The sequence below is a fragment of the Triticum urartu genome, chromosome 3A, assembly GCF_056163025.1.
Source record: "Triticum urartu cultivar PI428250 chromosome 3A, HENAU_Tu73, whole genome shotgun sequence".
In the NCBI taxonomy this organism is placed as follows: domain Eukaryota; kingdom Viridiplantae; phylum Streptophyta; class Magnoliopsida; order Poales; family Poaceae; genus Triticum; species Triticum urartu.
The window spans coordinates 691,195,190-691,266,500 of record NC_141875.1 but is presented as its reverse complement, the minus strand read 5'-3'; the positions used below and the strand labels follow the sequence as shown (position 1 = coordinate 691,266,500).

Here is a 71,311-nt window from a genome sequence, read left to right as displayed (position 1 = left end):
AAATCAGAAAAATAGGAAAAAACTATTTTTATAGTAAAGTTAATCACAAAATAAAATAAATAAAGCAACAAAGAAAACAAAAAAATTAAAAATGTGTTTTCAAATTTGAAAACTAATGGCACTAACAGAAAGTTTATAATTTTTCTAAAACTAATGGCACTAACAGAAAGTTTATAATTTTGCTAATCTAAAAGCAAAAGAATTAAAAACTAAAGCAAAAAACAAAAGAAAATAAATAATGCAAAAAACAAATCAGAAAAACAGGAAAAAAAACTATTTTTATAGTAAAGTTAATCACAAAATAAAATAAATAAAGAAACAAAAAAAACTAAAAAAGTGTTTTTTAATTTGAAAACTAATGGCACTAACAGAAAGTTTATAATTTTTCTAAAACTAATGGCACTAACAGAAAGTTTATAATTTTGCTAACCTAAAAGCAAACAGAATTAAAAATGAAAGCAAAAAACAAAAGAAAATAAATAATGCAAAAAACAAATCAAAAAAACAGGAAACAACTATTTCCATAGTAAAGATAATCACAAAATAAAATAAATGAAGCAACAATGAAAACAAAAAAACTAAAAAAGTGTTTTCAAATTTGAAAACTAATGGCATTAACAAAAAGTTTATAATTTTTCTAAAACTAAAAGCATAAAGAATTAAAAAATAAAGCAAAAAACAAAAGAAAATAAATAAAGCAACAAAAGAAAGAAAAAAATGCCACCTACTAGGCCACCACGGCCTGAATACGACTAGAAACCCTACCATGGGCTAGGATTCAGGCCCGCAGTAGGCCCAGTAGGCCCACAGGCATTGCAGTGACAGATTAGGCCCGAAAGCCTGCAGTTGAGAGGAGCTCGGGAGGGTGGCCGCAACAGCGCTTATAAACCACTCCCGAGCCCTCTCAACTAGCGAGCTCGGACTAAACTTTTGGGCGTGCGGTAGCACAAGGCCATTGGTCCCGGTTGGTGCCACCAACCGGGACTAAAGGGGTGCATTGGTCACGGTTCGTGGCTCCAACCGGGACCAATGCCCCCCTATGGTCCCGGTTCGTGCCACCAACCGGGACCATATGCCTCTGCTTCCCGCCCTTTCGGCTGCTGAAAAGAGACCTATGGTCCCGGTTGGTGGCACGAACCGGGACCATAGGGGGCATTGGTACCGGTTCGTGCCACGAACCGGGACCATTGCTCTTGGTATATAAGGTAGCACTTGTGAAAATTTCGCCAACCGCTCCCATTCCCCCCCCCCCGACGCCGCCAGGCCGTTCGTCGTCGTCGTCGCCGCCCCGAGCCCGTCGTCGCCCGCTCCCCATCGCCGTCGCCCCGCGCCGCCGTAGGCCTTCTCCCCGTCGCTGCGTGCGCCGTCGCCGGCCTCCTCCTCGCCGCTGCGTGCGCCATCTCCGGTCCCCTCCTCGTCGCCCCGCGCCACGTCGCCGGCCTCCCCCGCGCCGTCGCCGGCCTCCTTCCCCGTCCTCGGCCTCCTCCCCGTCGCGCCCCCACTACTAGGAAAAGGGCTATAGATGGAATTGACACTAATGGCGCACCAGACATGTGGTGCGCCATTACTATATACTAATGGCGCACCATGTGTTGGTGCGCCATTAGTGTGCAAATACTAATGGCGCACCATGTCCACGGTGCGCCATTAGTAAAAAAAAAATTTAATTTTTTCAAAACTACTAATGGCGCATCGTGGGAGTGGTGCGCCATTACTAGTTGAACTAGTAATAGCGCACCACATCCACGGTGCGCCATTAGTAAAAAAAAATTAAACTTTTTCAAAACTACTAATGGCGCACCGTGGGAGTGGTGCGCCATTACTAGTTGAACTAGTAATGGCGCACCATGCCATGGTGCACCATTACTAACTTGGCCCAAACATTCGCCCGAAAGCGCACCCCCCCCCCCCCCGGGGACCGCCTTTTCAGTTTCAAAAAAAATAAAAGAAAATGAAAGAAATGTCAAAAAAATAAAAGAAAATAAGATTCTCATGTGATATGTGGTCTAGTTGTTAGCAAAATTTACAAACATGAATTTTCGACTTTTTTGCAAAATCTCTCGAGAATTTGTAAAAATGGGCATAACTTTTGCGTACGAACTCGGATGAAAAAGTTTTTTATATGAAAAATCATCTACTCGAAAAGTTACATCCGAATTTAACGGGGGGAACCCGGTTAAACATTTTCAAAATCCTCAAAAACCTAACAGAAAAAAAGATACGGGGCTTTTAAGATCTGGAGAGGCAAAAAGAATTCAAAAAAATTCAAACTTACTAATGGCGCACCTGCCCATGGTGCGCCATTAGTATCTTCCCGCCTTCAAAATTCAAAATAAGTCAACAAAATAAAAAAAGTTACTAATGGCGCACCTGCCCATGGTGCGCCATTAGTATCTTCCCGCCTTCAAAATTCAAAATAAGTCAAAAAAAATAAAAATAAAAGTAACTAATGGCGCACCTGCCCATGGTGGGCCATTAGTATCTTCCCGCCTTCAAAATTCAAAATAAATCAAAAAAATAAAAAATTTAGTAATGGCGCACCTGCCCACGGTGCGCCATTACTATGTCATACATATGGCTGGGCGCACCTCCTCCACTCCACCTCTCCTCCACTCCATCTCCTCCTCTCCTCTCCTCCACTCCATCTCCTACTCTCCTCCACTCCATCTTTCCTTCTCTCCTCCATCATACTACCCTCTTCCTCTCCGGCGACCTCCTCCTCCTCCTCTCCGGCGACCTCCTTCTCCTCTCGGGCGACCTCCTCCTCCTCTCCGGCGACCTCCTCCTCCCTCCTCTCCTCCCCTCCCCTCCCCTCACGGTTTCTCCTCCTTCCTCTCCGGTGAGCTCCTCCTCCCTCCTCTCCTCCCATTCCCTCATGGTTTCTCCTTCCTCCTCTCCGATGTTCGGTGAACTCCTCTCCGGCGACCTCCTCCTCCTCTCCGGCGATGTAGGCGAGCGCCTCTCCGGTGACCTCCTCCTCCTCCTCTCCGGCGAACTCCTCTCCGGCAAAAGAACACAGCAAAAGAACATACAAGATCCAAAAATAGGAACAAAATTTGAAATAATATCGTGCCAAAAAACGAGCAAAAAAACTAGCAAAAAATCACGATCCAGATCCAAATTCAAAATTCGAAAATAGCAATGGCGCACGGTGGGGGTTAGACGGTGCGCCACTACTATTTTCCCGCCTTCAAAATTCAAAAATACTAATGGCGCATCGTGGCCTATACTAATGGCGCACCAGTGGCCTATACTAATGGCGCACCGTGGCCTATACTAATGGTGCACCAGTGGTGCGCCATTAGTAAAAATTACTAGTGGCGTGCTAGTAATGGCGCACCAGTGATGCGCCATTAGTAGGCAAAACTGGTGCGCCATTAGTAGGCCTTTTCCTAGTAGTGCCCAGTGAGCTCCCCCGTTCCCATCGATCCCTGTCGCTCTAACCATCACCGCCGCCGTCGCCTCTGCTCTCTGTGTTTGATAAAAAAATTCATATGTGTATGTATATGCTCATATGTATTTGGATTTGGCTATGTATGTATGTATATGCTCATATGTATGTATGTATGTATATGCTCTCTGTATATGGATTTGGCTATGTATATGCTCTCTGTATATGCTCATATGTATGTATGTTCATATAGCATTTTTTCTATATATGAATTATTTTTTTGTTCATGGATATATGCTAAAGAAAACGAGGGGGGTGATAGATGATGATGAGGGGTCGAGAGGGGGACGAGAGGTCGAGAGGGGTCGAGGGGAGAAAAAAATGTTATCAGGGACGAGGGTCGTCGAGGGGTCGAGAGAGGGACGAGGGGTCGAGAGGGGTACGAACCGGGACCAATACTCTGTGTATATAAGCAGGACTTAGAAAGAAGAAGAGGAGAGGAAGAAGAGGAGAAATAAATAAGAAGAAGAAAAAAGAAGAAAAAGAAGAGGAGAAGAAGAAAGGAATAGTGGAGAAGAAGAAAAAATAGAATATATATTCTATTTTTTCTTCTTCTCCACTATTCCTTTCTTCTTCTCCTCTTTTTTCTTCTTTTTTTCTTTGATCTTCTCCTCTAGCTATTCCTTTCTTCTTCTCCTCTTTCTTCTTCTTCTTCTTCTTCTTCTTCTTCTTAATTTTTATCAGGAACGAGGGTGTCGAGGATCGCCGAGGGGTCGAGGGTCGGGAACTAGGGTAGAGGGTCGAGGGTCATTAAGGGGTCAAGGGTCGAGGGTTTCAGGGTTGAGGGTTCGAGGGTTCTATAGGGTTGAGGGATCGAGGGTCGAGGGTTCCAGGGTCGTCTAGGGGTCGAGGGTTCCAGGGTCGTCGAGGGTTCGAGGGGTCGAGGATCGCCGAGGGGTCGAGGGAGGTTTCCTAGTGTCAAAGTATTGAAGAAATCCATGGCTTCATCATTAGCCGGAAGTAACCAGGGCATGACGAAGTCCTCCAAAGTTATTTTGGAATGGTGTCCCGGATAGGATAATTTGCCTTTTTGTATGAATTTCAGCAAAGGCCTTCCAAATAACGATATTTGGAAGGTTCTTGCTGAACTTTGTACCAAAAAGCGAATTATCCTATCTAGGACTCCGTTCCAAAATAACTTTGGAGAGCTTCGTACCATCATGCACCTGTTACTTTCGCCTAATGATGAAGACATGGTTTTGTTGAATCCTTTGACACTAGGCAACCTCCCGACCCCTCAGTGATCCTCTCGAACATGAGAGGAAGAAGAGGATCGCCGAGGGGTCGAGGGTTCCAGGGTCGTCGAGGGTTCGAGGGGTCGAGGATTGCCGGGGGGTCGAGAGAGAGATTTCCTAGTGTCAAAGTATTGAAGAAATCCATGGCTTCATCATTAGCTAGAAGTAACCAGGGTATGACGAAGTCCTCCAAAGTTATTTTGGAATGGTGTCCCGGATAGGATAATTTGCCTTTTTGTATGAATTTCAGCAAAGGCCTTCCAAATAACGATATTTGGAAGGTTCTTGCTGAACTTTGTACCAAAAAGCAAATTATCCTATCTAGGACTCCATTCCAAAATAACTTTGGAGAGCTTCGTACCAACATGCACCTGTTACTTTCGCCTAATGATGAAGACATGGTTTTGTTGAATCCTTTGACACTAGGCAACCTCCCGACCCCTCGGCGATCCTCTCGAACATGAGAGGAAGAAGAGGATCGCCGAGGGGTCGAGGGTTCCAGGGTCGTCGAGGGTTCGAGGGGTCGAGGATCGCCGAGGGGTCGAGAGAGAGATTTCCTAGTGTCAAAGTATTGAAGAAATCCATGGCTTCATCATTAGCCAGAAGTAACCAGGGCATGATGAAGTCCTCCAAAGTTATTTTGGAATGGTGTCCCGGATAGGATAATTTCCCTTTTTTATGAATTTCAGCAAAGGCCTTCCAAATAACGATATTTGGAAGGTTCTTGCTGAACTTTGTACCAAAAAGCGAATTATCCTATCTAGGACTCCGTTCTAAAATAACTTTGGAGAGCTTCGTACCATCATGCACCTGTTACTTTCGCCTAATGATGAAGACATGGTTTTGTTGAATCCTTTGACAATAGGCAGCCTCCCGACCCCTCGGCGATCCTCTCGAACATGAGAGGAAGAAGAGGATAAAAAAATAAGAGGAAGAAGAAAAAAAAGAGGAGAAGAAAGAATAGAGGAGTTCTTCTCCTCTATTCTTTCTTCTCCTCTTTTTTTTCTTCTTCTTCCTCTTTTTTTTATCGGGAACGAGGGTCGTCGAGGGACATAGATGTAGTGTCGTCGTTGTCAATATATACCCCCTCCCGATAGCTTCAACATGTGGGGGGGTCGATATTACCCCCTCCTTGAAGCGTTCTCGAGGCCACCCCAAACCCTTGAAGCGTTGTCGAGGCCACCCTAAACCCTAGAGAAGCAGCGTCGAGGCCACTAATTAATATATATGATTCCTTACTATGATTAGGTAGCTAGTTCTACGTTTGCCACTAATATATCCATCTGTCATGTTTAAATAATAATTGCCATGTTCTAAATATTTGTAGAAACTATGGACACCGCCCGAGACGAAGCAAAAGAAGCGTTGTTGAGGGACATAATCGCAGAAGGAAGTGATGCCGTTTCGTTGTTTCTCAACCACACCGATGGTCTGGAAGGAGAGGGTGAAGAAGCTGGCTACGGTGACCTAATGCCAATGCAAGAAGAAGAACATGAGGATGGCTCCGGTGACCCAATGCCGGTGCAAGAAGGAGACCGTGATGACGGCTCCGGTGACCGAACCGAGTCCGGCCAGGTATATATATTAGTTAAGCGTGTGCTGACTAGCTGATTGATGCATTCATTGTTTTGGTATGTACACATATTAATTAAGTCTTTGTTCTTTTTTCTAGCCCTCCGGATGAAAAGTTTGAGATCATAGCAATCGCGCCCGACGGCCAACCGATTGAACCCATCCGAACAAAGAATGCATTTGTTGCTCAGTGCGGTGTTCTGGTTAGGGACAAGATCCCGATAAGCATCCAGCAATGGTTTAAGCCGGCTACAGAAGACCCTGAGGTGTCTTATGTCAATGATATGCAGAAAAATGATCTTTGGACTGAGCTGAAGTCAAATTTCACCCTACCGCCAGAGGATAATCTAGAGAACCCAATTAAAGAGCAATTAATCAAGTCTTTTGCTCTTAAGAGGATGGCAGAACTATTCAGGAGGTGGAAGAAAGAGCTGAATAAGTTTGTCGAAAATAATGAAACACCAGAATTCAAGGGCAGATATGAGAAGATCAGAGATCACTGGCCCACATTTGTGGCCCACAAGACATCGGAAATGAGTAAGAAGATGTCGGCGACAAACAAGCAAAATGCTGCGAAGAAGAAGCTTCACCATCGCACGGGGTCAGGTGGCTACCTCATAGCCCGGCCTAAGTGGGCCAAGACTGAGAATGATCTGGTTGATAAAGGGATCGAACCAGAGACAATTAACTGGCTAGACCGTTGCCGGACTTGGTTCTTCGGGGCTGGCGGAACCTTGGACCCTGTAACAGGGAAGTGCATTTGGACGAACGATCAAATGGACATACCAGTCAGGAAGCTTAAGCAGTATATCGAAGCAGCGCAGCAAGGGATGTTCTTTCCAGACAGAGAGAACGACGAGCTCACAATGGCCCTCGGGAATCCTGAGCACCCTGGACGGACACGAGGCACGCCAGGCTCCATTCTGTGGAAGGTTGGGTTTCCGGACGCGGGCAGTTACAAATCCCATGAGAGGAGGAAAAAAGTGCAGCAGACCCAAATGCAGGCGCTGCAAGCAAGGGTAGACGCGATAGAGGAACGAGAAGCAAATCGCAACAAACGTACTGCCAAAGCTTCCCCCGAAGCTACCCCACCATCTCAGCGCAGAAGCAGCGTGGCTTCCACCGAGCTGCTTCAGCCGGAGCATACCTTGACGGCTCCTGCCATCTATCCCGTGGATGCTATCACGGAGTCTCAAAATTGCCACCTTATGACGCAATGGATGAATTTGAAGGTCAAGGCGGCTGTTGGCTCTGTTTATCCTACTGAACCCGGCGCAACTTTTCACTGCCGGCCGATTCCAGAAGGATATGCTAGGGTGATGGTGGATGAACTAACGGAGGGATTTGAGGACCTCCAGCTTGACCACCCTACCGGTGAAGGGGAGACTCGGCTGGGGTCTGCTCTGAAGACTCCATGCCTATGGCGGAAGGAGCTCATCAACCTTCCGAACTGGATGCCTCCGCCTCCTCCTCCGGCGAGTCAGGGCACTCCGCCTCCTCCACCGCCTCCTCCTCCTGCGAGTGACGATCAGGGCCCTCGGCCGGCTCCTTCTCCGGCGCGTGGCGGCACTCCGCCTCCTTCTCCGCCTGCGCTGGTGCGCCCGAGCAGTCAGCGTCCTCCTTCTCCGCCTCGTCAGCAAGGGCGGAAGAGACCAGCCGCCGCTCCGGCAGCTGCTCCGGCGCGTCGTAGTCCTTCTCCTCCGCCTCGTAAGAAAGTAAAGAAGACAACCGCTCCGTCTGCTCGGCCGGCGTCTAGCAGTACAACCAGAGGCGGGAGGACATACAGATTCGGTCCTTCTCTGAAGAGTCCACAGAAGTTACCATACGAGAGGACCCCGGAGGAGAACGCGAAGATCGCGCGAACCGAAGTGGATGACTGGTTTCAAGGGTTGAAAGCAAAGAGACATCCACCTCCGGAGGAGAAGGTAGATCCGGTGAAAATGAAGCGCACTCTGGCTGCCCTGGCAAAACCACCCAAATCTCCGCCGAAAGGCAACTATGAGCGCATTATTGCAAAGACATGGGCCGAAGCAGAGCGGTCGGGAAGTACAGTCAGTGATCAAAGGCTGAAAGAACGACGAGCAGCTGGGAAACAAATTGCCCAGCTCGGCGAACAAGTGAAGCAATCGTGCCCCCCGCTCAAGGTGCCTAGCGACATCATCGATCCGAGGATGGTGCCCAGTTATTGCAATGTTGACAATTACCTGCCCGACGATGTACATTATGATCCCATGAAGGTGCAGATACACAGATACGAGTACAGGAAGCCTCTCATCAAAGATGAAAAATCTTTAACAACGATGATGCGAAGATTACATGATTGGTACTTGAAAATCTGCAGACAGTTTGGGGGGAGTACTTTGTATGCGAGAGTTAAACCGGAGCATGACCTCGTTGGAATTGAACAGTTGCCTATTCCATTTGAGGAGTTCTATCAGTTTTTCAATCAATTGGCCCTCGATAAAACAACGATCACCTGCTACTGTCTGTAAGTACTACTACTTCTGTCATTAAGTATCTCTATATAGCTCATCTCTTTCATTGCATGTATTTATAATTATCCTCACTATATTATGCAGATTGAAGATCGCCGAATTGAAGAAAAGACAAATCGGTGATATTGGGTTCGTTAACACATATCTCATAGATGCAACTGAGGTTGAACATCGCCTCGAAGATACCGAGGAAAACTTGCTACGATCATTCAAAAAAATGAAAACAAAGATATAATACTCTTTCCTTACAACTTCAAGTGAGTGTTACTGTCTTGTGCATATTCGGTTTCCCTTATATATTAGTCCAGGTTATAGTAATGTAATTGATGAGTTATGCATGCGTGTGCAGGTACCACTATATTCTCCTAGAGATTAGGCTTGAGCAGGGAGTAGTAACTGTCTTGGACTCTAAATGAAAAGATCCCCAGGAGTATGCGGGCATGACTGAAATCCTCAAGAAGTAAGTTAAATCGATCATTATCCACAATATTAGCAACTTTGTTCATTTCCTGATATCAAGTAATTGTTTTCTTTGTCCGGCAGGGTTTGGAGAAAATTCACCAGAAAAGTTCCGGGACTGCCGAAGGAGCTGGAATTTAGACACCCGAAAGTAAGTACTATAGTAGCATGTTCTGCGCATCTCTTAGTGATTCAAGCGCTAATTTCATCAATACCATTTAGCATTCTTGCTTATCAGTTTGATTGACCTCCATTTCTTGTAAAGTGGTTGTGGCAGGAACAAGGGAATGATTTCTGTGGATACTACGTCTGGGAGTTCATCCGCCACACGACCTGTGAGCGGGGCGGGTACTCTGACGAACAATATGAAGTACGTAAATAACAACATTCACAATTTTATTTTATTACCATCATTTGTGTTGAGTTTCATTCATTCATATATATGTATTGACCCCCTTCTTCAAATTAGATGTTTCGGAAGCGGGATGAACTCCTAGCACCAGCTCGCATGTGAGCAATTCAAGAGGAATTGGCGGCATTCTTTCTTGACCACATGATCGCTGAAGACGGAGAATACTATGTGGACCATGAGTCCGTATGATTATATTTGTAAGAGATAATTATTGTATATATGTAGCCGGTAGTGTCGGATAGATATACGAGAACTTGTTGTTCGACCAATCTCTCGGAGAAGGAGAGGTGGTCGATATCACTTCTCTCTGTATGCATATATGTTCATGACGATCTTTTGTTTCCTTCGTTTGCTTACTAGTTAGCTAGCGTGTCTAGTCCTCTCTATACGTATGTATAGTACGTAGCGTCGACCAAGCACGGACATAAGAGAGGACACTTCTCTCTATTAATTATAGCTAGCTAACACAATATATGAAACACCTAAATTAACCCCCCAAACACCCCCCCCCCTTTCAAAAAAAAACAAAAACCCCAACCACAGAAATGCTGGCGCGTGGATGCCTATTGGTCCCGGTTGGTGCCACCAACCGGGACCAAAGGGTCTCTTGCCTGGGCTCCGTGCACAGGCCACGTGGAGGCCCATCTGTCCCGGTTCTGGATTGAACCGGGACTAAAGGGACAGGGCATTAGTACTGACCCTTTAGTCCCGGCTCCAGAACCGGGACAAAAGGCCCTTACGAACCGGGACAACAGGCCCTTTTTCTACCAGTGGTGCCAAAATGTTTTTATATTATGGGATGGATGAGTAGTACAGTAGTATGCGTATTGCTACTGGCCTTTTCATTGTAGCCTGCCCCACTTGGATATATTTTTACTGCTCAAATTATCTCCTACTACTACCTTGAAGCATTCCTTTTTCACATAAAAAAGGAAAAAAAAATACTTCTTTCTCTTCCCAGGTTTGAAATAATATTTTTCTAAGGAATGAACAGGTCTCCTCACAAATAGGATTTCACCCCTTTTATATATAATGCACAAACGGCCAAACACACACAAAGTCCTAAGAAAATCCTAAGATATGTTGGTCAAACGATAGATGGCGCAAATTCCACCAACCCAACAATGAGCACGCAAAACAGGAGACGCCACACCTATCACAAGACAACCTAAACTACTGAACATGACTGCAACAATGCCTCCTCAAGAAACCACTGGGACCCCATAGCACCAACCACACCAAACCCTCTTCGGAGGGGGCCGACTCGCTAATGAGGCAGCCCCCACGCTCCGGTCGTGGAGTGGCGCTCTTGCTGGTAGATAGCAAGGACTGAGAACAAAGACCCGCAGGAGGCACGTGTAAAGGATAGGAGATCACCAAGACCACCCAACGCTAGAGCTATAGGTGCTACATGTAAGGGGCAAGCAATCCCGCAACCGCCATCCATTGCAAATGAGAGGTAGCATGGATCCATGACGATGCCCTCAAGAAGGCGATGCCATGAAGCACCACCATTGTTGAGTTGAGAGGCCGAACAAGGGTTTCCACTCCGGAGCATTGGCACCATGAGGGGACCCACAACAACGCCCTAGGGGGAAGCGACACCCGCGGACGCAGTCGTCGTCGGTGCCGAAATGTGGAGCGTTCACTCAGACTCCCATAAGTGCCACTCATGAAACTGAGGATGCCTATCCAACGAATGAAGAGGGAGGGTTGCCGCAACCAACGCAAGGCCTCCAAATCCAGATAGGGAGGATCCGTCGTTGAAGCCACGACAACACTAGGATCACCCGTCACCCCGCCGCTCGCTACCCTCATAGACAAGAGGAGGCACCACCATCGCTGACACGTTGCCCACCGCCGAACCACCAGTGCAACCTTTTCCATCCAGCGTCGCCGCCCTAGCATCCAAGATGGAGACTCCGCCATCAACAATGCATAGGGTTGAGAAAAGAGCGAACAACAGAGACTATTGCCGCGCGCAAAGGAATCTGGATGCGGGGGTCAAATCCCAATTGGATCCAACCCCACACTGATGAAGGAGCTTGGGAAAGGGGGTCCCGATGGCCATGGGCCAACTGCCCGAACCATCTTAGTTGTTATGCTGCTAGGGCATTTGGCCTCCACGGTCTAGATCCATCCGTCTAGATCCGGCGAAGGGGGCTTCGATACCCGCCGGCACCACCCCAATCTCCCAACAGGTTCCAGTCACCAGCCACTGGAGCCTTTCACCTCCATATATTGGTTGCTGCCAAGCTAGTGTCGCCACCAAGAGTCGTAGAGGCCCGGCACCACACGGGCGGGGGGTAGCCCGGACCCGACCACCCCGACCAGCAGCCAGCCCCCGGCGACCTACCTCCACCGCAGCCACGCCAGCCGCCGCCGAGAGTTCACCACAACCACCACACGCAACTCGATACCGCGTGCCGACCGCAACCGCCCGAATCGCGTAGCTGCCTGCCGAGTATCTATATACCCGTGGAGAGGCGTGGTGGATCCTGGCAAGGGCCGGCGGGAGGGCTCCGTTTGTAGTCGTTTTTTCAATCTTGTTAGGGTTTGTATCCTACTCAGGAAGACGAGACGGCGGCTGCTCCCTGAAGATGGAATAAAGGTCTCCCCGCCTAGCCCCCGTTCCGGCGGTGCGTCTAGTATCGTTAGTGGGCGTGTGGAGGTGTGTCTCCGGCAGATCTATCTTTGGTGGATTTGCTCATATCTCGTCGTTGTTCGTCTACGTTCGTGTGTCTTCGGTTTGGATCCTTCCAATCTACGTTAATTTTCATCGGCGGCGGTTGCTGTCCTGGGGTGCTGGTCCTATGGGGCCTTAGCACGACGGCTTCCCGACTGTCTACTATAACAAGTTGTGCCCGGCTCCGGCGATGGAGGGGCGATGACGGCGGCGCGCCTTCGGTTCGCTTCGGTGGTTGTAGTCGTCGCTGGGTGGTCTACAGATCTGGATGTGATTTTTATTTCCGGTGTTCGTCGTACTGCCATGATTGAAGATGAATAGATTGGAAGTTTTTGAAAAAAAAATGTGTCTATTAATGGACCGGGGAACAACATCGTGCTATCCAAAATGAATATACACCGGAGGAGTAAATTGCCGGAATAATCCATGTAGGGCCTTCATGTGAAGATACTAAATATAAATAGACCTAAAGCTTATGTTGACCAATCGGGAGTTTATACTACTATTGTTACTTAACTCTTCCATCAACTGTGTTCAGAAGGCATGTGCGTTTTGTCAGTATCGCTAATACTATTCAGCGAGCGAGTTCCTGGGTCATGCATGCATTCACAGTCGAGAAGAGAGAGAGGAGAGACCCCACGCACGCTGTGGAGCCGCTGCATGTTTTTTTATTCTTCATGGCCAAAGATAGATCTGTGGGGACCAAATCCCGAAATGGAAGTAGGGGTAGGGGCAAGACGGGTATTTGGCGGGGTGGCGGAGCGCATAGTGGGGAAGCGCCAGGCTTTTGGAGCGAAATGGAATGAGGCGGTAGGCCCGCGCATGGTAAAGTGTGTGGGACACGTGGGCGAGAGCAGCACAGCACGGCAAGCTACAGTGCAGCTCTGGGCAGGAAACAAAAGCCGAGGTTGCAGCGGCACGACCTGCGCGTGAGCCCGATCCATGGACCGCGCGAGGAGGGGTGGACTTTTCATCGGGGCCGGCCATGGACCCGGCCTACGGCGTCGGCGGAGTCGAGGCGAGCGGCGACGGTAGCTGCGTCCGGCCGTACCGCAGTCCAAACTGGCTTCCGCTCATTGCCAGCTCACACCCAACCCCACTTGCCTCCGCTCTGCTCTGCCTTGCCTGCCTGCCTGCGCCTTTTTCATTTCACATTTATTTTTCGATGACTTATAATAATAAAAAAATAGCCCGAAAAGTGGCCCACCCGCGCCACGCGCTGCCCCTCCTCCTCGAGATGCCGCTTCCGTCCACGTAGGCGCGCAGGCGGGCATGCAGAGGCAGGCCCCGCCACCCTACCCTTCCCGCCAACTCGCCACGCCTCCGATCCCCACCATCAACCACCCAGCAACAATCATGCACGCTCGCTCGCGCGCGCCTAAATACAATGCGTGCATACAATCGAAATCCCCATAATATGATCGTGATATGTATTTTTATTTATATTCCTTCCCACAAAGCAGCAAGGAATCATTAGTTATTTTGTTCAGAAATTAATTGGGTGACAGACTGACAGCGATTTCCAGGAATGCTTGATTTCGTGAGCTTGTTTTCTGGGTTGCGATGGGTAGGACTATCGTTTTTTGAAAAAGAACAAAATCCGCTTTAAATAAAAGAACAATGCAGCTGCTCCACCGGTTGTATTTTATGCGCAAATGATGATTATGATTTCGCCAGCAGGGATGTAAAGGTATGCTTTTCTAAATATATTCCACTCCAATTCTTGAGCGGTTGAGCCTGGAGACATTGCACAGAATAATGTAAGCATAGGATGGTACCAAGCGAACTACGTTATTAATCAACAACTCTCTATGGCGGTGGTTCAGTCGGCACATACATTATGCAAGTGTGACGTTTTTGTAGAGGAGAAAAAAAAACGCTAGTAGCATCTGCACGCGCGCGGCGCATAGATACTGCACTACTTCGACATCGCCACTGTCAGGAGAGAAGACTCCTCCTCCCTCAACCTCTGGGCATGGTCTGCCAACCCCTCCGCCATTCCCAAGGTCCTTCGGGTGACCGTCACCGGCAACCAGCCGGCGGGCTACAGCAGCGGCCCAAGCGCTGTTGTTGGCCGGCGTGGTCTCAAGCGACGTGTCCTGGTTCACCTTACCCAGGTTGAGGACTTCACCCCCGATGCCAACGGCAACATTCCTCGACGGCCTCGCTCCTCGCACCCGTTCAACTTTCGACTCGGGGTCATCGACGGCGAGTCCAGGATGCGGGACAGGGCTGCGGTGGCTGGGAGGCGGCACGATGACCACGACCGCGACCAGGATAGGGATCGCGACCATGACCAGGACAGACGGGACGACAACCGTGACCGTGGCCACCGTAGACGCGACGAGCGCCCTTCCTCCTGGAGAGAGCGCTTTTTTCGGAGTAGGTCTCGTGCCCCGGAGCGTCACGGAGATGGTTGAGAAGACCGTGGCCGTGGTGGGCGTCGCCGCCGCCACGAGGCCCGTGATGCACGCTCCATCGACAACAAGCTGGTGCAGCGCCTCCCGGACGGCGCAGTCATCCCAGCCTCGGGGAGGCGAGGTCGCCGCCGCCCTGCTGACTTCCCTGCACGCCCTGGGCGCTCCGGGGGGGATGCTAGCCCGGTCAGCGAAGACACCCGTGGCCGCTCGCCTCCTTCCTCGCCGCGATCGACCTCATGTGATGTGATTCAGCTCACCTCCGTGCCAGGCGAGGACTCTTGGCTGCAGTGGATCGCTCCCTGTTTCGGGACCAAGCAGCGACATGCAGTTGTGTGCCCTGCTTCAGCTCTGCAGACGTCAACACCTCCCCGTACAACGACCCTCGACGTCATCGAGATCATCCCGTACCCTCCTATAGCGCATGACAGCGGAGTTGTTGCTCCATCTTCTGCAGCACAAGACAGCGGAGCTGTTGCTCCATCTCCTTCCTCCGAAGCTGCGCCGGTCACCCCAATCTTTGTCCCTGCGGATAGTCCGGTTGCTGGTAGCGTGGGGACGCAGCCGCGCTCTCCCCTGTTTGTGGCCTGCCAGCCACCCCTACTAGCCACACCAAGCTCACCCTCCCCAAGGCCAAGACCACCAGCAAGGAGAAGAAAGACGCTGGCTGGGGTGGTAGGCTTCAACCTTACCCGCTTCAGTCCACGTCTCCAAGCCAAGAAGAGCAAGATGCCAATTGCAAAGATGGCGGAGAAGTTGTTGTGCCAGCGCATGGGCGTTGTGGATGAAGGCCAAGAAGTCACAGAAGAAGCCATTGGCAAATTCGTGGCTATGTTCCAAGGGCAGCTCCCTGACATCACGGTGGCGGCTCTCCGGGCGTTGTTCAACCTCGACTGCGATTTGGCGCAAGCCGTCGAGGATGCCTTGGTGGCACACGGTGGTGAGACGGGACCGGAGCTGCAGGCAACGACGAGGGACGTGTCCGGCACGGCGGAGTGACTGGAGCGCTTGTAGCCCTGTAGAAGATGTGCCCTAGTTTTCATGATAGCTACAACCCCTCTATGTATGTGTGTGTACGCCTGTTTGCATTCGTCGAAGTCAACGTCTGCTATCTGCTGCCCTGGCGAGGCTCTTGTGCTAGCTCTGTTAGGTTTGTCAAGCTACAACAACTGTGAGATGAATGTCAAATGTCAGGTTGATGTTTGCTGTGTTGCAACCAGCTGCTACTTCATTGCTGATGTGTCCCAAGTTTCTCATGATAGATCAAAATCTTAGTATCCTAAGCTGGAATGTCCGAGGTTTAAATTGCCCCGACCGTCGAGCAACAATCCGAGAAACAATCATCGCTACTCCATGTCACTTGGTCTGCCTGCAGGAGACCAAGTTAGAGCTCGTCGACCCTTTCATCGCTTCGTACTTGGGAGGCCAAAGATTGAAGAATTTTGCCCAGTGCCTTGCTGATGGTACACGGGGTGGCATATTGCTTCTCTGGGATGACGATTCTGTGGACGTGAAGGATGTTTGCATTGGAGCCTTCTTCCTCTCCTGCAACGTCACGATCAATGCATCCAATAAAACCTTTAAGCTAACAACGGTCTACGGGCCAACGAGAAGCAACCTCAAGGACGCTTTCTTCCAGGAGTTGGTAGGCGAGAAACCTCCCCATGGCTCAAAGTGGCTAGTCACTGGTGACTTCAACCAAATATACCGTGCCAGAGACAAGAATAGAGCAAACGTCGACCGGAGCCGACTTGTCCGCTTCCGTAATGCACTGAATACTTGCGAGCTCAAAGAGATTCACTTGCAAAACAGAAAGTTCACTTGGAGTAATGAACGGAGTGACCCAACCTTAAGCAAGCTTGACTCTTTCTTTTTGGGACCTCGATTTTGGCACTCACCTTTTGCACGCACTCTCGTCATCACTGTCCGACCACTGCCCCCTCCTCCTTGCAAATGACAACAGCCCGAGGAGATCAAAGTCCTTCCGTTTTGAAAACTTTTGGATCAAAATGCCTGGATTCAAAGAGGTTGTCCAGGAAGCTTGGAATAAGGATATTAATCACATTGATCCTTACCACATCCTCTTTCACAAGTTAAAAGAAACTAGTCAAAACTTGAGGAGATGGAGCAAGACGCTCTTCGCGCATTTGAAAGTGCAACTCCACATGGCCCTGGAAGTTGTCCTTCGCCTGGATGTGGCTCAAGAACTTCGGCCCCTTAGCACTGACGAGCGAGATCTACGAAAGCGCCTCAAACGGAAGGTGGTTGCCTTGGCCATTATGGAGCGTGCACGGAAGCGACAAAGCTCGCGAATTGCCAACCTAAAAGATGGAGACGCCAACACTCGTTTTTTCCACCTACGGGTCAATCATAGAAGAAGGAAGAACTTCATTCACTGCCTCAAGCATAACAACGGATGGGTTACTGCCCATGATCATAAGAAGGCCATCATCCAAGATCATTTCGCGAAGGTCACCAAACGCGGTCTGCCGCGTCAAACCGATTTTAACTGGGACAATATCCCGGTCCCTGAGTGCGAACTCACGGACCTTGGAGTGCCCTTCACAGAGGAAGAGGTGAAAATGGCAATTTTTGATCTTCCCAGCGACAAAGCACCGGGACCCGATGGCTTTTCTGGGGCCTTCTTCAAGGAGTGTTGGGAAATAATAAAAGATGCTATCATGCTCGTGGTCAACCACTTCTCCAACTTACGCTCTGAGAATTTGCACTGGCTCAACTCGGCGAACATTGCTCTCATTCCAAAGAAGGATGGGGCGGAATCCATCTCGGACTTTCGCCCCATTAGCCTCATTCACGCTTTTGCAAAGATAATTGCCAAGATGATGGCTACCCGGATGGCACCTCATATGCACAACCTTGTCTCAAACGCCCAAAGCGCCTTCATCAAAAAGAGAAGCATCCATGACAACTTCATGTATGTCAGAAACTTGGCGAGAAAACTGCATCGAAAAAACAGCCCGACTCTTCTATTCAAGCTGGATATCAAGAAGGCGTTTGACTCTGTGCGCTGGGACTTTCTCATGGATCTTCTCCAACATCTTCGCTTCCCGGTCAGATTTCGGGATTGGGTTGCTGCCCTGCTATCCACCGCCACCTCGAGAGTGTTGATCAATGGGGTGTTGGGAGACCCCCTGAAGCATGGATGCGGCCTTTGACAGGGCGACCCGCTGTCCCCCCTTCTTTTTGTCCTTGCCATTGATCCACTTCATCATCTCCTCAGCAAGGCTACTGCCCAAGGGCACCTCCATCCTCTGTGTGGTACAACCCCAACCATCCGAGCTTCCCTTTACGCTGATGATGCTGCCATCTTTATCAAACCAATTAAGGAGGATGTTCAATTCCTGGCTGCCACTCTGGCTTCATTTGGAGAAGTGACCGGTCTTGTCAACAACTGTGTTAAAAATCTTGTTGCTCCTATTTGATGTGAGGGTATCAATTTAGACGACGTCCTCCATGCTTTTCCGGCTGTCCGTTCATCGTTTCCGATGCGTTATCTTGGGCTTCCTCTGTCCGTTAAGCGTCTCAAGAGAATCCACTTCCAACATCTTGAAGATAAGATTGCAGGCAAGCTCCCCCCTTGGCAAGGAAGACATGTGGCTGCTGCAGGTCGAACGGTTCTTGTCAAGGCTGCCCTAACGGCCATCGCAATATATCATCTCACTCCTCTTGACGTCCCCGTGGAGGTCCTCCAGAAAATTGATAGCATCCGACGTGCATATCTTTGGGCAGGCACGGACAAGGTTTCCGGAGGGAAATGCAAGGTAAACTGGGACCTTGTTTGCAAACCGAAGAACAAGGGTCGCTTGGGGGTGCTAAACCTGAAGAAATTTGCTAAGGCCCTGAGACTTCGATGGTTATGGTTCGAGTGGAAAGATAAGAGCAAGCCATGGATTGGCATGGGTGTGCCGTGCACAGAAGACGACCGTCAGTTCTTTGCGGCAGCCACCATGGTCACCGTGGGAAATGCAAGGACAGCGAGGTTCTGGAATTCATCTTGGCTAGGAGGATTGTGCCCTCGTGATATCGCTCCCTGCATCTACGACCTCTCTCGCAAGAAAAATTCCTCAGTTCAACAAGCTATGGCCAACAACCAGTGGATTGTGAATATTGACAGCTCAAATAGCCTCTCCCTGGAACACATCCAACAGTTTGCTAACCTTTGGAACAAACTCACAACAGTGGCCCTCGATGACGACGTTGAAGACTCGATAACATGGAAGTTCACCAAAGATGGGGTATATTCTGCATCCTCGGCTTACAAGGCTCAGTTTGAAGGCCTCACCAACTTGGACCTTGTCCATTCTGTGTGGACGGTGTGGGCGCCTCCTCGATGCAAGTTTTTTGCTTGGCTTGTTCTTCAAGATAGGATTTGGACTTCGGACCGCTTGAGCCGTCGTGGTTGGCCTAACTGCGGTCTATGCCCTCTTTGCAAGCAAACCCAAGAAACCGCGGCTCATCTGTTTTTCCAGTGTCGCTACACCATGCGCAATTGGAATGACGTCCTCCCATGACTCGGCATGCATCACAACACCACGTCTACTTGGGTGACAAGGGCTTCGGTCAGAGAATTGTGGAATGGAAACCTTCAGCTCCGTCTTGACTCGCCCAAGGCGCTTGCCTCTCTTATGATGCTCATCTCTTGGGAAGTTTGGTCGGAGCGCAATGCTAGAGTCTTTCGCAACTCGGCGGCCGCTATCATAATCATCATCAACAAAATCAAACAGGAGGTGTTACTTTGGGCTATGGCTGGAGCGAAACATTTGGATGTTGTAGTGCCGCGAGAGTAGGCCTCTTATTTGCCGCTTTGCGGTTCCTGTCTAAAACTTTCTCCCTTTATTAATGAAATGGCAAGTCTTTTGCCTTGTTTCAAAAAAAAAAGACTTTACAGCATGTGCCTAATCATGAGTTGGATATACAATACATAACCGTCTGATGTTCTCGTCTCATTCATAATGTCATTAGCTGTGCATTCTTATGTTATTAGACCAACAACTAAATCTGATGGTGGAGGAGAGTCTCTCTTGCCAATCATCGTGCACATATGGCTAAGAAACGGAGTAGTAAAATAATCCGGTGGTCCACGGCTTGTATGAATTTACGTATATTTCTGGCAGCAAAGTTAGCTATAGCCTATAGCAACCGGGTGGACCTAGGCCTACACTGCATGACTTTTCATGGGTAGACTAGATTTTGTAGAGTTTCCTTGCGGCCCCTGAATATGGTCGAAAGGAGAGGAGAGCCCTTCCTGATTGCTCCGATACACCTTCTTGTTGGCTCTGCCTCTACACTTGCAAAAACACATGCTCTCCAGATGCTACTCATAAACAGGCCGGACCCCAGGAAATGGAATGAAAGCGTGCATTGTGAACCGAGCGCGCGAGACCCATCCTCGTGATCTCGCGGAAGCCCACGACGGCCCACCCCACCCCCCTGAGCCCGGGGCCCGGGATTGGAGTCGAGCGAGCACACTGGCTGGGTATGGGGCGCGTCAGGTCCGTGAGCTGGCGCACGTGAAATGAGTGGTGGCGGAGCGAGCGTGGCAGTCGAGGCAGATTTCTCATTTCGGGATTAGGGCATCTCCAGCCGCGCCTTCAGAAAGGCCTTTTCAGACGTTTTCTTTGCGCCAGCGTCAAAAAACGGTCCAGTCGCGTTCTCAGGAGCCCGATTTTCACCGGCCTGGGCCGAAAACAGCGCCGGCGGACTCAGGCCGAACCCGGCGCGGCGCGCTGGGAGCGTCCGGGGGCGCCGGGGCGAACTGTTTTGGCGCGAAAAAGCCGCGGGCCAGCCGCGTCAGGGACACAGCGGCTCGTCTTCCCCCCAACTGCCTCGGTTCCTGCGGGGAATCAATGACAAGGCTGCCGCCGGTCAGCCTTGCCATTGATTCCTCACGGGCGGCGCGTCTCGCCGACACCTCCCCCCCTCGCGCACGTACACACGGCGCGGAGCGGCTATAAAAGCCGGCGGTTCTCGCCGGTGCCCACACCAGACTCGCCCCTCGCCGCCGCCCAGCCCCTCTCTCTCCGTCTCCATCTTCCTCTCCCGAGCGCCACCGGCAGCCCCTCTCTCTCCCTCTCTACCACCGCCGAGCCCGTCGCCATGGCAGAGCGCTTCCCCGGAGACGAGGCGGCGGCGAACGGCTTCGGCCGGCGTTCGCTCCGCGGTCCTGACTCCTGTTCCAGGCGAACATCCCGGCGCCGCCGGACATGCGCGCCGGGCCAACGGCAGAGTGCCCGTTCCCCCGTTACCCGACGCCGTGGCGAAGCCAACGTACTTCGCCGAGGAGGTCGAGGTCGCGCGCGCCTCCCTAACCGACGACGAGCGCTCCCTCCCCCAGTACGCCGCCGACAATCACGCGGCTTGGGCGGCGTACTTCCAGCGCCTGGCCTCCACCAACGACGCGTCGGTGGTCGGCGGCGTGAAGAACAGCGTGGGGTGCCACCTGCGGTGGGGCGTCCCGGGCCGCACGCTGGAGGGCGTGCTGACGCACCTCGACGGCGGCTACAACCCGCCGTTGACCTACCCTGCGACGGGGGCCGCCCCGTCGCAACACCGACGCGCATGGGCGCCAAGGAGGTTCGCCTCCTCCTCGTCTTCCTCCTCTCGCTCATCTTCCCACTCCTCTGGTTCTCCAGCCCTTCTCGGCGTCAAGGCCGAGCCCGCGGCGGAGACGCCAATCGGTCGGCGCACTCGCAGCGTCGGCATCGTCATCAACGAGGGCAGGCGGCGCGCCCCCTCCTCGTCGGCTCCTCCGCGCTTCGTCAAGCCGAAGATGGAGCCGGGGCTGGCGCCGGTGAAGACGGAGCCGGGGCTGGCGCCGGTGGAGGCGGAGTTCGACGACGACGACGCGGTCCTAAAATGGGCGTGTCAGGACTCCATTGCGATGGAGAAGGCGCGCCGGGAGAAGGAGAAGGAACGCCAGCACGCCGCCCTGCACCGCTTCGAGGAGCGCCGACGCGGCCGCGTTGAAGACGGGGTCGTCGTCTTATGCGACAGCGACGACGCGCCGCCGCCAGTCCGTCATGGTGACGCCGGGGAGGGGTCCAGCAGGGGGGCCCGCGTTAAGGAGAAGAAGGCCGACGACGACGATGGCGGCGACGACTTCAGCCTTTTCTTTTTTAGATTAGGTTAATGTAATGAAAATGCGCGAATTTCACCAAAATTTATCATGTTTGTCCGAAATTTAATTAGTTTTTATCATAACTTCGCCGAACGGTCTTTTTTTTTAAAATACGCGTCTGGGGACGGCCCTGTGAACCGACGGCTGGGGACCAACTCACCCCAAGGCCATTTTTTACGCCGGCTCACCCCAGGCGGCGCTTTTAGACGCCCCTGAGGGGCCAACGGATGGAGATGCCCTTAGCTTGGGGTAGCCCGTATGTAGGCCTGCGCCGGGCACGAGCTGGGGAAGGAGAAGGCGCCGCCGGCAGCGGCAGGCAAGGCATGTGGCGGTCCGATTTCGGCACGGGGGTAAAATCTGGGGGCGCGTGCCAGTGATCGCGCCGCGGCACGCTGCGCTCGTGTAGGCTGGCGTAGCGACGAGGACGACTGTGCCGCCGGCAGCGGCGACCAGCGAGACGACACTGTTGCGCTGGCTTTGCTGGCCCCGCCGCCGCTTCGTCGACAGACAGTGTTGGGTGGCTGGCTGAGCGCGAGCGACCGCGTAGCGAAAAGAGCTTTTCTTTCAAGGTCCGCCACCTTGTCATGCTCGGCGGTGTCTCCTCAAAACGTGCTGTAGTGTCATCCAGGAAGCATGCATGCATGCAGTGTGCCCACTTAGCCGGATTTACTGTGGCAAACAAAATTGTTTGGTTAGCGTGGGGCGAGCCGATCGAGCAGTGGTCGACACGTCCGTCCTCGGTCTACAATAACTCATGAGCCGTGAACCGGCGGCTCCATTGCTGTGTCGTGTGTGTCGACGACTGAGACCTCGAACCTCTCGAAGCCGCGCGCCAGCTGGCACGTACGTTTTTGGTTCTGGAGGGCACTGCCTACAACGCCAGGCTGGAAACAGAGGGAGGGAGGCGCGCTGACCGGAAAAGACAGCTTCCGCGGTCGCGTCCATTCCATCGAGACGATGAAATGACCGCAAGTAGTGTACCTCACTTGTGCACTCGTGCTGATGATAATTACTCTGTTCCAGCCCGCACCGTCTCACAAAAACAAGTACAGGACGCAGTACGTATTGGAGGTGCTCATCCGTTCACTACAACTGGAAAGCTCAAAGCCGTGGTGAAACGATTGTGGGATGAAAGAAATCTACCACTATATGCAGCAGAGCTGGGGGTGGAGTGGAGTGCTGCCGCGCAGGTGAGCTGGCTCGTGCTTGGATGTGCAGGTGGGTGGTCAGAGGTTAAAAGATGATTTTGTTTTCCTTCCAGTATGTTTTGGTTTGGGGTTTAGGGCAGGCAACAGGGTTACAGGCCAGCTGTTCCGTTTGTCCTAGGGCCTGTAACAGGCTTTTGTTGGCTTCAGGGCGTCTGTAACGCCGACCCTCAACCGCCCACAAGTGTTCAGAACATGCGGTTCAGATGTAGGGGCTGTTGGGATTGTAACTATGTTTGTCATACATTGCCACATTACTTTTTATCACACTTGCCTAATTTAAGTTGTTCAAATTGTTAGTCACACTTTGGTTTACCTAAAGTAATCTTGCAACACTTTTTGTGTCAATGACAACTGGGTACGTTTTTCATAAAAAAAATCTTGCCTTAGGTGTGGCTAGAACCAAACACCCACCTAACTTGATCAAACTTGTCTAAAGTAAGGTGTGGCAAAGTGTGGCAAAATATGGCTAGAAACCAAACAGCCCTGTAGTCTCTCATTTAACACTGACGTGGTTATTTCTACCGGGTACATGGATGATCACCAAGGAGACCAGTCTGTTGGATCAATATGCCATCCTTTTTACGCTTGAGTTTTCAATGCATATACTCACTCGTAGAAGACACTCGAGGGCTACACCACTGCGTGCGCACGTACACTAGGTTGATTTTGTTTTCGTATACTTGTTTGAGTATTGTCTGCACGACTTCCAGGTCCAACTTTCGTTTCAATAGCCACCGTGAGGTTATGACACCATGTTTGTGATCTCATAACTGTGCTGGCGGACTCCTCGCCTGGCGACTTCACGTTAGCAGCCCGGCTGGCTTCAACACGGGCGACATCGTGTACACTATAGTTGCTATTTACTATAATTTATTTCGCCATCACAAATTAATTTTTGCCAAATTACTTCTTCTGGCTTGCAATATTTAGCGTTCGCGGTTTCATGGTCACTCCAATGTAGTACGACCTTGTTGCACCGCTATGTCGGGTTGCGAGCGGTCTTTTGCCAAATTACTTCCGTCCAATGTAGTACGACCTTGTTGCACCGCATGTTTAATAGCCGCAGACAGAGTATTGGATATTAAATGGGCATGGTAGGCATCCGTCCCGTCCCATCCAGTAAATGTATCTCCGACATTTAACAGACATGAACATCGAGGATCCAATGCGGACAGCGCCCTCGCCAGGTGAGCTGTTTCAATGCTGATGCGAGCGAGAGGTCACGTCCGCTCTGGGCCGGCATCAATGCGGAGCTGCCGCTCAAGAGCGGCATGGATGCGAGCAGCTGGCTTCTGGCGGGGAAGGGCCCGAACAAGGGAGAGTTTTTCGGTGGGCCAAGGCAGTGAGAAGCGGCCATGGCGGCGGTTCGGGCGCCCGCATTGCCCCCTCCCCCCTCCCCTCACTCCCCTAGTTTGCCAGAAAAAAGACGTCCATACTAATCATGACAATATTTTTTTGCAGGTACGATACAGGACAACCTTGGATGACAAAACACGTCCAGACAGTCTCGAGCCGAACTGTTGTGGCCGGTCTGAGGGTCGGCATTAGAGATGCCCTAATGGGCCCATGTACCACTAGAATTGTACCATCCAGTTCATCCCATACGTATACTTGCTATTTGGCTACTTTCTCCGTTCCTAAATATAAGTTTTTTTTAATATTCTAATATGGACTACGTATGGAGAAAAATGAGCGAATCTATATTTTAAAATATGTCTGTATACATCCATATGTAATCCATAATGAAATCTTTAGAAAGACGAAAGTACCTTTCTACACCTGAGCTCATATGTTTCTGGTGTGAACAGTAAACTAAATAAAACAGAAAAACATTTCAAAAAATTCTGAATTTTTTTGGCATAATTTAACAACTGTTTGTTTTGCATGTAAAATTTCATCACGGAATCGCGTTGGTGGAAGTTGTGACAGAAAATAACAAAACCAGAGCTCCAAAATGCGTTTGAAAGTAATATTTTCAAAGTATCGATTTTGTTTGCCACTTCTTGATGAAATTTTGTATGCACAACAAATATTTTCTAAAGTATGGCACAAAAAATATCAGAATTTTTTGAATTGTTCTTTATTTTATTGTTCACACGAGGAGCATATGAGCTCAGGTGTAGAAACTCCATATCCCTGGAGAGACTTATATTTAGGAACTAAGGAGGTATTATAGTAATACTAACTCCATCCTGATTTATTGGTCCTCGTAGTAGTAGAATCAGTGGGTCGGGTACGTAGTAGCCAGTGGTAGTGGAGCATAGAATTAGACCTGGCTATGGGCAGCCCGGCCCGGCCCAGCCCGACGCTGCTCCCAGGCCGGGCTGGGGCCTAGATTTTGAGCCCGGTGGCCTGGTCGGGCCAGGCCCGTCATTCTTGCAGTTTTTTGAAAGGGCCCGGCCCGAGGCCTGATGGGCTTTTGCATGTTCGGGCTGGGCTTGGGCCCAAAAACTAGGACCGATGGCCTGGCTGGGTAGGGCTTGGGCCTAGGTTTTTTGGCTCGGGCTTGGCTAGACCCGGCCCGGCCCGGCCCAAAGCCCGCCCGGCCCGGCCCGGCCCGAGGTTTGGCCAGGTATGCATAGAATCGAGCAAGCTCATTAACCGTGTGTACGGTTGGTACCGGACGAAATGATAGCGGCACAGGACATCCATCGATACATATGCACCGGCCCGTACGTACGTATGGATGCACACTAAAATGGCGATGCCAGATCGATCGTCTCGGTCGATCTGCTAGTTTGCACGTACGTGTACGGCAACCGAATGAAGGTAGTAGTTAATTAGTTTAGTTATTAAGTAGTAGTACTCTTCGCGTAGATCACTGTTCACATTGCTCCGGGCTAGTTTAGCTATGAAGGTCAGATCTAACTCAGCTATAGCAAGTTAGCAACTACGTGCAGACGTAGGTGCTCGACCACCCCGTGAATATACGATGCGTTATTACTCCATACAATGAAGCGGATGGCTCGATGGGGAGGAGAGGACGCCGGCCAGGCCATCACACAATCCGTATGAGTTTTCGGCGTGTCCCAAGGCTAAAAAAGGCCGTCTACACACGTAGACATAGGCCGGTCTCGACCCTCCCCTTCACGCTACAGCATGCATGCATGCACGGGGGGTCCATGCACCGCTGTAGCACAGCCTTTTCTCTCATGCATGGTATGCGCGGTGGGCCACTATTATAATGGAAATGTTCTTCATAAGTCAAAATGCAGATATTATTTATAATTATAAATTATGTGAATAACCAATTACTTTTTATGGGAGTAGTATAAATATAGAAATGTCTCATTTTCCTCCAATGAGTGGGAATAAAACGTTGAATTGAGTGAAGAATGAAATTATCCGGAACATATGAGGTATAGTCTATGAAAATATACATAGGCCGGTCGGGGGGCAATTTGCCCATCGTGCGATCTGTCATTGCAATAAAACCCTTTTTGCAATTGCAACGGTATCCTCATTGCGAAAGCATCTCTGGCTCGTGACAGTCAACATCGTCATTGCAATTGCAATAGGATCCTTGTTGCAAAAAACATCTCTGGCTCGCGGTCGCGTCCGTCGGACGAGGCTGCAAGGGAGGTGCTTGCGGTTGCGGGCGCCGGACAAGGCTGCATGGGAGGCAGCGCGTGGGGACCAGCAATAGGAGCCAGTCACGGTGGCTGCCATGGCGCACAGGCGGGCAAGCTCGGGCACAAAGGGAGGTGATAAAATTCAAGGAGAGGAGCGACGGTGAAGGGCCGATGCGGTTCTTGCTGATGAGCTCGTTCCTCGTTGGCAGGCGCGACGACATCTGGTTGAACGTAGATCGGGGCATCCCATAGAAGGCCGGGCTTCTTGACGACGTGCTCGGTGGGTCTGCAACATGCCCCTTATTGCAGATGAAAAGATTGCAACAGTGGCCAAGTTGCAAACCTGAACTATGGTTAATAGTTGCTCTTGAGTCATCCAATCAAAATTAGAACATATGGTCATGAAGGCGGTCGTCGGAACGATCAGTCGGTTGAGTCCAAACATTTTCATCAAAATATAAAGCGTCTTGCCAAAAGGACCCCTGCGCACAAGCCTAGCATTGGCATGTTCTCGTAAAGAAAATCAGATCGAAATGGTTTCCATCGGCAACCCTTAAATTCACATCTGCAGGGGAGCATTTTGCAATTTGGACAGCATCGCCCCACTGCCGCTGGCTCGATGTAGAAATGTCAGAAACAAGGCCTCCTCGGTGTCCGGTTTTGGCCACACGCCGATCGAAAGGGATGGCTCGATCGATCGGACGGGCACGTACGTACTTACAAAATGTATGGGGTGCCATTTGTCGCTGCACCACTACACTCGTACGTAGACACGCCAAACAAACACCCTCACTGTCATGTACAGTACGCTCCAAGTCCCGGCTACGGTGAGAGTTTGGCCGTTTTGTGTGGTGTGATACACATGCAATACAGGGTGGCCGTGCGTGCATGCGTCCGGCTGGCGCGCATGTTTGCGCTCCTTGTTTTCGGGGCGAAATGAGCTAGCTGTTCATCTCATCATGCGCGTGTGTCGATGTCGGTCTCTGTGTGTGTATTCGCGTCGTCGTCGTGCGTGCGTTGCGTACAGGAGGGAGCAGAGCAGACATGGATCCGTGGAAGGATCCAGCTCATGCACCGCCGGAGCGTTAGCGTACGGCGATGGATTGGCCCCCTGCATGCGTTCTGCAGCCCTGTCTTGACATGGGTGCGCTGTTCCTCGGCGCGTCGTGCCATTACGGGATCCTTTGCATGTGTACCCCCCGTTTGTTCCTTTGCTTCAGACGTACCGGCCGATCGGTCGAGCCACTGATCCGAGTTCACGGGCACCGCACCAGCCGGGACCAGATCAAACATGGGGCGTACCGACGTACATGCGGATAGAGAGCGAAAATAGTAGTGGTAGTACGTGACAGTGGAGCGAAAGAAATCAAGGGACCACCGAATCTATATCTATATCTATATCTATACCTACTAGAATAATAAAATATGAAACATTTATGTCCGTTCATTGCACATTTTTTAGAAATACCGTGGTGTTTTATGAAATCAATCAGCAGTCTAGATTAGTGTAGAGGGCTTATAAGAAGTAATAAAGAGGGCGAAGGTTAGAGGAGGAGTTGGACCTCTCTTGGACAACATATTATGTAGTGAACTCGGTAATAATTGCAAGTGTATGTAGAGACTTGAAGGAGGTATAGGTGGAAGATTACGGTCTTGTCGAGGCTTGCACTACAATTATAGATGCAAAAGAAAATAGATAAAGATCATCTATCTCTTGGTTGTCGAATTACATGATGTCAAGAAAAGGGAAAGACGTTGCACCCATCAATTGGGCATTAATCAATCCCATGCCTTACGTAAAAATCTAACGCCACTGTCCGTTGCATTGCATGAGCATATGTGCTAGTAATGTATAAAAACAAGTTGTCTGCCATGTTGGATCGAAATCCAACGGGCATGTTGGATCGAAATGCAACAGTTGCTGCTTCGTCCTTGTCTTCTGGATCCCGATCTTTCCCTCCCGCACAGATGCCTCTTCTCCAATGTCGAAGCCTAGGTGAGTCATTTTGCCCCACCTCTAGTTGGAGCTTCTCTCTTGTTGCATTAGGTCCATCAACCTCCGCAAACGAGGTAGCTTGACACTAGATTATATTCCATCGACTGATGATTGGTTATTGAGTGTCAAGTTCGTCTCGTTCATATACCTTGATTGTCCTACTACGATGAAAAAGATTTCTAACTTGATCAATGACTGCGAGAACTGAAGTCGTTGATTCATACTTGTATCGCTTATCTATGTATGAACTATTGAATTTTATTTTAGCATGTACTACCTCCGTTCCAAAATTTAAGGTGTATTGATTTCCGTGCGAGTCAACCATTAGAATGTTTGACCAAAATTATAGAATAAAATAACAACATCCGCAATACCTAATAGATTAAATAGGAAACTAGTTTTCATGATCAAGTGATATAAATTTCGTATTGTGAGTACTGATATAATTTCTAAAAACTCAGTCAAACTTGCACTCATTTGACCTTTCAAAAAACAAATGCACCTTATATAACGGAACGGAGGGAGTACTGAATTATTCGGCTACACTAGCTTTGTATCGTTGAATGTATGTTGAATTTGTGTTGTATGATCCTCGTGTATTAATTTGGGTATCAATATTTGAGGATTATTATTGTGGAGAGGGCCGAAAGAGATCAGGAAGAACCCATAACTAACTAGAAGAACCCCCGTGCGTTGCAACGGGGCCACGTTAACTTAAAGAGTTCAATATTACGACACTGGCGACCTTTTTTACCATCAAATCCTCACACACACACACTCCCTCCCTCTTCCTCACTCTCTCTCCCCCTCTCCCTCTCTCTAACACACACACATATCCATCTTATTGGGTACGGGACCATAATCCATCTATTTCACACACACACGCTTGTGCATAACAATATGGATTATGTGTATAATATTTGCCACCAGAACTGAGGGAATTAATTTCATGTAAATCGGCCAGCCACAGCTCCAAGAATACGTGGAGGAGGTGGCCCGGGTTAGCGTCGGTGCCGTCCGGCGCGGGCCACGGGCCCGCTTCCAAGTGCACATGCAATGCACGTCTTCACAAATATTACAACCAGATGTGAGAAATCACATACTAACACGATGTTGCAATCAATTTGTAATTAAAGAAGCCAAAAGTCTTTTTTCTTAAACAAGAATTCCTTATGCTGGAGTTTAAACAAACCCCACAATAGCCCTACTTATCACCTAATTAAGAAGATGCATGACTTATGAAGCGGATAAGAAATCATGTTAACTTGGAACTAAAATTCCAACAAAAGAGTGAGGAATAAACCTTTTTATCATTGCTCTGAAGTCTGAACCTCCCCCTATTTGTTAGTGAAATGTGAGTATGCTTGGAAGATAATAATTTCTTATGCAACATATGCTTTTACATCCGAAAAAGCTACAAAATATGTTGACCTACCTATGTGCACTTCCTAAATCAAGCGGATAAAATTATTTCTATCGGCAATATAAAATATTAAACATTAGAAAGAAAGGGACAATGTCCACTAACCATGCAAATATTCTGACCATGGGATATTTAGGCTGGCGTATATGGGAAATCAAAGCTAAAAATGACTCGATGAGTTAGGGATACATCAATAAATATTGTAAAAAGTGATAAAAACAAATCTGCAGCAACTCGCGACCCCACGAACTCGTATTCGCAATGAGCAAGTTAGTGAGGCCACCACGGTAGGCTAGCACCAAGGGACAAGGGCAACAACCGCCTTCCCATCCAACCTACTGATTCTGCTGGCGCTACTTTCATCCTAAGTCCATGAGTACCGTTAGTGTGTTGCCACGTACGGAGAAACTATGAACTGAAATTTTCATCCAAATCATGAAAAATGTTAATGTTCCTCTCCTCTCCCATCCCTCGTGTGAACATACCCAATTCGTGGTTGGCTCGCTACATTCAGCGTAGCTCTGATGTGCACTGCCCTCGCTCTTGATTAGTTGCCGCAGTGCCATGCATCTACGCCAACAAGCTGGGGAAACAAATGCAAATGTTACACCGAGTCAAAATCAACCATCCCACAATCGTAACAATAGAAAAGATAATAACCAAAATTTAACAGAAGAACTATTGCTTGGCTCCCAGATCCATCTCGATAGCCCTTGATCTGGCTGCCGAGCTTCTCCTAGCCGCCTCAACATCACGTCATTACCAAACATGTAGTGGATGCCTAGTGGGACAAGGATTAAGAAATAACATGAGGTGAAAAATGCGATGGCTGTCAATTCCATAAGACGATCCAAGTAATTTGACAAAACAGATCGGGAGCATCTTGTATAATCTCAAAAAAGCAACTAAAAATATGAGAAATGAAGTGATGAAAATCAGCCCCTGCTCTCATTTATGCTCGCTTTTGTAATGGGAGGCAAGGAATGGGGATACCGGGAGAAGAAAGGATCACATGGACGGCAAGCCTCCACCACCGGCAAGTGGGGTTGCTTCACATCCAATCTCCACAGCCGCCGCCTCCATGGGGACGAACTCCCATGTTCACAACCGGGCTCCCAATCGGCCGCTGCCTCGCCGACCTTGACGACGAAGTAGTCCCTCCCTTCGATCCCATTCGCAACGGAGGCAACACCCATCCCAGCGGACGGGTCCGCGGTGAGATCCCTACTGGATTGTGGTCGCGCCTCCCCAAACCTCACCGCGGGACACATGAGAGGGCGCCGTTGCCATGGTCAGGCTTGGATGGGGAAAGGAGGCGACATAGCAGCAACGGCGCCTTCGCCGGGATTGGTGGCGACGGCGGCGGCGAGCGAGCGAGAGGACGGCGGCGGCGAGAGAGTAGGAGGGTGGTGGCGGCAGTCCATCGGCCGCCGTGACGTGAGAGGAGGATGGGGATGGGGCCGCGATCTGGACGTATGGAGCGGTCGAGAGGAGGGGAAGCAGGCGGCTGGGTTTTTCCATCATGCGGGGTTTGGGGGAGGTCAAACGAGAGGGTTTTTTTCGTGTGGGAGGCAGAGCAACGAGGGCGGATGTAGGGAGACGGGACGCGGTCGGTTGGCAGGAAAAGAAAAGCTACGCAAAATCACATCAATATAAGAAAATATCCCATCAATACTTGATTGATTGCGATTTATATTTTTTATATGGTAACTAATCTGATCATCAATACTTGATTGATTGTGATTTATTTTTTATATGATAACTAATCTGATGGGTTTATGTGGGTGGTGAAGCGAAAAGGAAAGCTACGCATTTTTTTAGTCTGTAGAGATGATTGATGATAAGAAAGGGAAAATCACATCAATATAAGGAAATATCCCATCAATACTTGATTGATTGCGATTTATTTTTTATACGGTAACTAATTCGATCATCAATACTTGATTGATTGTGATTTATTTTTTATATGGTAACTAATCTGATGGGTTTATGTGGGTGGTGAAGCGAAAAGGAAAGCTACGCATTTTTTAGGCAGTAGAGACGATTGATGATAAAAAGGGGGAAATCACATCAATATAAGGAAATATCCCATCAATACTTGATTGATTGTGATTTATTTTTTATATGGTAACTAATCTGATCATCAATACTTGATTGATTGCGATTTTTTTATGGTAACTAATCTGATGGGTTTATGTGGGTGGTGAAGCGAAAAGACAGGTGGGAGGGAGACGAAATAAAACTAGTGAAATAAAACCAACGAAAGTGGTGAGGCGAAATAAAAAACAGCGAAAAATAACCGGCGGACTATTCGTAGATTTTTTTGGTTCGTCTGTCTTGGTGCGACGGGATGTTAGGGCTGGAGTGCGTGGGGGCGGGCGGGGGACTCGGCTTGAGGTTTTTTTTGGTTCTATGTGTCTTAGCGTGAGACGGGAGGTTGGGCGTGTGCGGGACTCGATCGCGGGGTTGTCTTTGGTTTTTCGCGGCTGAGAGGGAGGTGGGAGGAAGTACCAAAGAAGTACCAAAAAGACCGGGTGAGGTGGGATGAAAATAAAATCCGGAACGCGATCTACCAACTGAGACATTAGGAGTAGAGATTGTGAGAAAGAGGGAACGTAGGAAGAAGGGGAATCTATTTTGGTATATATTAATCCGGAACGCGATCTACCAACTGAGACATTGAAGGGAGGAATTTCATGAAACTTTTCATAATCTTCAGACATGTCTGTCTTGCCATCCACTCCCAGGATGTCCCTTTTTCCTGAAAGAACTATGTGGCGCTTTGGCTCATTGTATGATGTATTCGCTTCCTTATCTTTTCTTTTTCTCGGTTTGGTAGACATGTCCTTCACATAGATAACCTGTGCCACATCATTGGCTAGGACGAACGGTTCGTCAGTGTACCCAAGATTTTTCAGATCCACTGTTGTCATTCCGTACTGTGGGTCTACCTGTACCCCGCCGCCTAACAGATTGACCCATTTGCACTTAAACAAAGGGACCTTAAAATCAGGTCCGTAGTCAAGTTCCCATATGTCCACTATGTAACCATAATATGTGTCCTTTCCGCTCTCGGTTGCTGCATCAAAGCGGACACCGCTGTTTTGGTTGGTGCTCTTTTGATCTTGGGCGATCGTGTAAAATGTATTCACATTTATCTCGTATCCTTTGTAAGTCAATACAGTCAAAGATGGTCCCCTGGACAACAAGTACAACTCATCACAAACAGTGTTGTCACCTCTGAGACGTGTTTCCAACCAACTGCTGAAAGTCCTGATGTGTTCACATGTAATCCAGTCGTCGCATTGCTCCGGGTGTTTGGAGCGCAGACTGTTCTTGTGTTCATCGACATACGGGGTCAGCAAGGTAGAGTTCTGTAGAACTGTGTAGTGTGCTTGAGACCAAGAATATCCGTCCCTGCATATTATTGAGTCTCTTCCCAGAGTGCCTTTTCCAGTCAGTCTCCCCTCATACCGCGATTTAGGGAGACCTATCTTGTTAAGGCCAGGAATGAAGTCAACACAAAACCCGATAACATCCTCTGTTTGATGGCCCATGGAGATGCTTCCTTCTGGCCTAGCGCGGTTACGGACATATTTCTTTAGGACTCCCATGAACCTCTCAAAAGGGAACATATTGTGTAGAAATACGGGCCCCGGGATGACAATCTCGTCGACTAGATGAACTAGGACGTGCGTCATGATATTGAAGAAGGATGGTGGGAACACCAGCTCGAAACTGACAAGACATTGCGCCACATCACTCCTTAGCCTTGGTACGATTTCTGGATCGATCACCTTCTGAGAGATTGCATTGAGGAATGCACATAGCTTCACAATGGCTAATCGAACGTTTTCCGGTAGAAGCCCCCTCAATGCAACCGGAAGCAGTTGTGTCATAATCACGTGGCAGTCATGAGACTTTAGGTTCTGAAACTTTTTCTCTGGCATATTTATTATTCCCTTTATATTCGACGAGAAGCCAGTCGTGACCTTCATACTGAGCAGGCATTCAAAGAAGATTTCTTTCTCTTCTTTCATAAGAGCGTAGCTGGCAGGACCTTTATACTGCTTCGGAGGCATGCCATCTTTTTCGTGCAAACGTTGCAGGTCCTCTCGTGCCTCGGGTGTATCTTTTGTCTTCCCATACACGCCCAAGAAGCCTAGCAGGTTCACGCAAAGGTTCTTCGTCACGTGCATCACGTCGATTGAGGAGCGGACCTCTAGGTCTTTCCAGTAGGGTAGGTCCCAAAATATAGATTTCTTCTTCCACATGGGTGCGTGTCCCTCAGCGTCATTCGGAACAGCTAGTCCACCGGGACCCTTTCCAAAGATTACGTAGTGTAAATCATTGACCATAGCAAGCACGTGAACACCGGTGCGCATGGCGGGCTTCTTCCGGTGATCTGCCTCGCCTTTGAAATGCTTGCCTTTCTTTCGACATTGATGGTTGGTCGGAAGAAATCGACGATGGCCCAGGTACACATTCTTCCTGCATTTGTCCAGGTATATACTTTCAGTGTCATCTAAACAGTGCGTGCATGCATGGTGTCATTTGTTTGTCTGTCCTGAAAGGTTACTGAGAGCGGGCCAATCGTTGATGGTCACGAACAGCAACGCCTTAAGGTTAAATTCCTCCTGTCTGTGCTCATCCCACGTACGTACACCGTTTCCATTCCACAGCTGTAAAAGTTCTTCAACTAATGGCCTTAGGTACACATCAATTTCGTTACCGGGTTGCTTAGGGCCTTGGATGAGAACTGGCATCATAATGAACTTCCGCTTCATGCACATCCAAGGAGGAAGGTTATACATACATAGAGTCACGGGCCAGGTGCTGTGATTGCTGCTCTGCTCCCCGAAAGGATTAATGCCATCCGCGCTTAAAGCAAACCATACATTCCTTGGGTCCTTTGCAAACTCATCCCAGTACTTTCTCTCGATTTTTCTCCACTGCGACCCGTCAGCGGGTGCTCTCAACTTCCCATCTTTCTTTCGGTTCTCACTATGCCATCGCATCAACTTGGCATGCTCTTCGTTTCTGAACAGACGTTTCAACCATGGTATTATAGGAGCATACCACATCACCTTCGCAGGAACCCTCTTCCTGAGGGGCTCGCCGTCAACATCACCAGGGTCATCTCGTCTGATCTTATACCGCAACGCACCGCATACCGGGCATGCGTTCAGATCCTTGTATGCACCGCGGTAGAGGATGCAGTCATTAGGGCATGCATGGATCTTCTCCACCTCCAATCCTAGAGGGCATACGACCTTCTTTGCTGCGTATGTACTGTCGGGCAATTCGTTATCGTTTGGAAGCTTCTTCTTCAATATTTTCAGTAGCTTCTCAAATCCTTTGTCAGCCACAGCATTCTCTGCCTTCCACTGCAGCAATTCCAGTATGGTACCGAGCTTTGTGTTGCCATCTTCGCAATTGGGGTATAACGCTTTTTTGTGATCCTCTAACATGCGATCGAACTTCAGCTTCTCCTTTTGACTAATGCATTGCGTCCTTGCATCGACAATGACCCGGCGGAGATCATCATCATCGGGCACATCGTCTGGTTCCTCTTGATCTTCAGCAGCTTCACCCGTGGCAGCATCATTGGGCACATCGTCTGGTTCCTCTTGATCTTCACCAGCTCCCCCCCTTGCAGCATCACCGTATTCAGGGGGCACATAGTTGTCATCGTACTCTTCTTCTTCGCCGTCTTCCATCATAACCCCTATTTCTCCGTGCCTCGTCCAAACATTATAGTGTGGCATGAAACCCTTGTAAAGAAGGTGGGAGTGAAGGATTTTCCGGTTAGAGTAAGACCTCATATTCCCACATTCAGTGCATGGACAACACATAAAACCATTCTGCTTGTTTGCCTCAGCCGCATCGAGAAACTCATGCACGCCCTTAATGTACTCGCGGGTGTGTCTGTCACCGTACATCCATTGCCGGTTCATCTGCGTGCATTATATATAATTAAGTGTCCAAATTAATAGAAGTTCATCATCACATTAAAACCAAAGTGCATACATAGTTCTCATCTAACAACATATAGCTCTCCAGAGCATCTAATTAATTAAACCATACATTGAAACTATGTAAAACATTTCAATGCGAAAACAAATGCGATCATAATCGCAACCAAGGTAACAATTGATCCAACGGCATAATGATACCAAGCCTCGGTATGAATGGCATATTTTCTAATCTTTCTAATCTTCGAGCGCATTGCATCCATCTTGATCTTGTGATCATCGACGACATCCGCAACATGCAACTCCAATATCATCTTCTCCTCCTCAATTTTTTTTATTTTTTCCTTCAACAAATTGTTTTCTTCTTCAACTAAATTTAACCTCTCGACAATAGGGTTGGTTGGCATTTCCGATTCACATACATCCTAGATAAATAAAATCTATGTTATGTTGGTCGGCATAATTTTCATAAACAATAAATGAACCAATAGTTATGAAGATAATATACATACCAAATCCGAATCATAGACAAGACGAGGGCCGACGGGGGCGGATACCAAAACCATCGCACTATATAAGATGCAATAATAAATGTAAGAAAATGATACAAGTATCTATCTAAACAGACAAGTAAGAATATTTTTCCTTTCAGAAAGAAGATAAGAACAAGAGGCTCACCACGGTGGTGTCGGTGATGAGATCAGCGCGGGTGATCGACGGCGGTGAAGACGGGGACGGGGCGTGACGGACCGCTAAATTTAGACAAATCTCGAGGAAAATGGAGCTTGGAGGTCGAGCTTCGAGAGGAGAAAGTTTAAGTAGTGTGGCTCGGGCATTCCATCGAACACCTCATGTGCATAGGAGGTGAGCTAGAGCACCACAAACCCCTCCCCTCGCCGGCCAGAGAAAAACAGAGCACTGGAGTGCTCTGCTCGCGGGCGAGGGTATATATAGGCACCTCATTGGTCCCGGTTTGTGGCAAGAACCGGGACTAAAGGGGAGCCTTTGGTCCCGGTTCAGGCCACCAACCGGGACCAATGGTGGTGGGCCAGGAGCGAGGCCCATTGGTCCCGGTTCGTCCCACCAACCGGGACCAAAAGGTCCAGACGAACCGGGACCAATGGCCCACGTGGCCCGGCCGGCCCCCTGGGCTCACGAACCGGGACCAATGCCCATATTAGTCCCGGTTCTACACTGAACCGGGACTAATGGGCTGAGCCGGCCTGGACCATAGCCCTGTTTTCTACTAGTGGGAGGGACGCGAGCGGGAGGGAGATTGGCGGGAGGAAGGAAGAGTACTGGAGGGAAGTGGGGAAAATGCGGGAAGAAACGGCGGGAAGATGCGCTCGCCTCGCCGACAGGGTGGACCCACGCGCCCTTTTCGCTTGTGCCGGCGCCCCAGACGCCCCCCAGGATGCCGGGTTCAGCCTGGGTCCGCCGGCACTAGTTTCGCCCCGAGCCGGCGAAAAACGGGCTTCTGGGGGCGCGACTGGGCCGTTTTTTGGACGCCGGCGCGGCAAAATCGCCTGGGGAGGGTCTGTTGGGGGCGCGGCTGGAGATGCTCTTAGGCATCAAACCGTAAATTTTTCTTCCACGTTCATTCGCGGACAACGGACCAGTCCGCGGTGCAGGAGACCGTCATCCTTCCGTAGACCTATATATTTCGAACCACATTTTAACTAACCGGACAAAATTCTTACGAAGCGGCCGACATTCATCAAAGTTTGGATAAAAAATAGAACAAATTATCTATACATATCATACAAATTAAGTCTAGTATAACAATGTCTCTAATTCCAATAGATCCCGGATGTCCAATAACTTTTCATCAACGGATCATGTCGTTTCATACATACTCCCATTTCATCTTCATCCAATAGTGTGTGCACGTAAATGACCCTCTCTCTGTCTTATGATACACCGCGGCAGCGCGTGCGGACTACATATAATGTGTAGACCAACATTGAGTGAATGAACAATGAACTAGTTGAGCAAGAGGAACTAGAACTTACGATCTCGTCCTCTACCACGTGCAAGAGCCATCTTGCCTCAAGCTGACGAACCACGTCGCAAAATTTGGTGACGCTGGTCTGGATAGCATGCCAGCAATAGTCAACGACCTTATGTTGCATGGTTGAATGATGAACTTATCGTAGGGCGCCCTTCCCCTCCCCTCCGCTTCTGCCTATGAAATCCGCCGGCCAGCCACGCATCGCACACCAATTCATCCTTCATGGTCGAGTAGCTCATCATATTTCGTACTCTAAAAACACGATATAGCATTTGAATATATCAATTTGATGTACTCCCCCCGTCTCCGAATAAATGTACTTTGATAATATATCTATTTGATGTCATATATGTTAATACTATTTTTAATAAAGTTGGTCAAAACTTTAAAATTTTGTGTTAGAATAAAAGCTGGATGTGCACTTATTCAGGGCCGGAGGGAGTACATCAACAACGGCGGAGGTGTAGGATGCGGATGCAAAGTAAAAGGAAAAGGGACGGAGTGGAAGGAATGGGACCGGGAGGGGGGGTTGGGTCAGTCGGGGGTGTCGGAGTCCTATGTTTTGGGTGTCCGGACTCCCGCAAGCCAATCCTCATTTTGTCTCTAATTTGCGAAAGAAAACGCGTTCGGACAGTCTGTCTGACCGATATAGACTCGGGTTGAATTGCTTCAACGGTCCGGACAGCGTGATCGAAATGGATACGAACGGTTTTCGAGTCCTTGAGCTCGTTTTGTATGTGTACATGCCAGTAGGAAGGAACGGCCGATATAATCAATCCTGCCGGTCGACATGTGTACGTCACGGAACACGATCTCATGACGCCACACCACGCTGCGGAGACGGACGTGACGGCGGCGACATGGAGCTAGGGACCGCCGGTCATCCTCGGTCTCATTCCCACTATAGCTAGCAGCATTAATAATTGGAGTATTTTCATCTGCCACGCCCACGATGTGCGTACTACGAAAGGGACCGACGGGAGGAGAGTAATTCATTACCACCCCGCAAAGAAGAGAGTAATTAATTATACCAACAAAACAGCGGTCAATCGCGAATGTCACAGCGACCGATCTTGCCGAGGCCAGGCGGTCGACGTCGACGTGGACGTGATATGATCCAACCGCGTCGCCGTCGACGGGGAAGAGAAAAACAAGTGGACAGCGACGGCTGCATGCTATCCAATCCAATCGACCTGATCGTGGCAGATCGAGGCGGCCGGCCATCGGCGACAGACGTAGAACGCACGCGCTGCGTAGCTGGACGGTTCCACCGCGTCCGAATGATACTATATCAGGACGCCTGAGGAAATGATGAAGATGGACCCCGCTTTGGTTTGGTTTTCCTTTTCTCATGCAGCGGCCATGCAACTTGCTCGGAAGGGGGAGCGGGGTGGTGGTAGTACGTGTGTACGAAAAGGCAGCGAGTCACCTTGTGCGTTCGGTTTATTCGGCTTACATGGTTCAATTTATACGGTTTTTCAGTTTATACGGTATTAATATTTCGGTAAATATGGTATGAAATTAAAATACGGTTTGGTTTTAGTATATATCAAATTATTTCGGTATGGTTTCGGCATATACCATAAAAACCAAAGCTGATGCGAATTTGGAAATGACGTAATAATAATTAGCAAATTTATGACTCAAAACACATACTATTCTACACAAATAGTATATGACTATATATATAAGTATATATGCATGCATTGATTCATCTGTTGATGGTTATGGACGTGCTTAGCATTTTAAAAATAGAAAAATGACTATGTTACAAGAAAAAATTACGTGCTTAGTAGTGCATTTGACTCATGTACAAGAAAAATGACAACTTGTATGATTGTTCATCTCAAGAAATATAAATTTATTTTTTACTTCGGTTTATCCGGTTAACTGTTCGATTTTCTGGTATATACCATAAAAACCATATTCAAATCGGTATGAAAAATTCATACCATACTGAAACCAGAAACCATAAAAACCATAAAATTAATTCGGTTCGGTTTATTTTTGTATGGTTTTTCGGTTCGATTTTTAAATGCACAGAGTAAACAGCGAGCGGCGCGACGCGGTGGGTCGGCCGCCCGGAGACGTGCGTGTATGGTCCACCTGTGTCAGTCACACCACCCCGCCGACCACGACCGGCGTCCGCGTCTCCACCCTTCGATCATTTCCTTGTTACTGTTGGTGGTGTCGTTGCCGATGGCCATGAATATCATCCAGTTTGTGATGCGACATGGCGAGTGTGTGTTCGGACGTCTTCCAGGAGAGTGTGGCTGTGGATATTTTCTTTCCTGTTTTCAGAATCAGGCTCAGTATGATCCTGCCACCCTGTAGAATCGGGTATTGTATAGTACTACTATAAACATGTTGATTTTTTTAGAATTTTTTGAAACTTCAAAAACACCTTTTTGGCACTATTTAAAATATTGGGCTCGTTGAAGCTCGTCCTTCAAAGTGACTTTTTCCTCCACTGAGCCCTATTTTTTGAATGATGCCAAAATAGTATTTTTCAAGTTTCAAAATATTATTAAAAAAATCAACATGTTTATATGGATGTACATCGCACGTGTATAAATCTTGATGCTGAAATAAATAACCATGCGAGTAAAACAAAAAGGAGAATAAGTACTCTCTCCCTCCCATAATGTACAAAGTTTTTTGACAGGGAGTATGATTTTGGCTATTTAGATATAGCCATTCTGTCATTTTTGTATGGCTCAAATTATGTCATAGTGATTTTTGTATAGCTCATGATCATGTAGAATTCATTTTGTAAGTTTTTATGGGAGGAAATACAGGTGGAAGCTCCTATTTAGCACGTGAGGCGCTGGCGAACAAGCCAGCGCGCACCCACACCCCTCCCGAGCGCCCAATTGCCCCGGCCCATGAGTGGGGATCGGCGCCCACTTTTTTATTTCTTTTTTCCTTTTATAGCTATTGTTTGTTTTTTTCTTCTTTAAAATAAGGGAGACGGTACGCGTCCGCTGGGTAATCTGTATGACACATCCGTCACCTCGACGGCTGTTCGATGTACGCGCGCGCAGCCGTCCGATCTATTCTGGCGCGCGGCTCGGTCTCCTCCCCCGATCCACTAATTACTGAAACAACGATTGAGTTGTAGAAACAAGCGTCTCGCGAGCCATTCAATGCGTGATGCGAGCCGTTCAATCCCCCTCTCTAATTTCCTGCAACAATGCTCTTGTTACAAGATCTAGTCTGTTCTGATTTCCTGCAACAAGACCTTGTTGCGAAGCCTCATCTTCTACAAATTTCCTGAAACAACAGTCGAGTTGCTGAATCAAGCGTCTAATTTTCTGTACATCTTTCACGCACCTAATTTTCTGCAACAAGATCCTTGTTGCAAAAATTACAACAACATCTCCCGTTGCGTCCTATTTTCTGCCACAAGACCCTTGTTGCAAAAATTAAACAAGATCTTTGCCGCATCTAAATTTCTGCAACAGGACCCATGCAGGCATAGGGAGGCGGGGAGAGGAGCAGTTGGAGAGGACAATCAGGAGAGAAGGACTTGCAGCTCGACGGGCGACGACGACAAGAGCGCCATGGATGGAGATCTCAGAAACAAAAAGAGCTGTGGCCTGCAGCAGTCCTTGCGGTGGCGGCGACGCGCGACAAAGCGGGAGCGACGACCAGCTTGGCGTTGAGCAACGCTGTGAGAGAGAAAACGCGAGATAGATTGAGGAAGACGACGGAGTTGCGTTCGGTGGGGAAAGTAACGAGTGGATGAGAACCAAAAAGAGTAGATAAGGATATGACCGTGCGATGCTATAATTGTTTGCCAGGGACACGTGTCCGATGACGGAGGCAGCGGATGCAATTGCTAGATCGGTTGATTAGGATCATTTCCCTTAAAATAATTGTTCCAAAATTCATAAACTATTGGAGGATTAGTAACTTTTTTCATGACTGAAAAAAAGTTTACGTATTGAAAAATATTCATGAAGTTGAACAAAAATTTCACGAATTCAACATATGTTAATGCATTTTTAAAAAAAAATCACAAAATAAAAAATGATCATGACTTACAAAAGAATTTCACTGATTCAAAAAATGATCGCTGATTCAAAATGTTCATCCAGTTTTTAAAAATGACTGTCATCCGCAAAATATTCATGAATTTCAAAAAAATGGTTGGCTGTAAAAATGTTTGCAGATTCAAAAAATGGTCATATAATTCAAAAACAAAAATTTGCTGAATCAAATTTTAAACACAGTAAAAAAATCTGTGTTTCAAAATTGTCCATCAACTTAAAAATTAGCTAATTCAAAAAAGTTCATCGATTCCAAAAATGTTCATTTGTTAAAAAAATGTTCGCCAATTAAAAGGAGTGTTCATAGATAGAAAACAGGCTGTATTTTTTTTGTTTGTCCAATAAAATTTTATATTATTAATTAAAACATAAGTGAAATATTTATGTTTTATGAACGTATAAGATTATTACACATCATTGGAATATGTTCATAGATGTCAAAATGCTGTTCACATTCTTTTCTTAAAAATAATCATGCAATTTAAAAACTGTTCTGACATCACCAAAAAATATTTATGGAAGTACAAAAGGTATTCAAAAATTTAATAAAAATGTTTGTGTAACTAAATAATTGTTTGCATATATTTTTAAAATATTCACATAATTTAAGAAATTGATCGGTTCCTTTTGGAACATTTTCATGTATTTTAAAAAAGTAACCTCATGTTAAAATGATCGTGTAATTTTAGAAATTTTCTGATATTTCAAAATATTCATCTAATATGAATTGTTTACTGTAAAATTTACCTGTGATATATAAATCATTAATTGAAAATAGAAAACAAGCGCATTAAAAAACAGGAAAACCACAACCAAGCACTAAATCACAAAAATAAAAGCTCCAGTCATACATCCGCTAAAAACTACAGTAAACCATAACTAACCATGCGCATATCAAAAATTTAAAACTCATATACATAACAAAATTTAACTTCAGAAATTTCGTTTAAATAATATAAAAGAATTGTATTTAAAAAGGTTTGTTGTTTTAGATAACCACAGTTTTACTGCCAAGAAAAGATATTTAAAGATACAAGAATGTTATCATAAGGACTGCTTAGCCATCCATGGCGGCCAACATCTAGTGATAAAGTATTTTTGTGAGATTATGAGCCTCAAAAATTGAAGCCGTCCTTTCATGGGTGGAACTAAACTGCATCAAGAATTGCCATTACACCATTGTTCCTGGTATGCCATCCTGGATATCAGCCACAACTGGTTTGCAATCTGGAACAACAAGGTGATCATCCAACGCCAAATCTTCATTAGAAAGTTTTCTTGTAATTAAAGAAGTCTTTCGTTTTTCGACATATTCATGAGGCACATCCTATTTCTCGCAACATGCGGCATATTGTCGCCCCACTGTACAAGGCGAGGGACCAGATTAGACCAACCTGTTTACCTACTCTAGGTGTTCTACTGTTTTGGGAACGTTTTAGGAGCTTCCAATAACCAAAAAAAAAAAGCTTCCAGTACGGTTTTCTTGCTTTTAGGAACATTCTTGAAGCTGCCTATCAATTTTTTCCTGCTATTTATTTAAGAGTTCTTTTAATTTCTTAATATTTTTTAAAATGCAATTTCCCAAATATTTTGGCTTTTGAAGAGAATCATTAACTTTTTGGAGTTTAAAAAATCCAGTTTCCAGAATTGCTCAGAATTTTATAAATTTCCCAAAAAATCATTGGAATTTATACAATTTTACAAGAAAAGTCAGAATTTTCATAAATGGTTTGAGATTTTCAAAAAATGGCCCCAATTTAGAAGTATATTCGGAATATTTGGAATTTAAAAAATGTTGGAATTTCACAAAAAAAATTTGAAAATTTAAAAATGTTCTGAATCTCTAGTAAATGATCTCAATTTCAAAAAAATTGTTCATGTTTCGAAAACTTTTCACTTGTTTAAAAATTACTCTCAATTTGAAAACAATGTTCATGTTTTTAAAATAAAGGTGTGTTTAAAAATCCACAATAGCGAAAAAAGCTTGAGTTTTTTTTGGAAAAATGTTCAAATTTTTAAATACATTCTTCACGATTGCAGGAAAAATTCGAAATTTTAAAAATGTCTTGTTTTGCAAAAGAAATATATCCCTTTACCCAAAAAAAGTAGTGCTGCTTGCTAGAGCGACTTGTTGTGGGCGTTTTGACGCAGTGAGCATCCAATAGGTGCCCCTTTTTTATGATATTATTCTGTTCGTCTTGTGCACGCTTGGCATGGGCTTCCGGCCCGTTGGCCGCTGAGATGGTCGTAGGGCCTAACGGTTAAGCATGCAAGTACTTTGTCTCAAAAAAAAAATGCAAGTACTCTCGCCAACAAAAAAACATGCAGGTACCGCTACGATCGGGCGGCTAGGATTAATCGGGGCGACGTGGCGCAGAGGAGAGAATGGATAAGACAAACGCCATCGTCCTATCACACTCTCCGCCCGCGCAGGCAGCCGAGCAGAGCCTCTCCAGTCTCCACCGTCCGTCCATGGCTTCTCGAGCCCTCGCCGCTCTCTCCATCCAGCCGCGCCTCGGCGGGGGCGCGTCGGCGCTCGGACGGCCCGCCGTCCGCGTCAGCGCCAGGCCGCCGCGGCGGCGCCGGCCCATGGTGGTGCGGGCGGGCGGGCCGCCGAGCACCAACGTGCTCATCCTCGCCTTCGTGCTCCCGCTCTCGCTCTTCGTCGGCACCCTCGTCGCCGCCGCCCGCGTCGCCGACGACCTCGACGAGCGGTTCCTCCGGGAGGTACGTATTGTGTATGAACAAGCCTCTGCTGATTGGCATGTACTGTGCTATCATTCAGAGATAAAATACGTGTGTGCATGTGCAGATGGAGATCAACAAGGCGATACTGGAAGAGAACGAGGCTTCCTCCGAGGAGGCGGCAGACGACGGCGGAGAGTACGTCGTCGGCGGAGACGAGGCCCCGTTGCCGGCGGCGGAGAAGGAGCAGGTCCTTGTCACAGCCACTGGCACAGGCACGCGCGCCAGGAACAGGCCGAAAAGGGAGGTGTATTAGCTTGGCTAGATTTGCACGGAGGGAAATGCTTTGCTACCTTTGAGATGTGTCCGTCAATCAGCTTGTAAATCTTTTCGCAAATATTTCAGTTTGATTGATAGCATATGCAAGTTAATGCGCGATCGAAGAATATATATATACCCGAGGCGACCAAAGAACGAAACCGATTATATATATATTGAGGTATATATAACAAGGAGCTGAAGCGCTTCCGAACTGTTTTTCAGAGATATCATACATCCATACTGTCGATCCGCAGTCTTTTCATAGAAGGATGATATTACTACATGCTAAAGTGGTGTACTGACTAACGAGAAAGTTGTGCAACGGTGAAATCTGTGGCTTTTAAGAGAACATTGTAAAGAGATGCTGATGAAGCTAGGCATAGCACATCAAAGCTGTATGCACATTTCAGACAACATTCTCAAGTTCTACAACTAGGGAGAAGCAAAACAGACGTTTATTCCAACTTTCTTTTCGCGGAAACATTTATTCCAGCTTATTACAAGTATCCTTTTATGAACTCTATGTACCACATGCTTGTACCAGTGTGTGTGTGTAACTCAAGCAAGAGGTGTTTGTGCTGTGTGTAAACAGTGATACATACAGTGTTGTCCTTCTTTGTCACATCTGGTGCAGTTCTAATCTTTAAAACAACAGAAAACATCTTACACGAGACCTGTCTCCGTCTAGCGGAAGTAGCCGTAGAGCTCCAGGAAGCAGATGCAGAGGTTCCAGGTGTTACTGGTCGTCGGCCCCGTCAGAGCAAGCCGGAAGAACCGGAATGGCAGCAGCGCCGCTGGGCCTGTGATCGGCCACGACGCAAACTGCCCTGGCTGGCAGATGGCCCGCTCGTCCTCGTTAACAATGAGGCTTGTCCAGTTCTCACCATCCATGGATCCCTGACATGCGCGATGCATGGTTAGCTCATGTCAACCATTCAGCTCTCAGTCTCAGAAGAAACGCAAAGCAAAGAAAGATTTGTACCTGAAGAACCCAAGACCTCATAAATGCCGTAGAGCCATCCTGCCTTACCGTGTAGTAGTTGCACATAAGCTGCACGAAAACAGAACACAATAACTTAACGTCTTTGCTCAAATCAAACAAAAGAACCCTTTTCTTTTATTTCTTCACATAAACAACCTGGTGGTCCTGTCCAATGTCTACCATCCACCAAGAACACTTCTTGCCATCTTCGTCTCGAGGCCCAGCAAAACAAGTCCCCTGATGTCATGTGTCCCAACATGTCAACTTTATCCCATGCAAGGGAAAATAATACTAAAAAAAATAATATTCCAAGCATTCTCAACAACATCGATACCTGGTAATTTTTTGAAACCAGAGCCTTTGGATCCGTGTACCTCGAATTTGGGCTGCTTGCCGTCACAGTGATATTCTGGTCGCAGAGAATTAGAGCCACTGAAAACCCGAGTTACTTCTATGTTGAATACTCACAAACACAAACCTCTCTCTTACCTTGGCTAAAACAGGATTGATCCATTGATGCTTCCCGAATGACGTCCCAGCATAGTAGATCACACCATTGTTATCACCATCAGAAATATACTGAAGCTCTCTATAGCTTGAGCGTCTATGTAGAAATCTCTCACTGGAAGGTTTAAGGTTCATAAATATTCAGGCATACCAACTCTTACTGAACTTGATCAATGCATTAACATATACTGACCATTTGTTTGTCATCATCATCCAAGCACCAGCATTAGAGAACTCAATGGCTTCTGCAACCTGTTGTCCAAGAAGTAAATCAGCTGTACAGTTCCTGTTTAGGATAACATACCCTGACGTGCCAAAGAAATGGATCTATAGAATTACTAACCAACTGTCTGAACAGTTGTATGTGCTTTGCTAGGTTACTTTTCTCCATCTGCAGAGAACCAACAAGTGTTTATTAGGAGCAAAACAAACACTCAGCAGAAGGTTAAAACTGATCCATGATAGGACAATATAAAAACAAACGGTAGTACCCGCTGAAGGAGAGACGGCGGCATTAGAGGGAACCGCACAAATGGTAGTAAAGTATTGATGGCGGTGAGCCTCTCTCCAAAGAGCTGCTCTGGTGTTGAAGTGCTTAATAGCTTATCTACAGAACTCCAGTAAAAAGTTTCACAAGCCTCCATACACCATGTTAAGATGGCATCCAGAACCTTCTCTTCCGATGTCACAGTCATATCACCTTGCTGCAAAATTACTACTAATATGACCAATGTCGACAAGAAAAACTTGCTAAACTTCTCAGCAACGCAGTCCATTTAGGACAAATGTTATGCATGCCATTTCGCAACTCACAAGAAACTTAGCATGCAGTTCCATACAGATTTATTCAACTATGTAATCCTTAACTTTAATACATGCACCAGCGATACCACTGATGTTCAGCATATGTTGGCAAAACCAACATTTGAAGTAATAAAAGAGAGCTTTCACCATCCATACCCAACCACATGACATTCTTTTTTATTCTGTTTCTACAGGTGCAGGTTGATCAACAGATTCCACCCAACAATTGTAGGATTGGATTACTACAGAAAAGTTACCATTTTACAAAGACTACAGGAAGAAACCTTTGCTTGGTAGGAAAAGTCCAAAATTAGATATGAGATTTCTTTTGAAGAGCATTATCAACACAGTTATAATCCTTAAGTTGTTTCTAGTAACATCGCTGCACTTGTGGGAAGTGGCAGTTGAAGCAGTCTATTGCAGCTTTCGAATGTGATGCTCAATCTCGGTGGTCTGGTTACCTTATATCTATTTTCGCATGGACGTGATTCGTATTTGGCCTGACTGCAGGGCAATTGATAAAATGAAAACAGTATTCCAACTTGCCTGAAGAATATCCTTAAATGTTGCCTCATCTAACAGCACAAAGTCCGTGCAAGCAGTTGTGCAATAATCAAAGTGTGTTGCAAAATTCTGTTTGCACATTTCTTCAAGCAGTTTACAAGATGGTATTGATGACACTGCTTGTAATACTGAACATACTGTGTCCTGCAATAAACTTTCAGGGGTCAGTCTATGCCGAGCCAGCTAGCAAGTTCACCAAATGTGCACAAGCCATATCCCTTAAATTCGTTAAAATAAGCTTCTTCCGGTAGAACAGTCGAATCCTGCATGTATAATGCAGATGGAAAGTTGTATCAATATCTCAAAGAATTGAATTCTGAGGCTAATGGCCCCACTTCTACAACCAGCACAGGCCCGCGTCAAGTCTTGAATAGCAACAGATAAAAGTTACTAAATAGCATCACTTGGTGTACCATTCTATGTAAGAGAAAGCAAAGGTACCTCTGAAAGGAATTCCATAATTCTTTTACAGCATTCAAACTGAAGAACAGTGATGCCAAACTGATCTGATAATAAGAGGAGCTGAACCAATGCAGGTGTGATATACCGGTTATCCACTTTAAGTTCCCCACTGTACATAAACTGAAGGAGGAGAGAAAATGCTTCAGCAGAAGCATCTTCGAAAAATACATTTGGAGCGCTGCTTTCTTTCATTCCATTTGTGAACATCTGCATAAGTATACTAGTATCTTTGATTACACTAAGTTTGATGCACTATGCCAAAATATGCATATTGTAAACCAACAAAGGAAAAACCAGAAACAAATACAATGTTGGGACGAAGATGTACCTTGGCGAATGGCATGCTCCACAAGCTAAGGACGAGTTTGTGAGCCTTGGCAACAAAACCTTGTCCACTAACAAAGATGTTTATATCACTATGCTCACCACTTGCAAGGAATTGTTTGATTTTCTGCACACTCACTGGAGCCTTGAAAGGGAAATAATCAACTTGATGGGCTTTAGATCCACTACTTGATACTTCTAACTTTCTACTAGACACAGAGAGATCATTATCCATCTTAGTAAAACAGTCGAGCATTTCCTCACAACGTTTTACCAAAGGTTTAACTTTAAATTGTAAGCTCAACTCCAGCAGTGAATCCAGTTGCCACTCTGCAATCTGTGTTAACCCCAAAATAAGAGCACACTATACATTAACGGTCTCCACCATTGCATAATTTCAATATAAGAGCATTTGAAACAAATCGAAGCTTACCTGAGTAGACCCAGTATAGATATACTCAAGAAGCGAGTGGAGAACTGGGTAGGAGAATGACGGAAGCTCGATGGCAGTTCCACTCATTGAGATAAAATCAAACTCTCCAGAAGCAGCCAAGACAATTTTGTGTGCAGGGACAACCTTTCTTTCACTACCAACAACAAACATAGCATCGGAGAAATCCCAGCTCTCAAGAAAGTCTGCAATCACCCTTTGCTCACAGCCATCTTTTGATTCTTCATTTTTAGCATGACCTCCTTCCCCGTGCCGCTCAGCATATGCATACTCAATTTGACTCCAACGGATGCTGTTTTGAGGAGCTGATGGAAGAACACTTATATTTCGGTAGCCCACGTGCTTGTCCCAGCTGGATAATCCGACATACTGAACATTCCGGTTGGGATCAGGGTCGAGCCACTGGAAGAGGACATTGTTGTTTGGATGCCTTCCTTGTCCAATGCTTATCAATCCATCATAGATGCTGATCCAGTAGCTCTGGAAAGATGATGAGCGGCATAGGCCGACTCCAGCTTCATCGACAACAGTCCTTCCGTCCACTTCAATCTTCAACCTTTTGTTCCTATGGCTACCCAAGATGACAGCGTAATGACGACTGCTGTCCATTTTGTAGTGGTAGTGCTGGCTCCCAGGCTGTTCACGGAACACCAGGGTAACATCATTCTGGGCAGATGCCTCGAACGCAATGCACCCACGCCCAGCCTCCACAAACTGGAACTCCTCGCCCCAAGCACACTTGAAGGGGGCAACTGTTAGGGATCTTTTTTTGTCCTCTACTCTCATTGTGCAAGCAGCTTAACTGAAAAGATGAGGACAACAACACGCCATGATTAGTAGCACCACAAATAACAAGAGCAAGTGGATGCACAATATAGATAGAAAATACGAGAGTAGTAGCCAGTCAGATAGCTATGGAGGTACAGAAGAAATTTCAGAACATACAGAAATCATATCAGACACACAAGGGTGTGACCTAGCATCAGGGGCTGATCTAGGGGTGCGGTTCTTTCAGCTGAAGCTTCTCTTCGCATAGAAACAATGGTGAAAAAAAAGCCCCTGGGAAACCCTAGACTTTAACCTTATCCTGATTAATCGACATGTGTTATCGCTTACTGCGTTACTGAAGATATGAGCAAGAAACGAATTCCCCTGACTTCCAAATTTTAGCCTACAATTCAGACGCTCAAACCAACCCTTGGATGATTTTTGGCCTAAAATTCAGAAGCTGAAACAAACCTTGGATTTGGCATTGGCCACAGTTAATAGCATCATTATTAAGGACAGTTTCTTGCCTAACTGAGAAAGGCAACAAACTGCAAACATTAAAGAATCTACGAATTTATGTTCGGTAACAAATGGGCAGACATGGAACTGGAGTGATCATACATTTTATCTCCTGTATTTGTGCTTTGCACCTCAACAAACTCGGACATATGCTCACACAGAGTACGCACGAGTTGACATCAAGAGCAAGTTCGCAAGTTCGTGTATATAAAAATTGACACCAATAGCCAGTTCATGGTAATACACAAGGGCAGATTCCATTCCAGCTATATGCAAGAGCATGTATACAGCAGCAAATTTCATCACCATGTCATCCCAGAGCAATCCATTCAAGCTGAAAGAAAAAAAAAAACCGGCACCGATGGCCCAAGGCCCTCACCTTGTGACAGCTGGTACGGCGGGGACCAGGCGAAGAGCGGTCCGATTTCGGTGAAACGGGGCGGGGACCAGGGGGCGGCCTCGACGCGGAGGCCGACGGGACGGAGCTCGGGGGCGGCGAGACGACCCCGGGAGGACGCGCGCGGGGGGAAGCGGGCGGCGAGCGGAGCAGAGGCCGGCCGCGGGCGCGACGCTGTCAGGTACGGATCGGGTATGGGATTAGCGGCGATTTGGGAGATTGCTCGCTAGGGTTCCAGCTGCGGTACAGTACTGGTCCTACATTAGTGCATCCTATCATCGTTTCGTTTGTTTTGTAATAACGGCAGCAACGAATCTCAGCCGTCGAGCGAGTGACGGGACGGATCTGGGCGAGGACGCCGTCCGTTAACTCAAGTGGCACAAACTTCTCTATGCTCCTTTGGCTCCCCTGATTTCATTTCATTTGAAATGGCAAAACACAGATTCGAAATCCAAACTACTCCCTCCGTCCCACAATATAAGGTGTTTTTGTTAACTTTGTTAGCTTACAAAAACGTCTTATATTATGGGACGAAGTAGTATATGTTTTGCTGACGCTAGGATTTGAAGTGAAATCCTTACCAACACAAATAAGCAACAATATTATGTTGTTCACACATACAACAATGTTTTGCTCACGGTGGCTTCCACGGCGATAGTTGTCGCGATCCTTAAACTTGGTGACGTAGCATCAACTCCCCCTACTGCTTCCACTTTGCTCTTGAAGTGGCGAATGGATCAAATCCTTCCTTGCATCACCATCTCACCAGTGTTTGTTCAGGATGCCCTCGCCGTCGCCTTCGTGAGGGCAGCCCCCACTCCCGGCCTCCCCTAAAGCGACCGTCCCATATGGCAATTAAGAATGTTCAGGAGATGGGGACGCCCTGCCGGTGGTGATGGATTCCGGCGGCGGCGGAACTCGTGCATGGTGGTGGTTCAAGGAGACGCGGGCATCGGGGACGAGATAAGGGCGTCCGGTGTGAGCAGATTTGTGAAACGACAAGGTGTTGGACGGGATTTGGTTTTTCATCGCGTTTCAATCAGCTGGATATGTGGAATGATTTTACAGGCCAAATTCCTGGGTAGACAAACTTGTTCATGTTGGGATTCGTAAATGAATTCCGCGAATTCAGACACAAATGATGGGTGCCAAAGAAGCTTTCATGAATTGACATTTTTCTCCGGAGAGAATACTCCCAAAGTCCATCTCATATATGATACTCCCTTCGAGTAGACAATATAATCAAAGGACAACCAGATACAAAATGACCTATAAAATTTAAAATTACAACATAAATCACACTGGTCGTCTTCTTCATTCACTTGTTTGTCACCTGTCGGAGCTTGGAAATTACACTAAACAGACATTAAAAGGTAGGGAAACCTACAAATGCGCTCGATGTACAATGCTTTGAAGCCTTTTTTGCGGGAAGTACAATGCTTTGAAGACTACGATAGTTGCTCCCGACTAACAACGAGATCAGTGACCGCTATAGGAACATCAGTTGGGGCGACACCTCAGGCAACACGAACTTGCACCCATTCGCCTCCAATCAAGAGGGTTGTATAAACCAGACCTTGTCACAGAAGAAAACAATCGAAGAGGTCGACGTTGCCACATCAATAACCAGTCAACTGCTTTCCTTGATAGACATAACAACTGCCAACATCCGATAAGAACCGACAGATCTGGCGACACTGACCCTTGCGGGCACTCGTCAGGTTCAAAAGAATTGTGGTATGATAAGAGCAACTACAGACAAACCTAGCTAATATGACCCCCTAAATACCTGCGAACGGTGACAGGTCACTCCTCAAAAGTTCGCTTTTCCACAATCGGATACATCATTAGCAAATCCTCAAATCCATACAATTACTTGCAATGTAAAACCTACTCTAAATCTTTGCACACGGCCGTCCTCCAAGTCCTTGTTGTTCCCTTCCCTGCCCTTGCCTGATGACCGCGAGCCCCGGGAACTGAATGCCCGGTTGCTGGCGAGGAAGAGTAGGACATGGGACACGACTGGCCCATATGGGTCACGAGTTGCCACCGTCTCCCATTCTCTACTATTCCTCATCGGTTCCCATGGCCTTGACATCGTCGGTGGAGGTGAGATCGATGATGGATGAGGACGGGTGGGCCTCGAGGGCTACCGCGGCCTCCCGCACCCTCTACGTCACACGACGGGCATGTCTCGCGTTCGTAGTGGACGAGCCATATGCATTTACCTCCGACTTAGTGCCCGACGGGAGGACGCGCCCCGAAAGGGTTGCGTCACCACCCCTGGGGTGGGCGCCAACAGATCGCACTGTGTCCGACAAGGTGGCGGTCATGCAGCTCCAGGCAGATCCAAGTGCCATTTGTGCAGACGCAGTGGATTCCCGCCGGATCAAGTCCGTCTGCGTGCTGCTCATGATGGAGTTGTTGGATTTCCCCGAAGAGGAAGGGTGAAGTAGTACAGTAGCAGATAATTTTTTCCTCGGTTAAGAACACAGATTCATCGAACCAGTGGGAGGCACCACACTAACAACTTTAACGACAGCTCCACACAAACAAAACAAAACTGCTTGCACCCAACAAAGGCAAAGGGGGTAATCACTCCCCTTGTTCTTGCTAGTCACAAGATTGAAAGCATATATTGATATACAAAGCGATAGAAAGTAAAAGAGCAAATGAAAAGAGCATATGTGGAGACTTTTTGTATTGATGAGAAATAGACCCTGGGGGCATAGGTTCACTCATGGCATCTCTCTCAAAAGCATAGCAACTGTGTGGTTCACAAAATACTGCTAGGCAATTGACAGAATTTAGAATATTTATAATCATTTGTGTCATGTATAATTGTAATCATAAAAACAGTAATTTAATTGATACACAATTGTAATTCGTTCACTACGTCTATCCTCCCGTTCCATTCACCCCTTATTGCTTTCTACCTCGATCAAACTCCTTTTTATTGTTTACAATATGATTCAGTAATTTAATTTGCTTGCATTCATCAATTTCAACCACACTATATGTTAATCCTTATAACTACCAAGACTAGTTGGACTAACAACCTCAATAGCACTGGCGGAGCGTTGTGGGGACAATTCCGGGCTGTGGCCACCCCTTCCAAAAGCCCAAATATTTTTTTTATAGGACTCACAACCCATCTCGTGCCCTAGTAGCAGGAGAAACTGAGAGGCCCAGGCGCCGAGCGCTACCTGAACGATCGTGAGCGCGTCACGTGGGAGCAGCTGCCCCATCCCTGTTCTGTTCGCCTGTCCCCCCTCCGCACTCCACTGCTCCTCGCCTCCTCCGCACTGCTCCTCCGGTCGCCCCCATGGGACATGGTGACTTCTACCGCTACTGCTCCTCGCCTCCTCCCCTGACTGGCTAGGTCTTCTTCCTCCTTGGATCCTCCCATCTCCACTAGTCCCCTACTTCCCCGGCTCCCTGATAAACTACGTGAGTCCCCTCCCAATCCAATCCCTAAATCCCCATCTACTTATTGTGTATGCTCACTGTTTTCTCCTAAATCCTTTCTGAATTCCAGTAGTGCAAGTGGATCTGCAATCTATAGCAACAAATTCGTGGGGGTTGCCAAATTTGTGGGGGATCTGCAGCCTAACAGGGTATGTTATGTGTGGATCTTAATTTTTGCAGTTCTATCTTGCTAAGTTAATTGGAGACCATCTTAAATTCTTGATTTTAGATTGCTAGAGTAAGTAGATTAGTTCCAGTTAAAGAACAAATGTGGAATTATGATTTTTCAGCTGATGAAAATTTGTTTGCAAATTCCAATTTAGGTAGCAATGGGGAGAAACAGAGCAACAACTATGCATTCATTTTTCAAAAGAAAAAGAGATGACACATCTGTTGAAGTTGAAGGTCTTTTGCCTCTTAAATCTCTACCATTGGCATTGCTTGAACACGAGTATCATACTGAGAATGAAGAACAACATCAAACTGAAAATGAAGAAGCAGAACAGCTGAGTGAAAATGACGAACGGCAAACAAATGAGCCTATCATATTTCGAGGTGTCGAGTTCTTGCAGAGAGATCCTGCATTGCGACCACAAATTTGGCAATATCCACCTAATGTGAGAGATGAAGTGCGAAGAGCATACATGCAACTAGGTCCTATGCAGCCAAAACTGAATGAGTACAAACCTTCTGGAAAACCTGGGCATCAACGGCGTTTCCAATTCAGTTGGTTCAAGGATTTTCCATCATGGTTAGAATATTCTACTAGCAGCCATCGTGCTTATTGTTTTTACTGCTTCCTAGGCAACAAAAACATCAAGAAACGAAGTGGTTTTGATGTGTTTTCTGCTCATGGCTTTGACCATTGGAAAAAAGTTAAAAATGGAGAAAGGTGTGCGTTCTTGGCTCATGTTGGATGTAGTCCTTGTTCACACCACAACAATACAGTGAGAGATTGTCATGCTATCTTGGATCAACCAACCCACATAGTAAACGTATGAAGGTTCAAGACAACAAGGAGAAAGAGAGAGATACTTTGCGGTTAAGAACATCAATTGCAGTTGTGAAGTGGCTCACCTTCCAGTCTTGTGCTTTCAGAGGCCATGATGAGACACCCGAGTCAAGAAATCGAGGGAACTTCATTGAATTGATAAAGCTTCTCACAGAATTCAATCCCGAAATCGCAGCCGTAGTTTTAGAGAATTCTCCTAGGTGTAGCAAATACACATCCCATCAAATTCAACAGGAGATATTGAGTATTTATGCACTGAAGGTTAGGCAGTATATCCGCCAAGAGATTGGTGATTCAAAATTCTCTATTCTAGTGGATGAAACATGTGATGCTTCTAAAAGAGAGCAAATGGCAGTAGTGTTCAGATTCCCCGATAAAGAAGGTTTGTTACAAGAACGCTTCTTTGATCTGATACATGTAAAGAACTCCACAGCACTAACATTAAAGGAAGAGTTGTCTGCTTTATTGTCCAATAATGGCTTTGATGTTCAAAATTTGCGTGGCCAAGGATACGATGGGGCTAGCAACATGAAGGGTGAGTTCAATGGATTACAAGCACTTTTCCTCAAAGATTGTCCGTATGCTTATTATGTACACTGCTATGCACATCGCCTGCAACTTGCCCTTGTTGCTGCAGCCAGAGATGTTGTTCCTATTAGCCAATTTTTCCAGAAACTTCTCTACATCATAAACATTGTTGACTCATCGTCAAAGCGACATGATGAGCTACATGATGCCCAAGTTGTTGAGATTGCACGTCTACTTGCAATTGATCAGATTGAGACAAGCAAAGGGGGGAATCAGATCAAAGCATTAAAGCGTCCAGGAGACACTCGATGGGGGTCACACTTGGGTTCTATATCTAGCCTTATGGATATGCTCAACGTAGTAAGTTCTACTCTACAAACTATAGCTTCTGATGCTTCTGCTGGTACACACCGAGCTGATGCAGATACTGCTTACAACTACTTGATCGATTTTGAGTTTGTGTTTGGCCTATGTATAATGAGAGAGATATTGGAGATCAGTGAAGAGCTTGGGAAAGCTTTGCAAAAGAAAAGACAGGATATAGTGAATGCTATTCGTTTAGTTTCATCCACAAAGGCCCTTCTAGAAAAACTGAGATCAGATAATGGTTGGGATGATTTTTTTTACTACTGTTGTTGAGTTTTGCATGGATCATGGCATTGAGATTCCTGATATGGATGAGCCATATATTTTACGTGGGGGTCGTGCTCGTCGTCAAGCTGATAATTTTACTAAAGTGCATTATTTCTGAGTGGAGATATTTCGAGCAACGTTGGACAGCCAATTGAATGAGTTAAATTTGAAATTCAACGAAAAAGTGATGGGTCTTTTATCTGTTAGTGTAACTCTAATACCAAAAAATGGGTTTGCATGTTTCAATGCTAAAGACATATGCAAAATGGTCGAGAAGTTCTATCCGGCAGATTTTACACATCAAGAGCTAATTGCATTGGAGCGTGAATTGAACCATTTTGCTTCAGATGCTTCTAATAATGAAGATCTAAAGAAGCCAACAACTTTGATTGCACTTTGTAGATGCCTTTTTGTGACAGGACGGTATAGGATCTATAACATGGTTGATAGGTTGATTTGTTTGCTTATCACTCTTCCGGTTTTCCACTGCTAGTGCTGAGCGTGCATTCTCTAGCTTGAAGATTATCAAGACAAGGCTGCGCAACACAATAGAAGATGAGTACCTCGCCAATAGCTTGCTTATACAGGTTGAACGGGAACTTGCAAAAAAATTCAACTTTGAAGATATAATTGCTGATTTTAAAGATCGGAAGAAGAGGAGAGCAAATCTTGAATGAATCACGTACTCCATGTTGTCTAACTATCCATGTTTGATTCGTCTTTTGCTAAATGGTTAGGAGGTTGCTAAATGCCTAAATATGCTTGGGTGCTCTTAGACTGCTATATATATTCTCCAATGATTCTAACCTGATACATACATGAACTTGCACTTTCTTGGTGTTACTTGCTAATTTTTTTTCATAAATCTGAACCAGTTGGCCCCCCCTCATTTTTGCTTCACGCTCCGCCACTGCTCAATAGTATTGTCGGAAACCAAGAACTACTCTAACTGTGCGCATGTACTGATCAGTGATTGCAATCCAAGCACTCCTACTCGCTGGAAAACCTTGATCCTCAAACGAGGGAAAAACTTTCTGCTAGCTATATCGCCCTTTTCTCCGGGGTTCAACAACTTCCAAGCATGGAAGTGGCAATACACTCCCGCATAATGATGCAGATTTAGTCATGTGGATCCCAGTATGCACAAAAAGGATTCCTCACTTCTCGACATGGAATTTTGAGAAGAACAGCATATTTACTGTTTGCTCCCTTGCTATATGCTTGTCTTGACCAAATTTGGAAGACAAAGCTAGCATGCTAGCTCGACAGGGCTTTCAAACATGGAAGCCAAGTCGAAGGGTTAGTGTTCCCTTTGAAAAATTAAAATGTGGGCAGTCAAACGGGTTGCAGAACATGACTCCAAGCCCGCATTACTTCAACCAGATTACACCGAGGCCACTTGTGCAAGGGGCCAAAATCCATGTGAGCATCCAAACATGCCCTTCATGTTGTCGCCATGTTTGGCTAGATAGTTATTGTGATATTGTAAGATGTTTGGCTAGATAGTTATAGTCATAGTGATATTGGATAAAACTGGCAGAGTTTTTCCTTTTTTATCTATAGTTCCCATGTGAAAAGAAACTCCTAAAAAGATCCAAAAGAAAAACATTAGTCCCCTATACGCGCCCTGGCCCACAGTCGACCTTGCTCATGCGCGTCGACCGCGCGACGACTCAATCAAGCGCGTCTCTCCCGCTGGGTTCGCTCCACGCCATCTCGTCTATCATCGTCTCGCCGCCTACCGGGCCCCAACGCCCCTCCCCACCAATCCAAAATTCGAAACCGCTCGAGAGAAAACCACGTCCGTCTCCACAGCCACACAAGATGTGTGGGTCCCGCCTGTATGCGGAACCGCATTTTTTTTCTAAGAAAGATCCAGGAAACATTCCCACGGCGCCCCCCTGCATCTGTCTGACCGGTTGGTTGAGCACTAGAGTCTTCTCGTCCCCAAGTTCCCGTTCGCTTTGCTCCTCCCCTCCCTCCCTCCCCTCTCGCCTTCCTTGCGCCACGCCCGCGAAAACCCTAACTCCGGAGGCCGCTTCCCTTCCCTTCCCCGGTCACCGCACCGCCGGGCGGGGCGAGATGATGGGGTACCAGAAGGGCGTCGACATCGAGGCGGGGACCTCCGGCGGCACCGGCACCGCGGCGCCGACGCGGGGGCTGTACCCCGGGATGACGGAGAGCCCCGAGCTGCGCTGGGCGCTCATCCGGAAGATCTACGTCATCCTCTCCCTGCAGCTGCTCCTCACCGCCGTCGTCGCCGCCGTCGTCGTCAAGGTCCGCGCCATCCCGCACTTCTTCGTCTCCTCCAGCGCCGGCCTCGGGCTCTACATCTTCCTCATCATCTTCCCCTTCATCGGTGAGGCCTCGAACCAGCACTCCTCCGTCTGTTCCGTTATGAATTTGTCCTTGCGGTTTCGGTCCGATCCGATTGTCGGCAGGGTTTCCGCGACCGCGAGAGCGTCTCTGAATATATTCCCTTCTTATTATTGCATTTCCGTTTAGATATCGGTGCTTAATTCGCACGAATTTAGACCCGATAACGATAACTGTATGCGTGCGATTTAGTCATGAGGGTCGTGGTGAGTGGACAGGACTAGCTTTCCCTTTGCGTGCTCTGCTCTCTACTCCATTACCTTTGAGATGCTCTGCTCTGTACTATTATTACCTTTGAGATGCCGTCGCGTCCCCGCAAAGCAATGGATGTATTGTACTTACAAGTTACAATTCCTGAATTTTGCATGAACGCCCCATGTACTACTCTTAATTTTGCTTTACCTGACTAGAATGGGAGGTGCTTGCTTTGTAAATTTGCAGCTGGTATAATCTGTTAGTACTAATTAAAATGCTTGTTAATTTTTGTACGCAGTGCTGTGCCCGTTGTACTTCTACCGCCAGAAGCACCCAGTCAACCTGCTGCTGCTTGGCGTCTTCACAGTGGCTATCAGCTTCGCTGTGGGAATGACATGTGCCTTTACTAGCGGTAATTGTCTTCTCACCATGTACTCTGCTCCTAGCTTGTTCTCGTGTCACTCTGCTCTGATGCTTATGTAAATCAGCACCCTCTAACGCCCCTCTCATTAGTTGTGTTAATTCATTGGTTCTTACATACGATTAGTAGATAATTTCCCACTATTAGCTTGTTAGTCACTACTATGTACGGCAATAGGATAGTTTCCTACTAGCTATTGTTGTGAAGCATTTTGTTTGCGTGCGAACTGGGTTCAGAAATACATGTGCCGCCAATTTGTCATGGCCATGCAAATGGTACACACTCAGGCAGCCCATGTGACTATCGTTGATGCATTTTACTAGTCTGTGTTGAGGTCCAAGTTGTAGCTGTTAGTCACCTTATATGATATGCTTGTCTGAATTAAGCATCTGCAACATTACCAGCTCGTAGGATTGCTTTCTGAGAAGACCTTGATTTGCTTTTCTCAGCTGTTAGTTTTTAAACTCAGAAATTTAGCAAATAGCAGTAAGCTTTGCTTTTCATAGAACATTGGTTGGATCTTACATATTTATCTACTTTTTCTTCCTGCCACTGTTTGTTGTAAGATACATAGTGATGTGATAGTATCAATTTGATCTGAAGGGCTGTTTGGTCCAATAATATGCCAGCCGACCTGCCCATGTTGGCATGGTTTTGGCAAGGATGTGGTTTAGGCTGCACGATAGCTTAAACTTTTATCGAAATAAAATGGATTTTCACATGATATATCATACTACTGGTGACAAGACAATAGATGCTTCATGGGTTCAGATACATGTGCTGCCAATTTGCCGTGGAAGCATTTTCCTGGTCTGTGTTGAGGCCCAAGTTTTAGCTGTTGGTCACCATTTATGATCGAGATATGCGTGTCTGAGTCAAGCATTTGTAATATTGCCAGCTGGTAGGCTTACTTTTTGAGAAGACCTTGATTTGCTATTTTCAGCTGTTACTTTTTGAACTCAGAAATTAGCAAACACTAACCTTGGCTTTTTTTCATAGAACATTGGTTGGATCTTGCATATTTGTTTACTGTTTCTTCCGGCCACTATTTGTTGTAAGATACATAGTGTTGTGATAAAATCAGTTTGATCTGAAGTGCCGTTTGGTCCAATAATACGCCAGCCAACCTGCTAAAGTTGGCATGGTTTTGGCAAGGATGTGCTTTAGGTTGCGTGACTAGCTTAAACTTGTATCAAAATGAAAGGGATTTTCACATGATATATCATACTACTGGTGACAAGACAATAGATGCTTCATGGGTTCAGATACATGTGCTGCCAGTTTGCCATGGCCATGCAAATGGTAGACACTGACAGGAAGCCCATGTGACTGTAGTTGAAGCATTTTCCTGGTCTGTGTTGAGGCCCAAGTTTTAGCTGTTGGTCACCATTTATGATCGAGATATGCGTGTCTGAGTTGAGCATTTGTAATATTGCCAGCTGGTAGGATTACTTTTTGAGAAGACCTTGATGTGCTATTTTCAGCTGTTACTTTTTGAACTCAGAAATTAGCAAACACTAACCTTCGCTTTTCATAGAACATTGGTTGGATCTTGCATATTTGTTTACTGTTTCTTCCGGCCACTATCTGTTGTAAGATGCATAGTGTTTGTGATAGTATCAGTTTGATCTGAAGGGCCGTTTGGTCCAATAATATGCCAGCCAACCTGCTAAAGTTGGCACGGTTTTGGCAAGGATGTGCTTTAGGTTGCGTGACTAGCTTAAACTTGTATCAAAATAAAAGGGATTTTCACATGATATATCAGACTAGTGTGGTGACAAGACAATAGATGCTTAATAGGTTATTTAAGGGCACTCCATGCATGTGCTGATTAAATCTCATAGGATTAAAGTGATTGGAAATACATAATCTCTTGATTTAGATGAAGTTATGTTGTCAGGCACTCTTACCTGTCATCCATTTGTGTTTGCGTCAGCGTTCATACCACTCCATTTTGGGGTTGTACTAATTCTAAGGCATCCGTCAATTTGCCATGGCCATGCAAATGGTAGACATTGCCAGGCAGTCCATGTGACTATAGTTGATGCATTTTCCCAGTCTGTCGAGGGTCAATTTGTAGCTGTTGGTCACCGTTTATGATATGCTTTTCTGAGTTAAGCATTTGTAATATTGCAAGCCAGTAGGATTACTTTTTGAGAAGACCTGCTATTTTCAGCTTTTACTTTTTGAACTCAGAAATTAGCAAACAGTAACCTTCGCTTTTCATAGAACATTGGTTGGATCTTGCATATGTATTTACTGTTTCTTCCAGCCATATCTGTTGTAAGATACATAGTGTTTTGATAGTATCAATTTGATCTGAAGGGTCGTTTGGTCAAAATAAGCCAGCCATCCTTCTCAAGTTGACATGTCTTTGGCAAGGATGTGGTTTAGATTGCACCACTAGCTTAAACTTTTATCGAAGTAAAAGGGATTTTCACATGATATGGTGACAAGACAATAGATGCTTCATAGGTTATCTTATATAAAGGTACTCAATGCATGTGCGGTTAATCTCATTGGAAAGTGATTTGATTGAAAATACATAATCTTTCGATTTAGACAAAGTTATGTTGTCAGGCACTCTGTTTTTCTGTCATCCATTTGTGTTTGGGGTTGTACCAATTCTGAGGTTCATTCTAGCTTGTACCACATCGCACAAGGTTGCTGATAGTTTGCTTCTTCAATGTGGCCATTTACTTCAGATTTTAGCATGCACATGCTTTTATTGTTTTGTCAGATTTACATGGAAGGTTCTTTCGTAAAGAGCTGTTTGAGATGATAAGAAAGCAATTAGTTCATTTAGTGATGTGTGTGTGTGTGTGTTGTTCTTTGTCATGCTGATGTTTTTTTTTAATAAAGAAACAACTAAAATGGTCTGCCCTGTTCACAGGCAAGGTCATTCTGGAGGCCGCGATTCTTACAACAGTGGTTGTCTTCAGCCTCACTGCTTACACTTTCTGGGCCGCAAAGAGGGGCCAGGACTTCAGCTTCCTTGGTCCTTTCCTGTTTGCTTCTCTCATCATGTTGCTCGTCTTTGGGTTCATTCAGGTCAGATCGATGCCTATGCGGCTCGCATTAATTCCCTTCAAATTCGTCCATTTATCAGTCTTCTCTATTACTCTACAATAAGTACTGATCAAGGCTTCTTTAAATATGCAGATCCTCTTCCCGATGGGCAAGCTGTCTCACATGATCTATGGCGCACTGGCGGCACTCATCTTCAGTGGCTACATTGTGTATGACACAGACAACATCATCAAGCGTTACACGTATGACGAGTATGTCTGGGCCGCCGTCTCGCTCTACCTTGACGTCATCAATCTGTTCCTGGCCCTGCTGACCCTGTTTAGGGCGGGTGACAGCTAAGCGCATCGCCCTGTGGCTTCAAATCCGGTGGACGAATTTGGTATCGCGATGAGTCCGACTTGAAGAATTGTATAGGCTGGTATCGCTGGCACAGTGAAGATGTTGCTTAGTTTAGTTGAGTTGATCCCTAGTAGAGAGGAAACGTAAGAAAACTGTGCAATCGGTTCTATGTATGGTGGATGTGATAGCTGGATTGGTGGTGTTGCTGCGTGTACGGTATCGTCTCTTACTATAACTGTGTCTGGTATCATTTCTATCTCTACACTGCACGTTGACCAGATCCACGCGTGTGGACCGTTTTTAGGCTCTCGCAGTTTAGTTTAGGTTTTTATTAGTTTGTTCATTGTCTTCGTTTAGACGGTGGCGATGGCGACGTTGAATAAAGTTCCTTCAAATCCTACTCTAAGACAATTGGTTCTATGGTTGGGGATGAATTAGGAAGCCAGTCTGTTCAAGTAATGATGGTGCGGGGGCGGCAACATCCTCGTGGTGGACCTGTGTCCTCAAGCTTTGCTGCTGCGACGATGTTTGCTCCAACATCGGTGTAGAGCTTGGGAAGTAGTCTAGGAGAGGATACAGATTGTGGTCTGTATCGACGACATCTGAAAGATGGTGGATCGTGTTCGTGGATGGCAGGCTTGTTTTTCTTCTCCGACGTCTTAGTCATGTGGGGGTGTTAGATCTAGAGTTTGATGACATATCCAGGGTGTTTGCGCTGGTATGATTCGTTGTTGTCTTTTTGGTTTTGCCGGGTCGAATGTACGTGACCTATATTAAGATTGTTATGATATGTAAATGAAGCATGTAAAAAAGGTATAGTTTACTTATGAATTGGTGTCCGGGCCCTTCGTAATGTTTGCTCGCGACTAATGAGCTGCGTATGGGGGGTCCGCGCTGTCCGCTTGGACATATGGGAATGGCTGAGGTAGGATGAGATTCAGCATGTAATCAGGTCAGCAAACTTGCCGGCGCATCTCTGTGCAAAATGTGCATGAACTTTGAATGTGACTGACTGTTGGCTTGACGAGACTCCTAGTTTCTTGGTAAGCAGCCTTCTCGCTGGCTGCCGAGACAACTCCTTTGTTGAATAAAAGCTCTCTGATTTGCCTGCAAAAAAAAAGGCTGGGGCAGGGTGAGGAGGGGGGGGGGGGATGAAGATGTCTAACAATAATTAAGAGGCAATGTCTCAACGAAGGAACTACATCACAGGTAGACCAAATTATGGATTATTTTTCGGTGATAAAGTCTGCAATGTCCGAATTGTGAAAGTAGACTTTTATCAAGAGAGGAGCGAATGTCCTAGTCCTCTTGTAGAAGGTTTGTCAAAGGCCTAAAGTTTGTAGAGAAATATTTTCCCCCAATCTTAACTCATGAAGGATGCACAACTATGCCCGCTACGTAGCGACATGCTGATGGCTTCTCACTTGACAATATCTCAAGACCTTGTTGAACCTATTTTATTTATAAATGTGGCCGTATGCATTGTTTTGATGCAGAGGCCGGGGAGTCCCCCTTTTCGAAAAAAACTTAATATCTCGAATACCATATCTAAACCATTTTTGCTGGTATGGATCTTATCAAGTTATAGTAACAGAGAGTTTCCTTGTAAAAGTTCTCGGGGTGGGGGGTGGGGGGTGGGAGGGTGTTCCTCATATGAATTTGCATTTCACATAAGGGCAGGCCCCGGGATATTGTTACAACAAAGGGACAAAGGAAATCTGAGAGAGGCGGGGAGGGGGGAACTTGGAGGTAATTACAAGTTTACAACAAACACCTAATTCAAATGGATGCAGCCAACCATCGGTCAATATCACCCCGATGGTTGGCTAGCATGCGAGGCCTCAAGAGAACAACACCATTGCGACAATTTTTGAGCATAAGGGGGAACGACGGTTGGAGGCCGCGAAAGACAACTACGTTCCGTGCTTTCAAAGTGGGGTGAAACTTCTGGAACCTTCCGCCCATTTTTGGGAAGGTTCCAAAAGTATATATATTTTTATTTTTTTCTGCCATGTTTTCTTGTTTTTCCAGTTTCTGTTTTGGTTTTAAATTTTTTGCTTCCTTTTATTATTCGTCTGTTTTATGTATTCCCTTTTTATTTTTTAACACACGAATAGTTTTTAATTCATGTCTTTTTAAAAATTTACATAAAAATTCAAGCTCTCAAACATTTTAAAATTCATGAATATTTTCGAATTTAAGAACAGTTTTCAAATTATTATTTTTCAGTATCCATGAATAATTTTCTAATTTGTGAACTTTTAAAATGATTTTACTTAAATTCGTGAACATTTTCCCAAATTTATGAACTTTTTAAATCCAGTAATGTGCTTTGAATTCATCAAAATTTGAAATTTACATAAAAAATTCAAGCTCTCAATTTTGTTTCAACAATTTGATCATTTTTATCCAACGCGAGCGGTCGCTCGATACGTATTGCGTCAAGCGATGTATACCAGTGCCCTTCTTTATCTCGCCCACAGCGAGACGGAAGAACTGCTAGCGTCTGGTGTTTCATAAATGGCCAGCCAGCGCCTGTCCCGTTCTATTTTTTTTCTTTTATTTCTATTTATTAAATTGAAAATGTGTTACATAAATTTTAAAAAATGTTCATCACACGTTTAAATAAATGTTCATCTAGTTTAGAATTTTTTTTGCTGCAACTTTTAGAGAATGTTGATAGCATTAAAAAATGTTCATGTATTTGAAATATTTGTCCATGGCATGTTAAAAATTATTTATAAATGCAAAAATATTTTTAGTTTAATTTAGGAAAATGCTTCGCACCATTCAATGATAAGGTCGTGTCATATTCATGCATTTCAAAAATATGTTCATACCATTTCAAAAATATGTTTAGTTTAGAAAATGTTTATACAATGCAAACAATATTCACATACTTTAATTGTTTTTGGTACCATTCTAAAAATGTTTTTTTGCGAATATACCATTCTAAAAATGTTCATACCATTTTAAAATAAATCTTCATGCATTTCAAAAATATGTTTCTGATGGTTAAATTTTTGTAACAGTACAATATGAAGAATGTTCGTGTAATGTAAAAGAAATGTTTTGTAGCATTCAATAAAAGTTCAACATGTATTTGAGACTGTACAGCATGTATATGAAAAAAATGTTAAAAACATATATAAAAAATGTTACACACGTATACGAAAAAAGTACAACATGTCTTAAATAAGTTTACAAGTATTTGAAAAAGATAAAATAAAGAGAAACCAATACAAAAAACATGGAAGATTATAAAACCTGTTTGAACCGGTCTCTAAAATCTTCCCCAAACCACTCCAGCGAGCTACACAGGGCGGAGCTTCCTTGGTGCCGAACTGCCCACCCAGATTTTTTCACTTTCTGCAGGCTGCAGCCTAAGAGCATCTCCAGCCGCGTCCTCAATAAGGCCTCTCAGGTGACTTTTTGACTGTTGGCGTAAAAAAATCGGCTCAGTCGCGTCCTCAAGGGCCCAATTTTCGCCGGGTCAGGTTGAAATTGGTGCTGGCGGACCCAATCCAAACCCGGCGCGCTGGGGGGCGCTCAGGGGCGCCGGGCGAACCGGTTTTGGCGCAAAAGAGCCGCGGGCCCTCCTTGCCAGCGACTCGTCTCGCTTCTCGCCGCTTCGTTGTCCTCATCGCCTCGTTTCCCGCGGCGAATCAATGCCAAAGCTGCTGCGCGCTGCCGCGCCGGTCAGCCTCCGCCATTGATGCCTCACGGCCGACGCAGTGAAGGCGTGACGACGCGTGTCCCCGCGCATGCCAGGCGTAGACGAGGCCGCCACGCGTGCTCGCGCCGCCTCCGCCTATATAAGCCGACCCCAGTGCGCCGGTGGCACGCACAGAGTCTCCACCGCCGACGCGCCCTATCTCCCCTTCCTCCCTCTCCCCTCGCCGTCCCAGTTCGTAGAAATGGCCGAACGATTCCCAGGCGACGGCGCCGCGGCGAACGGCTTCGGCCGCCGCCACCTTCACGAAGACGAAGCTCGGCTCCTCTACAAGGCCGAGTACCCGGTCTCGCCGGACATGCGGGTGCCCGGGGCGTGGAGAATCAGCGCCGGCGGGGTCCCGGTGCCACCACCGCCCACCGGGGTGGCGCGTCGTGCGGAGATCGCGCGTATTCGCGCCCCTCTGCCGCGGGCGGCGAGGGAGGGGCCGCGCTACGTCCCCGACAGCCCGCTCTGGGAGCCCTACTTCCGCCGCCGTCACGCCGAGCAGCTCGAGGCCACCAACGGCGTCGTGCCCTCCGGCAGGCTCAACTCCGAGGGGCGGCGCCGATGATGGGGCGTGCCCGGCTGCACGCTGGAGGCCGTCCTCGAGTACATCGAGGGCGGCAACACGCGAGGCTGGAGTACCCCTCCCCGCCGTCCTTCTCTCGCCGCCGTGGGAGCTCGTGGACGCCGAGGCGCATGGACCCCGAGGCGTCCTCCTCCTCGTCCGGTCGGTCGACCGGCTCTCCCTGCCTCCGCCCCGTCAAGCCGGAGCCCCAGGACACGCCTGTCAGCTGGCGCACCCGCAGCTCCGGTATCCGCATCACCAACTCCACCCCCGCTTCCGGGCGCCTCGCCCTCGTCGCGCCCAAGCCGGAGCCCAGTCTCCTCCCGGAGTACGAGGAGATAGCCCGGCGTGGTTTCTCCGACGCGGACGCCCTGCGGTGGGCGCGCGACGACTACCTCCGGACGGAGATGACCCGGCAGACCCGGGCCCTGGAGGAGATCGCCGCCCGCAAGCGTGGGCGCGAGGACGAGCACGGCGTCGTGATCCTCGACAGCGACGACGACGAGGACGCCCCGGACCGTCCAACCCGCCGCGCCAACCGGGGGAGGGTTGCAGCAGGGACGGCGGCCACGACGGAGGCGGGGACGACGACGACGGCGGCGGCGGCGACTACACGCGGTTCTACAGCCTCCTCGGCATGTAGAACTGCAAGGGCGGCGGCCGGCGAGGAGAGCGAGACGGCGGGCGGGCCTAGTAGTGTTTTTTTTCTTTTTTAAAATACTTTAAATATGCATGACCTCACCGTGTTTGGTTGAATTTGGTTTGAAGTCGCCGAAATATGCATGAACTCGCCGTGTTTGCGCCGTTCAAAAAAATCTCATGGGTGCCGCGACTGGGCGGCATTACGCCCCCAACGCGCGTTTTGCGCGGGTGCACCCCCAGGAGGCGATTTTTAGCGCCTTCTGAGGGGCCAACGGCTGGAGATGCTCTAAGCACACACCTCGTCCCTTTTTCAGTTTACACGAATCATTTCAAGCACAAAGGCACAGTCCTCGTACACAAGTTCTATTGTGCACTGACTAATGGCTACCATGTTTGAGATTTTTTTCGTTCTCTCCTTTGCGCTGGCCCACCCAATTTTTACTTTGAAACTCCGCCACTGGAGCTACAGTGTTGGACACGAGATGAGGGCATGTCTCACATTAGAGCATCTACAGCCGCAGGTTGCAAATCCAAATCCTTAAACGTCTGCGGACGCGTCCGGTCTACGGGCACTGACCGGGCACACCTCATTTTGGTGGCTTCCACACCTGCGTCCCTTATATCCGAACCCTCATAACAATACAAGCCATGCAAACGCTACGTAAACAATACACAGTTCATCAGAGCAACTAGCATTGCTGGACAAAAAAAGCCTGGTTCATTAGAGTTCAACGGCAAATTCATACTACAAACTTAAAACATAGTTAAAATATAAACATAACGAGGAAGGGCGAAGGAAATCACTATTTCCTCGCCGGCCCCTTCGCCTTCCGGTCGTCGGCGCGGCTGTGCCCCTCCTCCGTGTAGCCGCCGGCATGCGGAGGCGCGTCGTCGTCGGAGCTGGAAATGGAGCTATCCGTCAGGTCCGAGTCTGAGCTGCAACGCATGCCCGACAGCCTACGGAGCAGGCGGTCCTGCTCCTTCGCATGGCGGGCCGCCTTCGCCTTCACCGACGCCTTCTTGGTTGCCTCGCGCTCCGACATCTCGATGGTGAGTCGGAGCGCCGTGGCATTCTTTCGGCGGAGGCACCGGGCATCCATCTCCGCCGTTGTCAGAGAGCGGTGGAGGACCGAGGTGAGGAGTGCGGCCTCGGGATCAACTGACGCGCTCGAGGGCGAACGGCAGGCCGACATTGCCTGCCCCCTCTCCCTCGCCCGCTGCCGCTCGTGCCGGGCTGCACGTGCCTCGGACTCGGGCGTCTGCGTGCGTGTCAGCCCTGGCGCGGGCACGAGGACCCAAAGATGGCCGGGTACCACTTATAGACCAGAGGACGGTGGAGGCAGGTGGCGTACCTGGCGGAGCGAAGGGAAGCTGCCGAAGCGGAGCGGGGCAGAGCTGCCGGTGCTGCGCGGTGGGCGGGAAGGCCCGGCGACATCGCGGGTGCTGCGTCGACGGGCGACGGGCGCTGAAGAAGAAGATCCGCCGCTGCCACGGCCGCATTGCTCGAGCAACGACCTTCGCAATGCGATGCAGGGGGCCACCTCCTCCATGTTGATGTTCGAACCGTCGGATTCTGAACCGGATCAGCCACTGGTTCCGTCGCCGGCCATTGGATTGGAGAGAGGGGATCGGAAGTGAAGTGGACGGATACGTGAGTGAAGCGGATTTCGGATGACCGTTGTCTAGGGTTTTCCAGATGTGAGGATATTTGTGGGGTCGGGGTGGGCCGGGCTGGCGTGACGGACGCACCTGGAATATGGGCTAGATATGGGGATGCCGGTCAGCCCGGGCGTTTGAGACCTGTTTAAGAGGACCGTCTGACTTTAAATTTTACGACCGGACAATGGCCGAGCGGCTCACCCAAACTATGAGACACTGTCTGAGTTTAAATTTTACGACCGGACAATGGCCGAGCGGCTCACCCAAACTATGAGACGGGTTTAAGGCGTCCGGCTGTAGATGCTCTTAAGCGAGTCCTCACGCCGAAGAGGACCTGAACGAGCATATAGCCCGGTGCCCTCTCCTCGGCCTCGGTAATGGCCGAAATATGCTTCACTGACCTGTTCGCCCTTTCCTACGAGCCCTGCTCGGAGCAAATGTCTACGCTAATGCAACAAGATTATCGAACAAACGACGTCCCGGTCCCGTCCATGATTCGTATCCGGCCGTGTCCGATGGTGCTGTGGATCCGACTCCGGTGGAGGTCACAACTCGCAAGCCAGATTCCGACTTGTTTTGCCAGGCCATGGTTTATGAGCATCGCAGCCAAGCGCTTTGCATTCCTGGTTTTTGTTGGCCAAGGAGTAGCGCCTGGGTGATCCTCGGGCCAGCAGTTGTAGAACCATCCAACTCCGCGACACAAAAAGCATCGCAGGCATCGATGAAGCTTCTTCCGGCCGACCTCGGTCTCACCCTCCTCCTTGTTCTACATTACTAGTGGTCTCCACCACGGAGCAGTCCCCCGACAGCGGCCTGCAGCGGTCCGCACCAGGGTGCACTGTCCCGGCGGCAGCTGGCGTGGCTCCGCACCGTCCGGAGCCTTTCCCGCGGCGTTGCTCCACGGGTGAGGAGCGGCGACGTCCCTTCGGCTCCTTGGATGGCGTCGGATCCTTGCCCGAGACGGCAATTTGCATGGGTGTAGACGACCGGCCGGGCCAAAAGCGGCGAGCGGCGTCCGGGCAGGCAAAAAAAGAGGAACTTGCAGCCGCAGCGCGAGGCCAGCGCTTGGAGCAGGGGAGAGGAAGGATGGAGATGGAGTATTTTTCGTTTGGTGTAAAACAATGAACGTGTTTTCTTGACCAATATGCCATGTCATCGATCTGTGAAGTGGTGTCTTAACCAATAGCCTTCAAGCACCTGGATTATGTGTTTCTTTGTCAACCAATAAGCTTCAAGTATCTGAATTATGTGTTTCTTTATCAACCAATAGGCTTCAAGCACATGAATTATGTGTTTCTTTGCCAACCAATAGACTTCAAGTACATAAAAAAATTGTTTTTGTTTGTCAAAAAATGTGCTTCTTTGCAGTTTATAGACTTGAAGTACATGGGTTATCCGTTTCTTTATCAAAAAAGTGTGTTTCATGCACTATGGGAAAAATATTATGTACTATAAAAAAAGGAACTAGCATGATCCGTATAAAATAAGAACATTTACATTTCTTCCCTAATTTTGGCTCGACCTCATCTTTACTCCTAAATAAAAACAATGCTCAACTATACCCCTCTTCCATCTGATGCTCTCACAAAAGTACCCCTTCGTGCCGTTTCCACCTGGTCAAAGGGGTTTGACCGTTAGATGGACTTTTTCTAAACATTTTTACCTCTCGCTAGAGAAATTAAAGAAAAATGAAACAAAAGAAGAAAAACAAGGCAGAAAGAAACACACCTGTAGCCAGCCCAGCTCACCACTGCAGCTAGTTGTCTTCAACCTCGAGCCAGGAACCAGGATCGTCTCCGAGAGCTGCCACTTGCCATCACTTCGCGTCCGCGTAGCTAC

General features: G+C 47.4%; 3 protein-coding genes and 1 pseudogene across 4 annotated transcripts; 3 read left to right on the top strand and 1 right to left on the bottom strand.

The window, feature by feature from the left end:
* Positions 1-44,472: 44,472 nt before the first annotated feature.
* Positions 44,473-45,333, top strand: HCF153 (high chlorophyll fluorescence 153). The gene is made up of 2 exons (XM_048710089.2): positions 44,473-44,829; positions 44,915-45,333. Exons 1-2 carry the CDS (start codon positions 44,488-44,490, stop codon positions 45,101-45,103), a joined length of 531 nt encoding a protein of 176 aa, XP_048566046.1. The 5' UTR covers positions 44,473-44,487; the 3' UTR covers positions 45,104-45,333.
* Positions 45,334-45,547: 214 nt separating this feature from the next.
* Positions 45,548-51,159, bottom strand: LOC125546013 (BTB/POZ domain-containing protein). 2 transcript variants are annotated; one of them, XM_087514043.1, is made up of 13 exons: positions 50,869-51,159; positions 49,185-50,004; positions 48,756-49,088; positions 48,407-48,634; positions 47,944-48,109; positions 47,089-47,297; positions 46,941-46,988; positions 46,791-46,849; positions 46,580-46,712; positions 46,425-46,499; positions 46,247-46,327; positions 46,091-46,159; positions 45,548-46,005 (listed from the first exon to the last, which is right to left on the bottom strand). In XM_087514043.1, the coding sequence occupies exons 2-13, from the start codon at positions 49,986-49,988 to the stop codon at positions 45,793-45,795; spliced, it is 2,418 nt and encodes an 805-aa protein (XP_087370169.1). In that variant the 5' UTR covers positions 49,989-50,004; positions 50,869-51,159; the 3' UTR covers positions 45,548-45,792. The 2 variants fall into 2 exon arrangements, with proteins under 2 accessions (XP_087370169.1, XP_087370170.1); XM_087514044.1 differs by lacking the exons at positions 45,548-46,005; positions 46,091-46,159; positions 46,247-46,327 and having other exon boundaries at positions 46,425-46,522.
* Positions 51,160-52,971: 1,812 nt separating this feature from the next.
* LOC125549269 (uncharacterized) lies at positions 52,972-57,204 on the top strand (annotated as a pseudogene).
* A 1,281-nt stretch (positions 57,205-58,485) lies between these two features.
* Positions 58,486-63,150, top strand: LOC125546012 (protein LIFEGUARD 2). Its single transcript, XM_048710085.2, has 4 exons — positions 58,486-58,886; positions 59,397-59,510; positions 62,413-62,570; positions 62,682-63,150. Exons 1-4 carry the CDS (start codon positions 58,610-58,612, stop codon positions 62,886-62,888), a joined length of 756 nt encoding a protein of 251 aa, XP_048566042.1. The 5' UTR covers positions 58,486-58,609; the 3' UTR covers positions 62,889-63,150.
* The last annotated feature ends 8,161 nt before the right edge of the window (positions 63,151-71,311 follow it).

Coding starts and splice junctions, on each gene's coding strand:
- LOC125546013 (XM_087514043.1), bottom strand. CDS start 49,988: ATGAGAGTAGAGGACAAAAAAAGATCCCTAACAGTTGCCCCCTTCAAG. Junction 47,298..47,943: donor TAAGGATATTCTTCAGGCAA/GTTGGAATACTG, acceptor TTTTGCAGCAAG/GTGATATGACTGTGACATCG. Junction 46,500..46,579: donor TCAATCCTGTTTTAGCCAAG/GTAAGAGAGAGG, acceptor CTCTGCGACCAG/AATATCACTGTGACGGCAAG.
- HCF153 (XM_048710089.2), top strand. CDS start 44,488: ATGGATAAGACAAACGCCATCGTCCTATCACACTCTCCGCCCGCGCAG. Junction 44,830..44,914: donor ACGAGCGGTTCCTCCGGGAG/GTACGTATTGTG, acceptor GTGCATGTGCAG/ATGGAGATCAACAAGGCGAT.
- LOC125546012 (XM_048710085.2), top strand. CDS start 58,610: ATGATGGGGTACCAGAAGGGCGTCGACATCGAGGCGGGGACCTCCGGC. Junction 59,511..62,412: donor GACATGTGCCTTTACTAGCG/GTAATTGTCTTC, acceptor CCCTGTTCACAG/GCAAGGTCATTCTGGAGGCC. Junction 62,571..62,681: donor TCGTCTTTGGGTTCATTCAG/GTCAGATCGATG, acceptor TTAAATATGCAG/ATCCTCTTCCCGATGGGCAA.